Source organism: Monodelphis domestica, chromosome 1 (genome assembly GCF_027887165.1).
Source record: "Monodelphis domestica isolate mMonDom1 chromosome 1, mMonDom1.pri, whole genome shotgun sequence".
Taxonomy (NCBI): domain Eukaryota; kingdom Metazoa; phylum Chordata; class Mammalia; order Didelphimorphia; family Didelphidae; genus Monodelphis; species Monodelphis domestica.
The window spans coordinates 456,169,609-456,230,556 of record NC_077227.1 but is presented as its reverse complement, the minus strand read 5'-3'; the positions used below and the strand labels follow the sequence as shown (position 1 = coordinate 456,230,556).

Genomic DNA, 60,948 nt, shown 5'->3' with positions numbered 1-60,948 from the left:
ATATATGCTCTACAGGCCTGCTTGTGTAGTGCCATTGTGAATGAACTTGTTTAGGGCATGGAGGGGCCATGGGAATACCAGTGGTCAGGGGGCTGCTGGGACTGGGAGGGACCTATTCCCAAGAGCTGAGAGTCAGGCCTGATTGGCCAGTTCTAAGTTTTTGACCCTGTTTGAGGATATTTTGGGAGGCCTCTTAGAAGCTAGGAACCTTCTGTGTTGGGAGTATAACCCAGGAACCATCCCAGACATGGAGGTGGGGGCAGTGACCCTGGGTGAGCTCCTAGGCTGCTAGAGGTAGGGCCTCAGCATCAGGAGGTCAGGCTTCATGGGAGGGTTCCCAGATTCAGGCTGTCAGTATTTGGGCCAACAATGAAAATAACTCTGGGAATTCTTTTTCTCAACAACCTGAAATCATTGCTACTGTACCTGCTGCCACCATGATGTCTAAAAACCAACGTCCCAGGTGAGTCCTGAGGTTTAGGCTAGGGAGGCCTTGTGGGGACCAACTTAATTTCCAAATGCTTCTTCCTCAACACTAGTTGCTATTCCAGTGAAATAACAAAATAATTTATAAGAACACAGAATGTTAAGTTACCACAGTACTGTGGAGAAACACTGGATTTGGAGTCAGGAGGCTTAGATTCAAATCTTGCATAGGTCACTTATTATCTGTGTGACCATCAGCTGCTCATTTAATCTCTCTGGGTCTCGGTTTTCTGCTCTGAAAAAGGAAGGGGTTAGGGGCATCTAGGTGGCTCAGGGGATAAAGTGTTAGGCCTAAGAGATCCTGGGTTCAAATCTTGCTCTAGACACTTCCTGACTGATGTGTCAAGGAAGTTCATTCCCTCCCCCTCCTGAGTAGCCTGACCTGTCTGTCAACAGTCCTCATATAACACTGTTATGCCAGGTTTTGAGGCCATGAACATGTTGAACATCAATAAAAGTGAGGGGGAAGGTCTTTTTGGGGCTTTTTGGCTTTTGAATGAAAGTGGGAACAGAGCAGTCAGGTAGGGGAGAAGAGGCTAGGCAACTTGTGGACAGGTTACTTAGAGGAATGATGCAATTTAAAACTATGATTGTTTACCCTTTCTAATAAACTTTATAAAATATATATCTGGTTAGAAACATTAATTTAATTCTTATACTGGGGGATCCTGGGCAAGTCACTTAATCCTAATTGTCTGGCCTTTACTACTCTTCTGCCTTGGAACTGACACTTAGTATTGATAGTAAGAAAGTAAGAGTTTAAAAAATTATGGTGTTGGACTACTCATTTTGGGGTTCCCTTGACTGAATACAACTCCCTTGAAAATTGGGACTGTTTATTATTTTATGTTTTAATCTAAGTCACTATAACACTGTTTGGCATATAGTAAATTCTTAGTAAATATGTGTTGCTTAGTCAACTGATTGTCTGAATAATTTCTAAAGTTCCTTCTATGATCTTTGATCATACTACATTTAAGCCTGAAGGGACCATAGAATAGAGAGCACAGATAGAGTGTTTGGCACCATCTAGTCAAAGCAATGGAAACTGTCATAATAAGAGCTTGTATTATAATAAAAATAAAATAATCATTTCTACAATGCTTTAAGGTTTTTAAAACACACATCATATACATCAGCTCTTGGAAAGCAAGGATTGTCTCTTATATGTTTATATTTCTAGTGCCTAGGACAATGCCTGGCACTCAAAAAACACTCATTGATTGGTTATCTCAATGGAGCCACATGATTCTGTTGTAAAGTACCATAGACATTCTTTTCCCCATTTGATGGAGGAGAAGCCTGAGACCAAGGAAGGTTAAGTGGCTCATCCAGCTAGTCTCTGAGGAGTGATTCAAGTTCAGGCCTTCCTAACTCCAAGCCCAACACACTGTCCACTAGAAGGAAAATTAGCTGTCCCTTTGTCCATTTTGCAGATGGAGAAACTGAAGCCCAGGGAGGGGGAATTCAGGTTAGAAAGAATATCTAAGACAGCCTTGATGAGTACCTGAGCCTGGATAGGAGAGAGACAGCTCTATCTGCTTGCTGCTACCAATCACTGCTTGCAGTTTGCTTACTTTATGCTTCATCACCCCAGACTGCTAGGATTGAGGGATTGCTCTACCTACAGCTGTCTGAGTGAGGCCACATTGTTTCTCAGGGGACTGGCATCATGGGGGTTTGGTGTGCCCTGCAAGGGGAGCCTAGTGCAGCAGAAAGAACACAGATTTGAAGTCAGAAGACCAGGGTCCAAGTGCTGCTTCTGCCATCTCTCTGGATCTGTTTCCCCATATATAAAATCGGGATCATAATCTTTGCATGGGCTGTGTCAGGGTGAGTGGGAGGAAGGCACTTTGTAAAGCTTAGAGCCCCAGAGGAATGAAGGTTATGATGGTGAAGAGGTTGGGCCAGAGGTCATTGGAGCCCAGGAGGAAAAGGTCTCCTGCTGGAGCCCAAGGACCTCTCTCCCACATCATGCTTCCTGACGCTGTGTGGTTTTTTTATGCAGTGGAGTGTATCCGGCCCCTGAAAACTGGTCCCTGCAACTACCAACTAGTTCGATACTACTACAACCTCACCTCAAAGTCCTGTGACTCCTTCCTATATGGGGGCTGTGAAGGCAACGAGAATAACTTCAAATCGATTGTCACGTGTGAACACATATGTATCGTTCCAAAGTAAGGCCTGGGGTTCCTGACCTACTCTCCCCAAACCCTAGAGTCGGATAGGCTGGGATCCAGTGGGGAAGTGGGGACAGTAGCGACTCCGGGGCCTCAGCCCAGTAAGCTAGGAGGCAGGAGTCCAAATCTGGGAGAAAAGCAGACAAGTGGAACCCCTCACCGAGTTTCTCATACCCAATCTAATGGAATAGAAAAAGTTCTAGCTGGAGACTGGGTTCTAGTATTGGCTTTGTATTAAGTTGTTGTGTGACTATAGGCAAATCACTTCTCTCTAGTCTTCATTTTTCTTTTCTTCAAAATGAAAGAATTGAATAAAATGGCTTCCAAGGCCTCTGAAATGTTATTTTTTATACAGTGAAAATGGAGTTCACATGGGGTTCAGTAAAGGAGGGTGGTGGAGAAGGAGATGAAAGCTTCTGTTTTTCAGATGAGTAAAAAATTATATCTGCCCTAACCCAGGTTCTGTGTCTTTCTGATCCTGTATCTTTATTAATTCCTTAAGTTCCTCTTTTTCTCCTTTATTTTTAAAGAAAATCATTTCCTGTTGTCTTAATGTCAATTTGTTATTTTTAAAATTATATTTTCCAAGACAGAAGACAGGCAAGAGCCTCGCAATCAGGATTAAGTGATTCATTCAGGGTCACACAGCTAGGAAAAGTCCGAGACCAGATTTGAACCCAGGGCCTCCTGTCTCCAGGGAGGCCTGCTACTCTATCCCCTGAGTCATCTAGCTGCCCCCAATTTCTTTTTTCACAAAATGAGAATGTTGGACTAAATGGGCTCAGACAGCTCCCACAGCTCATAACCATTCTGGGCCACATTAAGGGAAGCACAGAATCTGTACTGAGGGAAGTATGTGTCTTGCTGTTTTCTGCCCTGCTCGAGCCACATCTGGAGTATGGCTTTCAGTTCTGAGCAACACCATTTCTGAAGGATATGGACAAAATGGCGCCCAGAGAAGATTGAACAAAATGGTGAAAGGACTCAAGACCATCCCCTACCCAACTGACTGAAGGAACTTAGCCAAGACAAGACTTGGAGATGGGGCATCATGGCTACACTTGAGTATTTGGAGGGTTGCTATGGAGAAGGAGTAGACTTGCTCTGTTGGGCCCCAAAGGCAGAGCTAGGGACACTGGATACAAGTTTCAGGGAAGTGGCTTTAAATTTAAATTGATGAAATTCCAAAAGTTTCCTGTGGGGCAACTCGGTGACTCAGGGCTTAGAGTGCCAAGATAGTATGTCCTGCTGCTCCCATTAGAATGGCCTTTGCTAGTATTTATGGGAAATAGGATAGTCTGAAACGAAGTTCCAGAGAGTTTAAGGGAGTTTGGGAATCTTATTCTCGATAAGTACACAATCAACTGGACGATTTTGACAGAACTGCACATTAAGTCAGGAATGAGACCAAGGTGGGTAGAGAATGATGACTTTGCTTCCTAGGTTAGCCTGGGTCCTGGATTCAATAAATTTGTAGCTAAACCAGAGAGGTTTTGGTGCTTGAGGTGAGGTGGAGATAGGGTTACATCAGAGGGGCCAACTGTAAGTGTGGTAGCTCTGGGGAACAGAAAGCTTTGCTCTCTGGACTAGTCATTAGGCTCGAAAAAGAGGCCTAATTATCTTAGGAGTATTTTATGTGACTTTTGTTAAGTGGTTATGACTCCAGAGCTCTTACTCTGCCCTGATTAAGGGGAAGATTCTAGCCATCACACCTTAGCGGCTTAGCAGGAAGTGGGCCTACCACTCTCTCTTCCATTCCATCAGGGATACTGGGCCATGGCGGAGACGTCGGCGTTATGCCCACTATGATGGGAAGTAGTCCTAGAAGAGAACCTACACTGCCTGTTGAGGAGCTACACTGTGAAGCTGATAAGATTCAGGCAATAAAGGAAATGGAGCATTCTTTGCAGGAAAGAAAGGAAAGGAAGCATTCTTTCTGGAGAAGAAAGCATCTTCAGAGAGGAGCAGGCTTATTGAAAATGGAATGACAATCACATCATCAAGAGGCAGCATCTTGCAGCATTAGAATCAGGTGCCTCCCCTTCCCTTGAGGGTCCCTCACACTTTCCCTTGTTAATTCTTCTTGCTGCTGGTGCATAGTTTTGTGGTAAAGTGTATTCCCTGTGCTTATGTGAAAGTTAGGGGAGATGATTTATTGAAAATCCTCTTACTATGCTATTTAATTAAATGATTTTGCTTTTAATTCATTCTGTCCTCTCTTTGATTTGAGATGAAAGTAGACCTGCTGAGCAGCTGTCACAGATAACCTTAAATCTGGGGTAGGAGCTATTTTGGAGACTCCTGAGTGCTAGGGGAGAGCCATAGGGCTGACAAGTCTAGAATGTTGTCAAAGAGAATGCCCCCCTCTATTGGGACAGATTCAGGTCTTCTCATGTTTGCAAATCTGGCCCACAAGTTTATCCCACTGCCATGCCTAAGGAACTGTACTACAGTGATTTACAAGTAATACCTGGGGTCGGCAAATTTAATTCTGCTGGTCTAGACATGACACAGAGGCTTACCTGCATGCTTGGTGAGTTTTTCCTTTAGTCTGGACTTCACTTTGCCTCCCCCCTGGTGGTCTGCATGACCAGCCTCCAATGGTATACTACAGTGATGGCAAACCTTTTAGAGACCAAGTGGACAAACTGCAACCCTCATGTCACATATGATCCCCCTCCTGGGCAGAGGGATGGGTGATGTGAGAAATGTCCTCAGGCAGAAGTGGAGAGGGGGAAGGAAGCAACCCCTTGAAGCACACTCTGGCACACAGGCCCACATGTTCACCAACCCAGTTATAGTGTTTCTGCCCACAGGGACTTTTCTAGGATCTCCGTCTCCCTCACCCTGAGAAAGCATCCCTAGGTCTGTCCTCCCATAAATCTTTGTGACACAGAGTTCTGGTGTCCCTCCCCAGGTATATTCCCTCCTCCCGTTGAATTTTCCCTGAATTTCAGAATGACTCATGATGCTTCTGATTCAGGTGTCCCTTAGCAGAATGGTGGAGGGGAGGAAATCTGCCCGGCTTTGGTTAGTGAGGGATAGGAGTGGAGATGGTCAGCCCTGTGAAGCTTGCTCCCATATTAATGACAAAGTGATAGAATGACTAAGGTGAGAGTCATTCTTGCAGTCAGAAATATCTCACTAAACCTCACTGTCATATTTATAACTGGAGGTTGATGATTATTGGCTCATTGGGAATATCCAATGAGAATCTATTGTAAGTGCTCTGTAACTGTGAAGTGCCATGCAAACGTTAGCTAGTATCATTGACCTTTTCATAGGATGTTCTGGACTAGGCCTGGCCTAGAATTTTGGAGGTTAGGAGGCATGACCAAATGGGTATGCTCCTACAGTTGAAGTGGGAACAGGGCAATGCATGGCAAGGAGTGATCTGAGGTCACTTTAGAGAAACCTTGTACTCTGGGGCTACCTTGTTTCTTGGACCAATTCTAGTTATATACTAAAAGGCAGCCCCTGTTATCCTGGTGGGATTTGAAAGGAGACGGTCCAAGGGCATTGATTAAGGAAAACCAGAGGAGGATCTGCTCCCCACCATCTTCACCCTCATCAGAAATATAAACCATTGTTTATTGAATTTGCATTTGGAGGTGATGATGATCTGTAGGTCCACTAGCTCAATCCCTGACAACAGAATGAGGGCGGGGTGCTGTTATGGGTAGCAACAACTGTTGGGGTGGTGAGGCACACAGTCCTAGGGAGATAGGGGACACAACATGGGGACACAAAGAGAAAGAAAATAGGGTCCAGTAAAGTTGGACATCCCTAGCTTTGGTCCAGGATGGTAATGCTCAGTCTTTAGCAGAAGGGAGAGTCACTCAGGCCTTGGCTTGGGAGGCAGCACTTAATTCTGGCCCAGTGGGGAGTGTCATGGGGCTCAGTGGCAGCAGGTAGTGGCATGGACTGCAGCAGCAGCAAAGAGGGCAGCGGTGTGGGGCCCAGTGGCAGCAGAGTGGGTTGAGACATAGGCTCCAGAAGGGCAGACTTTAGCTTGGAAAGTAGCACAGGTAAGCCAATTAGAGCCCTTTGCTATTCATATAGTACTCTGGGTTCCACATTCTTTTAAGGAAAGATTGGGAAAACCAATGAGTAGGAAAACCAGTGTCAGGAGCTATCTTGCTTTCTGAGAACATGAGAGGCAAAGCTGTCTATCTAGTTCCCCTAATTCTCCCCCCACCCCAAAAAGGAGCAGAATCTTTACAGAGGCTTGGAAAAGGGAAGAGATGCAGAGTCTTCCTCTCTCCTCCTCCTCACTCCCCAGCCATCATGATGCTCCCAGGGTCACAGAGGTCCTGGCTGGTGGGTCAGGAAACATTAGGAGATGATGGTATGGGATGGTCCTCAATCTTTACCCTGATTCTGGGGAAGGCTGCTTGCAATAATCTCATAGCTTACTCCTGACAGGTGATGCTGTGTAAAGATTAAAATTTAGGGGAGATGGGGAGACTGAGGCAGGTAGAAATTAGTTTCTCTCTGCAAGGAGTACTATATTTTTTAGAGGTTTATTAAAGGTTAAAGATTAAGAATATACAAGTAAGAAACATGTGCCTAGGCCAGAGGCCTAGACACAATAACCTCACATCATGGAAGAGACGCCTCTGCTCCAAACGGAAGTCCAAAAGCCCGAGCCCTTCAAAAGCCTTTGCTTAAATATCTTCTCGATCTCGGCCCAGGTGAGATTACAAGGCATTCTGGGGAAGTGGAGCAAAGGCTCATGGGGATTGTAGTCCTATATTCAAGTCTATTTTTTACATCCCCCCGTGTGATCATTTGTGGAAAAATTAATTTTTCCCCAAAAGGATCATAAAAACATAATAAACTTAAAAGATTACAATAGTGTGAGGATAAGAGAAAAAAGAATAAAACCAATAATTTCTGAACACATTGACAAAAAGCCGTTAGGGGGCAGTCCCCTTTGGCATAAAAGTATACATACAAATAAATGTTCAATCAACCACACCCAAAGTTCAATTTTGTGCAACTTGTGGTCTGGAGGCTTCTTCATGGTGGCTTCTCCAACAGTTCAGTTCTGGATTCAGAGAGGTAGCATCTTCTTCACCTAAAATTCTTCTCAAAAGGAATTTAAACTTTGCAATTTAAATAATGATATTTTTTTACATTCCCCCGTGTTGTGGGTGATTGAAAGATTCAGAATCAGTTAGGGATGCATGGCTGAGGTATGAGGTATATGAATCAATTGGCAAGAGATATTAAAAAGACACCAGAAAATCCAAAAGAAAAGAAAAATTTCTGGATGAAAATATAGACTATCAAAGTCTTATGTGTAAAAATTCCAAGTAGAAGAAAAATAAATCTATAACAGGTCCTTCAATCAGGGCCCAATCAAAATGATCTAAGTAATGATGCATTTACTCAGTCAGTGCCAGGACTACAGAAAGGTACCACACTATGAGAGGCAGAAAAGAAAGGGACCAGATTATAGGAGCCAAGGTTTCAGGGATACTCGTCTGTGAGTATCTTCAGGGTGAGTGTGGATACAAGGAAATCCTATGTCTTAACACATGTTAAACATAGTAACCTCGAGTCTTCACACTAGGTTCAAGACCTTTGTATTGGCCTAGAAGTGCATCAATCCATCCTAGATTGGCCTTTCTTTGGCCCTATGAAATGGCTCTTGTGTGTAGCTCTTGTCCTGGAATCAGACAGAATCATCAAGCAAAGTCCCATAATTTATTTAAATAATTAGTGGCATCATTTTTATAGTCACAAGGTTTTTTGGGCATGCATTAGCAAATGTATCTTAAACTTGTAGCACTGAAAATCAAAAGGTTAAAGAAAATCTTAATACTGGTGACATGTGCTTCAAATATAAAAAGGAGAGAAAAAATAATAAAAAAACTGAAAAAGTATATTGCACATGCAAGAAAAATATAACAATAAAAGAGCTTTAAAAATTCAAAAATATAGCTTATAACCATTGACACTCTGTGTCAGTTAAGAAAATATAAAATACAAGGCTTTCTCACCAAAAATGAGATCCATTTCCTCATTGTATCTGGCCATGATCACTGTGAGTAGAAGGCAAATGAATTGAACAAGGTTAACAATTTTTTCATCTTTAAAAATACAGTAGTACAAATATGTAGATATCAAAATCCCCAAAATTCTCAATAGCCCAATTAATTACAATAGCAAACAAACACACTTTCATATTTCACATAAGTTGCTGTATGACATTTTTAAAGCCTACGAATTGATGGACATTTGTCACAATTTTTACAAACGTAGCAATCCTTCAACCTTGGTATTTAAACATATTTTTTAAACAAAGTAAAACTCATCTTGGGTTAAGAACATAATCAAGAAATCTATATATCATCCTGGTAGAAGTAAAATAGTGAGCTGAAGAGCATAAATAAAGGGGTGCTCCTTGTTCTTGGAGGCTTTTCCCAAGGGTACAAATGCCCTGAAATTAACTGCCCAACTTCCATTCACATGTGGGAAGGTTGGGGGTTATAAAATACATTTCACTTCAGCTACTGTAATGGGCCTTACCTCGTGGTAGGGGCAGGCAAAAATAACCAGATTGTTAAAAAAAAATTCCAAAAATCATATTTAAAAAACCCTTAAAATCAAATCATTTGAGGTATTTAGCACATTAAAATTCCAAAGGTTGTTAATACAATTATAACCAGTTCTGAAGTCCATCTATCCTCAGCAAAATAGAAAAAAGCTGTTTTTTCATATATGGGCTTATTCACAATAATATTTGTTCAACACAGTTATAGGGGGAAAACAACAGAATTTTAAAACTCAGTACATTCAAAATAAATTCAACCTTCAGTACAAGCAGAATAATATTCAATCCAATAATATATGAACTTAAAATCACAAAGTTAAACCTTAAACAAAAAATGCAATAGAATACAGAGATTTTTTTATAAACCATTGGAGTTTGAAATGTCTTAGAATGTAGCCTTTAGTCTCTTCAAAGTTCCTTGGGGTTTTTTTTTTGTTTGTTTGTTTGTTTTTAATTATCCATTTAAATGTCTATTGTCCGAAGGTAGAGTAGTAAAGGCTAGGCTATGGGGTTCGAGGGATCCGTCCAGGGCCCCATACCAGATTTTAACTAGAGACCTCCCGTCTCTGGGCCTGGCTTCCAGTTCGCTGGGCCACCCATTTTCAAATTCAAAGTTAAAGTTGAATCTTTGGGCTGAGTCTGCTCCCAGACAGGCAGGTAAAATCAATGAAACTGCCAGAAGAGTCAAAAATCCTTTTAAACAGCCCATTGCTATTAAGTTTCTGTTTGAAAAGATCTGTTTCTTCTCTCTAGTCTTTTCTCTCTTTCCCCTCTCTGATCCCACAGTGGCCAATACCCCCAGCCACGTGGAGGCTTAGCCTAAGGGAAAATTGCCCGGTCTCCTTTCCCTCTGGTCTCTCCCCTCCGCCCACGTGGCCAATACTGTTACCAGCTGGTCGCAATGAGTCCTGAGCGATCTGCTCCAAGGATCTGGGTGATGAGCCGGCTGGGGTCACGCTCGAGGGTCTTAGGCGCAGAAATAGGCAGGCAGCGGGCCGGTGAGAGGCCAGAAGCAGGAGCGGCTGCGGGGGTGGGCAAGGCCGGGACCAGGTACCAGGTGAGGATGATCAGGGCTGCAGGCTGCAGGCAGGAAGCGGCGGGGCCGCTTTCTAGGTACTAGCTATTAAAACTGAATTTAAGATCAGAAAAGAAATCAGAAGACTGAAAGTTCTTTTTCCCATAGTGGTTAGCCAAACTGTAAAGATTAAAATTTAGGGGAGATGGGGAGACTGAGGCAGGTAGAAATTAGTTTCTCTCTGCAAGGAGTACTATATTTTTTAGAGGTTTATTAAAGGTTAAAGATTAAGAATATACAAGTAAGAAACATGTGCCTAGGCCAGAGGCCTAGACACAATAACCTCACATCATGGAAGAGACGCCTCTGCTCCAAACGGAAGTCCAAAAGCCCGAGCCCTTCAAAAGCCTTTGCTTAAATATCTTCTCGATCTCGGCCCAGGTGAGATTACAAGGCATTCTGGGGAAGTGGAGCAAAGGCTCATGGGGATTGTAGTCCTGTATTCGAGTCTATTTTTTACAGCTGCTCTAAGATGAAGACTCACAATTTTGCCAGAAGTGATATTACCTGCACTATGCCTCTGATGTTCCTGGTATTCTTGAGCTTCATTATTATTTTATATCAAGTGACCAACTGTTAATTGAAAAGGTGTGACAATTCTCATCACATGGGCAAGATCATTAAGATCCAACACTTGGTCCTTCTGAGGGGAGGAGATAAGCAAAACCTGAGATTTCTCATATTTGTTCTCCATAATAGTTTTTTAAAAATTTATCTTCTATTTTATTGGATTGTATATTGGTTCCAAGGCCAAAGAATGGTAAGGCTAGGCAATGAGAGTCAAGTGATTTGCTCAGGGTCACGCAGCTAGGAAGTGCCTGCTTCCAGATTTGAAGCCAGATCTCCTGTCTCTAGGCCTTGTTCTCAATCTACTGAGTCACTTAGCTGCCCCCATAATGTCAGTTTGATCAATCCTTTGCTTTGTTTGTCATGTATTGGGTTATCCTTTTATTTCCATTTTTCTTTTCCTCCAGAAGTGCTATCTAATGTCAAGTTTTTTGAACCCCCAAGGGAGAGTTATCTAGCAATAGACCTTAGGCCTTTTAAATAGTGAAACATCCTCCAGATCACATTTAAGTTTTAGCCACCAAGAGGTGGTATGTCATAGGAACAACATCTACCCAATGCAGACTAAGCTGATTTTTCTTTAAAAGGTTTTGAAATCACACTGAAGACTTAATTTCCTAAGGAACTATTCTTGGCCAGCCTTGACTCAAGCAAGGTATCTGGTAATTTAGGTTAGATATTAGAACTAAATCATGTATTTGTAGGTAATTCAATAGTTAACAAAAAGAGAAGGCTATTTAATGAGATCAGGGATTGAGGGCACTTCAAGTTGATTTTTCTGAGTGAATCTCCCTTGATCAAGTTGCTCATCATGACCTATCAGTCAATCATTAACACCTTATGAAAGGGGGCAGCTGGGTGGCTCAGTGAATTGAGAGCCCGGCCAAAGACAAGAGGTCTTGGGCTGAAATCTGGCCTCAGACACTTGCCAGCTGTATAACCCTGGGAAAGTCACTTAACTTCCATTGCCTTGCCCTTACTGATCTTCTACCTTGGAATCAATATTTAGTATTGATTCTAAGATGGAGGATATGGGTTTAAAAAAAAGCCTTATGGCACTCCTCATGACTGCTTTATACTTAAGCAACTGGGAAGTGATATCAAAAGGCTGAACCTTTAGACTCTTGGGCCATCAAAGACTTGAGTATGGTCTCAATTCCATTTAGAGAAAAATTACCCTAACTTACATGGAGAAAGAGTTAAAACATTACCTCTACCATAGGTACTGGAGGAAGGGATTTCTAGCAGGGCATAGCAAGGCAGGTTGTCAACCTGAGATGTTGCAAAAAAACCCCAAAAAAAACAGAATTCAACAGAGCTGGCTAGGTCAGCATTCTAAGACAGTTGTGGACCTGGCAACTGGCTCTCTTAATCTGGGATGCAGACAGAGAAGGTGTGTTGAAGTGTTTTCCTGAATAAAACCAACTTTGGAGCTGCCAGGGACTTGGATTACCTTTTTTTAAAATTTTATTTAATTAGTCAATTTAGGACATTATTCCTTGGTTACAAGAATCATATTCTTTCTCTCCCCTCCCCCCACCCCTTCCCATAGCCAATGGGGAATTCCACTGGGTTGTACATATGCCCTTGATCAGAACCTATTTCCATGTTGTTGATGTTTGCACTAGGATGTTCATTTAGGGCCTATATCTCTGAGCATATCCCCCTCAACCCATGAAATTAAGCAGTTGTTTTTCTTCTGTGTTTCTACTCCCACAGTTTTTCCTCTGAATGTGGATAGTGTTCTTTCTCGGAAATCCCTCTGAGTTGTTCAGGATCACTGCATTGCCACTAATGGAGATGTCCATTACATTTGATTATACCACAGTGTATCAGTTTGGATTATCTTTAAGAAGAGGTTAAATGGGTGATTCTCTTCACACTGGTAGACAGTGTGGGAGTATGGTCCTCATTCCCCTTTTGAATTCCTGGGAGGACCTTTTCATCTTAAGGCTGCTGTGTGATCCAACCAAGAACTCTGGTGTTGTGAGATCTGGACCCTGTGGACTTTACTAATCCCCCCTATCTTTTATTACCCTTTTATTTAGTTAGGTTAAGGTTATTTAGAAAGGCTAAGATTTTAATATCTAGGTGGGTTAGAAATAAGTCACTCCCTGATTCCCTCCCAATCATCTTGTCCCTTTAGCTAATAAACCTTTTATTTTATTTATTTATGTAGTGTGATTCCTTGTGTTTAACTTCCCTATAATCCCTCCCTATTACAGCACCAAAGTTCAAAATATTGAGGTAGCTTACTGGGTGTCCTTTAAGTTTAAAAACCAACAAATGAGTAGTTAGGAGCTTCTTTACCAGGCTTAGATGATGTTTCTGAATCATATGCCAGCATGACCAACATGGAAGCCTGGAAACTACATCCAAATAGAACATTGCTGTATCATTTCTTTATTTTTATTAGTATTATTTTTTATTAAAACCCTTACCTTTCGTCTTGGAATCAATACTGTGTATCGGTTCCAAGGCAAAAGAATGGTAAGGGCTAGGCAATGGGAGTTAAGTGACTTGCCCAGAGACACACAGATGGGAAGTGTCTGAGGCCAGATTTGAACCTAGGACCTTCCATCTCTAAGTCTGGTTCTCAATTCACTGAGCTACCCAGCTGCCCCCTCACTTATACATTATGACTAATTAAACTTACTTTTGTTTCATATTACATGGTCTCATTTTGTTAGTTATGAACCTTTATCAATAGATTCAGCCTGAAAGAAAAAAATCAGTTATCTATAGTTATATTGAAAAATGCCCTAAATCACTATCGATTAGATAAATGTAAACTAAAAGAATACCGAGATACCACCTCATACTTACTATATATTTGTGAAATGAAGCCTTTAAAAGAGAGGCTTGTTATAAAGATTTTCCTGCAATTTGTTTTTTGCCTCTTAATCTTGGTTGCATTGATTTTGTTCGTGTAGAAATTTTAAAATTTAGTCAAATTTCAAAATTTAGTCAAATCTCAGAATGTTCTTTATGTCTTGTTTTGATCTAAATTCTTCCTTTATCCATATGGTCTGACAGATAAACTGCCTTGTATTCCCCTAATTTGTTTAAGGTATCACCATTTATTTCTGAATTGTGCATCCATTTTGAGTTGGCATTCACCTGTGCCTAATTTCTGCCCTACTATTTCCATTTTTCCCAACAGATTTTTCCAAATAGTAAGTTGTTCTTCCAAAAGCTCAGATCTTTGGATTTGTCAAACACTAGGCTACTACTGCAAGATACTTTACATATGTTATCTCGCTTCATCCTCAGAAAACCCCCCTGAGGTAGGAGCTATTTTTATCAACCCCATTTTACAGAGGAAGAAACTGAAGCTGATAGAAGTGATTAGTTGTCCTTATCATACAGATACTATGTATCTTAGGTGTTACTGAGGTGAAGACCATATATTAATCTGCAATTAAATTTAATTAATATATAATTATATATGATGTAATATATAATTAAAATATATAATTTATAATTATTTATTAAATAATGATAATTGGTGGGAGAGAGAAAAGACACAATCACATGGCCAATTGTCTAGCTCATCTGACCTCAGTGCTCATCACACATCCTCATTTACTCCCATTGCTTGGCTAGAGACCTCCAGTTTCCTAGATTCATCACTTATACCCCTATGACATCACTTTTTCTGAGTCTCCCCAGTTTGACAGACTTGACCTCAGTTTAGGTCAGCAGCCAGTCTTCCAGATGCCAGGAGGCATGTGAGACAAAGGTAAGCATTTTCTGATTGGTGTCCTCCTTATACAGATAAGTCTCATGTCTTGTTCTTAATCCAGTCAAAGAGTTGAGGCTTAATGGAAACCCAATTCGCTAGAGAAACATCCCAAGACTGCTCTTAGAAAAGGAGTGCAAATTGGTATTCAATTCTCACATGGTGAAAATTTGAAGTTAAGTCTTCCTAACAAAGCCAAGCGTTCTTTTTACTTAGCCACTTAGCTGCCTCATTAGGGGCCCACAATGCATTAATAACTCACATCTCTCAATGGGCAAGCCATTTATCTGCTTCAGCCAGGCTCACTCCCTTCATGGGTCACAAAGTCAGTCTCTAATGGATGTATAATCCTGTTCCAAAAAGAATCAGGATGGGACACTCTCTATTGGTAGAGACAAAGACTCTGGTTTGTATGAAGGGCAGAGTGAAGCTGGTGACAAGTGGCCACTTCATTTCTCAGTCTGTCCTTCTTTGGGACTCTCCGCTTCAAGCCAACTTCAAAAGAGAAGACTGAAGAGTCCCGTTCCACTTTAGGGAAGACATGAGAGGAGTGGGCAGTCTCTGTCAGGTGCCTATTCTCATATTTCTATTCTAGAGACTTCAGGGATGAATTCTAGAATTCTAAGTTGGACTGAATTATCTTGCTCCCAAAGGGACTTCTCCTTTAATCTCTATTGTCTGACATATTCTCTGAATTCTCCTATGTATACCTTCTCGGATTTCTGTTTTGTTGTGATTTGAATAAATGTGGCTTTTTTGTTTTTTCTATTTTCTATGTATGTTCATTGTGAAAATGGTATTTGGTAGAAAAAGAGTCAAGTCTTGGATATAGAGCTTGGGGTCTTCCTTTCTCACCCCCCAAAATGACAAAGTCATCAAGTTCTGTGGAACCCAGTTGTATCTCCTTGGCTAACAGTAATTAAGAGGAGCAGATAACCCTCTTTTTTGAGGACAAGAGTGTTGGTCTCCAATGCCAAACTCCTGCCCCCCCCCACCTTCCCGGCAGGAATTAAAGTCTCCCTTAGAAGAAGGTGGGAGGAAAGAGGGCTAAGGATATCTATTCTTCCTTTCACTCCAGGCCAGGCCTCTTCTCCTTATATGTGGGCTCCTCACTATATTTGTGGGGCTCACATCCTCTTCATATCATTATACATGTTTGTCCCTTGACTGACAAGGTGCCTTTGTCAGATATTACTCCATGCTGGTCTGAGTTGATCATTGCTTAGTATTGCTGGTCTAAATTTCTAACAGAACCACACTGTGTGATAAAAGAGCTGAAAAGGGCATTTCGCCTGTATGAACCTGACTTTGAGGATGTTGAAATCCTTTTATCAGAACTTTTTATGCCCCAGGAACATAAAATTTTTATTGAACAGGCTAGAAAAGACTCCTCATTTACCAGTTGGCCAGAAGTTTTTGAGGATTTTAATTTTTCCAATCCCATGTCCATGACTTATCTTAAAAAGTGCTGTGAGGATTTGTTACAGGGAATGAAACAGTTATCTGAAAGAATGAATGCATGGGGGAAATTTGGCCATTTGTCCCAGGGAAAAAAAAGAGCATCCTTTTGCCTTTATTGATCACCTGCTCGAAAATATCATGGGGCTGATGGATAACCCTGATTCACAGAAATCAGTGGCACACATGAGGAGACAATTTCTCAAAGGCTGTGACAAGCATTTGAGGGATTTCTTCAGAAACTACTTCCCTAAATATGATTCCATCTTGCTCAATGAACTCAGGGACACTGAAACCTATTTACATGACAATAAAGTAGAACAGGAAAGGGAAAAAGAAGATCTTAAGAAAAAGCTGCAGGACATTACTGAAACACTAAGGCAGAAAGAGAGAAAGTTAATAACCTGACTACAATTAAGTAGTTTAATAGACCCCACAATACCAGCAGACCCCTCAAAATCAACAGAGGGTTCAGGGAGACACCAGGAAATGCTTTTTTATGTTCCAGGCAAGGTCACATAGTGAGAAATTGCCCACAGAAACATCATTATGAACAAGGCAAAAATAAGAAAGAAGGGAGATTTCAAAATTCATATTCTCAGGGAAGAGTGTACACTAACAAGAATTTTGGGAGACAGGACTCCAATACTAAGCAAAGTTGCTCTCCCTACAGACTTAGAGAACAGGACACCCCATATCTGAAATCCATGGAAGTAGTAATAGCCTTTGGAGCAGAAATGGTAGTAAGGAATAATCACTATTCAACATGAAGCCAGGCTCCAAATATATTTAATACTAAAAAAAAAAAGACAAATCTGGGAGGCACCCCAGGGAAGAAACATGAGGGCATAAGCATAAAGTTAAAAAAGGGAGATGGTAGAAAGGAGACAGGAAACTTTAAAATTTTAGTGGTGGAGAAACAGACAGTTTGGCAAGATGCCAAGGGGAGCAACTTAAGTGCAAAGCATAGATCTATGATTGAAATGGAGAGAGAACTTACACTACTGATAGCAGACTTGAAACATGACATTTTTGGTTCACATAACACGGGCACACAAAACTGCATGGAGAAAAACAAGAAAGAGATTAAAACCTTTTTGGGGATTTGGGTATGGGAATTGGAAAATCAAACAGGGATAGAAAATCTTTGAAACAGCAACTTGATTCTCCAGACCATTCTGACAAGGCAGCCAAAAGAGACATTGTTTCACAGAACCTTAAAGCTGATACATTTAAACATCAAGGAGAGGAAGGAAAGAGAAATGAGGGAAGAACTAACTTAAACCCAAAAGTCAAAGACTTTTACCCACAAGATCATATTAAAAATCTTATAACACTCAAAGATACCAATTCTGGGGAAGGGTTTATCATAGTTCAATACCAAACTTCCAGTGACTATTCCCTGAACCAGAGACTGAAAAACAATCTAAGGGAGTGGGAACAGAAGATTTAGAAGAGTCTTTGACAGAGAAACATCTTGCAGGCTGTTCTCCAATAGAAATCATTTCATTCACAGACCCTCTCTCTGATCTGGCTGTCAGTTCTGAACTGGGAGTTGTTCGAGGTCCTGAACACCATTCATATAGCGTTGACTTAAAAAGAGAGGGGAATAATGACAGGGGAAGGAATTGTTACACTTAAACACATCAGAAACCTCAAACATCAACTAATTACACAAACTCACAACAAACCATGGGGCAAGAAGGTGCAAAAGACATTTAAACAACACCATAGGTAGTTTGCAATATGAGGCAGAGATACAGGAACCATATGTATGAATCAAAGTGGGAGATCAAAGTTATAAGACTCTCATTGATACAGGGGCAGCTAGATCCGTACTAAAGTCATTCCCAGGGGACACCACTATAGAGGGTGTGGTTTCAGTGGCAAGTGCTATGGGACAGATATGGGACAGATAGAATGAGTCCCACAGCTGAAATCTAAAATTGCAACAGTAAGTCCACTGTCCATTGACCATACATTCCTTCTGATACCAGGGTGTATGGACAACTTTCTTGGATGAGACTTTCTTTGAAAAATTGGGGCAACTTTAAAATGTGAGCAATCAGGGAACATATACCGCCATTTACCAAAACAGTCCCTGAAACATTATCCTCTCTTATTTCTGGGATAGCTTAATGAGACCACTGATCAGCAAAAAGCTATAACATCACTTTATGACATTCCTACAGACATTACACAGGGTGTATGGGTGGCACATAATAATGTTGTGGGGATAATTAAATCTGTATAACCAGTAAAGACAGAGGTCAAAGATTGTATACCTCCCAGAATCACTCAGTATAAGCTCAGTAAAGAAGCTATAGAAGGCATTATCTTATAATCAACAGCTTGCTAGAGCAGGACATATTGAGACCCACAGTGTCAGAATATAATAGCCCAATACTAGTTTTTAAAAAAGCAAGATATATTCTGATGGTACAATAAATTTGATTTGTGGAGAATATCAGAGCAATTAATAACATAATGAAGAAAAACCATACCATCACACCATCTCCCAATGACATCATTTCTGAGATTCCTAGCAACTGTGAGTTTTAGATTTACTCCACCTTGCTTAGTCTTTAGAACTTTAGCAACCAGGGATGTATACACCCCCACTTAAGGATGAAGCATGGGGGAGGAAGGTCTATGACACACTTGTGCTGGCAAGTGACAAATCAGAAACAACTGACTGACCCCCTGGGCTGTCCAAAGCCAAGTTTAAGCCACCATTGGTACATGTAAGATACAGGAAGTGATATAAAGAACTGCCTTGATATTTTGCATCACTTCTTATGAGAGGGACTTGGAGGTGGAACTTGATTGTGGAGGAGCTTGAGCATGAGACCTCAGGCTGCTTCCCTTAGACTATCATGTGGTGAGTGCAAGGTTCACTCCCCTTTCCTTGGATTTTCTGGAGGCATGAGCTTCTGGCAAGGCCCATCTCTTGAGACTCCCTTTCCCTTAGCTTTCTGGAGGCACCAGCCTCTGAGGAGGCCCCTCATCTTGGAGGAGGCCTCGTGGCTAGAAACCATGCTAAATTTAATCCTCTGAACACCCCCCCCCCCTCCTTTGGCTAGGGCCTCTGAACTCCTGCCTGGTATCTCTCTCTTTTTCCTCTGTCTTTCTTCCTTAATATCTTCACTCTGTTGTAAATAAACCACCATAAATTTCCATTCTGACTTGAGTATTTCATTGGGATTTAGAATTTAAATCCCTGGTGATCAACTAAAATATATATTCAGTCCAACGATAAGTTTTACCCTTAACACAACACATGCTAGTTTACCATAATAGACTTAAGCAACACACATTTTACAATTCCATTACATCCTGACAGTCAAAATAAATTTTGCATTCTCCTGGAAAAACATCAAGCTCTTCTGGATTCATTTAGTTCAGGGCTATTGCAAGAGTGCATCAATTTCTGCCAGCTGCTGAAAAGAGACCTAGAAAATATAAAATTCAAACACAGCAAGCTAGTGCATTATGTAGATGAGTTTCTTCTTGTATCCCCTGATGCAAAAACATGCCTAGAAGACTCAAAGAGGCTGCTGGTTGAATTGTATAAAAGAGGGCATGAGGTCTCAAAAAGAAAATTGCAATGGGTTCTGTGGAAGAGGCATGAAGGAAGAGAGAATTTCAAGCATGCAAAACAAAGTAAAGGACTTCAGCTGTCAATCAAAAAAGAACATTCCAAATAGAATGTTCCCAGGAAAGATAGTTGGAGAGTCAAACCAGGCTGAAGGGGGAAGAAGCTCTGAACTGGACCCCTGCTTGCTTCTGCCCTAGGCTGAAGGACCCTTGGCGGGGCTTCTGGAGATAGGCTGAGAAGAAATTAACTTTTGTTGGTGGCTTAGAGTGTGAAGAACTGATTGTATATTTGAGATTTGAGTTTGAAGGAAGAAGAAAGAAGATTAAACAGTTATCCTCCCATCTCCTTGACAGGACTGACATTTCCTAAAATCCTCCTAACCCTCCTTATAGATTAGGGACGACCCTATCCCTCTCACTTCAATTTCCATCCTTGTCCTATTTTTCCCAATAAACCTCCTTACCTGAGAAAGAGGGAAAAAGTATCTTCTCTAAACCTCACATTTCACCTTTGAATTACATGGAAAGGTGGCTGACTAACAGGGGGGAGGGGAACAGTGGCAGGAGGGCATGGGTGGAAAACTGGGAGGTGAAGGGTGGAGGGTAGGAAATATTTTGATCTATTAGCCATCAGTAGTGATCAATAGGCAACCCCAAAGTATCCCCTCTAGTAGTATCTCTCTATCTCTCAGAAGTATCTTTGTCTCCATTATAACTAGGCACCCTGAGGTTTCCCCTAGTATCTCTCTAGTCAGTCAGAGTATCTTATTTATTACAACCAGAAATATCTCCTAGATTATCTTTCTAATATATTTCTCCCAAAAGTTGAGTATGTAGGCTTTATTCTGGAAAAGGACATCAGGAAAATATCCAGTACAAGAATAGTGGATATACAGAAGCTAAGTATTCCACGTACAAATAAACAATTTAGGGAATTTCTGGGCACAACTGGGTTCTCAACGTCATTACATCTCAGGATATTCACATATTTCCAAGTGCCTCACAGATCTAACAAAAAATGAGGTTGAAGAGCCATTGAAACTCACAAAAGAACATCTAAACGCTCTGTCCACCTTGAATCAAGCTATCCTAACAGCTCCAGCCCTTGGCATACCTAATTACAACAAAGATTTTCATTTGTATGTCCATGAGACACAAGGAATAGCTTCTGGAGTGTTAGTCCAATATCTAGTATTGAATTTAAGACCTATTGCATATTACAGTGCAATTTTGTACCAGGTCGCAAAAGGCATGGTGCATTGTCTGCACAGCATTGCTGCTGCTGCCCTCATGGTTAAAAAAGCTAACGAATTAGTGCTGGGATGAAAGCTCCATGCTTACTCTGCACACCAGCTAGAAAAACTGCTAAAATCACAGAGTAGGCATGCATTTACATCTGCAGGGCTATCCCAGTATGAAATCACTTTGCTCGTATATGACAATCTAACTTTACATAGATGTGCACGCACCATTGAATCCAGATACACTAATCCCTGACCTACCATTGTGAGAAGAGACCTTACATGATTGCACCCAAATGGTGGAAACAGTGCATAGGACCAGAGAAGATTTGAGGGACACACCACTCATTGATCCCAACTTAAAAATATATTCTGATGGGTCTTCATATGTTTAAAAAGGGAAAAGGATCATGGGGACTGCAGTTGTGACAGGGGACAAGACCCTCTGGCATGCATCATTACCAGGTCATGTCAGTGCTTAAGGGGCAGAGCTCAGAGCCCTCATAGAAGCACTTGTACAGTCCAAAGGCAAAAAGATTTATATATATATATATATATATATATATATATATATATATATATACAGATTAAGCTTATGAATTTGGAATTTTATTTGCCACAGAACAAACATGGAAAAATAGGATATTTGTCACAACAGCTGGAAAGAGGATAGCATATGAAAACCTTATAAACCAACTCTTAGAAGTGGTGAACTTGCCAAAGGAAGTGGTGGTGATCCATTGCAAGGCTCACTCCTCTGGCAAGGATGAGATATCCCTAGGAAATCACAAGGCAGGTGTGACTGCAAGATTAGGTCCTATCTGTGTTCTGAATTTCTCTCTGGTGGATAAGCACAATATCAAACAAGTATACTGCCAAGATGAGTTTCAGCCATGGCAAGAACATCCAGGGGCCAGAATAGTCAAAGGAATCTTGTTGGTGCAGGGAGGAAATCTCATCTTTCCCAAAAGGTTGTACCAACATATATGCAGTGTGATTCACTCAATAGAGTTCAATCCATGCTGGATGAGAACTACTGTTTTTGGGAAGCTCCAGGGATACTAATGCTATAAGAGTGTATCGGGCATGTGACCTCTGTAGAAAGTTCATCCAACGTCATTTCAAGTGCAAGGCATTGGGAGGGCGACCCCTAGCTTATATGCCTTTTCAGTGTCTGCAGATTGATTTTATCAACATGTCTGAGGATATAAATATATTTTAGTTATAGTGGACAGACTCACTAGATGGACAGAAGCATATCCATCAAAGAAAAACAGCAACACTGGTGTGGTAGTGAGAACATTGCTTAAAGAAATAGTTCCTAGATATGGCATTCCAGACTCTATAGACTCAGACAGGGGCAGTCACTTTACATCTAGCATTTTACAAGTCTATAAGTCTCTGGGAATAAAGGGTAATTTCCATAATGCATACAGACCAGAAAGTTCAGGTCAGGTGGAAAGAATAAATAAGGAGTTAAAAACCATGATAGCTAAACTCTATGCCCAAACTGAACTTAAGTGGACAGAGGTTCTTCCACTTCCACTGTTATGAGGATGAAACCCAGAGGAGACATATGTTTCCCCATATGAGATACTGTACGGACAACCAGTATGGATAGGAAGGACCGCCTAACCATCTTATATTTCCATGCTGGGAAGAGAATGCCAGTTACACACCAATCTGACAGAGATACAGGATAGACTGGAAGAACTGAGAAGACTAGGATTACTAGCGCAAAGGGTCCCCCTGAATTTCTCACTACATAACATCAGGCCAGGTGGCAAAATATATGTGAAAAATTTTACCAAAGACAAACCTACAGAGCCCAGGTGGATCGGCCATTACAATGTACTTCTCACTACTCCTACATTGATCAAAGTAATAAAAAAAGACTTTGTTTCATGCATCTCACTTTAAACATCACTATGCCCATGATGACATGCCAAAAGAAAACTTAATTGAAGTCCCAGAATCCATGCAGACACAGACGCCCCAAGAACAGCCCTTGATAAACAAACAGACAGCCCATGAGCCTAACCAAAATGCACATGAAGAAATAGAGATACTGAACAGAGACAGCCCAAATGACAGTAAAAATGAAACAGAATAATGCACAACACAGACAGTAAACATATATACAACTTTCCATCTTAAGCTTGGACTAAAATATCATTAACCTCTATGATAACCACATAGGAAAATAATATTTGCCTTACAATTGCATATTAAGAAAGATACATTCTTTACAAAAAATCTCACTTTCACACATCCAATGAAAATTTACTCTTACATGCATGCACATGTTGATCTTACACATGCATGATCCTGTAGTTCTGGATACCTGAGAGTGTTTTTTAAGGTGAGACAACAGTCAAGTATGTATCCAGTAAAGGTGAAGACATCCAAACCTGTGACAACTTCAAGCAACACCAAAGGATGGAAGACACACTAACAATTGGAAAGAACTGCAAATCAAAGACATTATGGGGAACAAACTTCAGGAAAATGGATCATGTAAGATTAATCACCAATCACATTAACATCACATTTAGGGTATGTGACATGGAAATCACTTTAAAAGACTGATATATATTAATTTAAGGTCGCCAAGGAATTCAGCTATGTAATTCCTAAATGAAATCTCAAGTCAGCAGTCAACCTTTTATGGAGTTTAATTACAAACAGGAGGAAGAAATGTATTAGAGAGAGAGGGGGGGGAGAAGGGAATAGGGTTTAAATACCCCCTCTGTTTAGGCTGGGCCAAAAGGCCCAAGCCCTTAGATAGCTGAGGCAAAGAAAAGAGATCAGTCCCTATCACTCATGTGACCAAAATGGAGAAACAGTCTCAGGGGCCTCCACCTCCAGCTTCCTTCAGAGCAAACTCTCAAAGCACCACCTCTCAGAGCAAAAACCTCTCCAATCAACCACCCTTCAGTCCTCAGACCCCTCTCTCTTTAAGGAAACCATCCAAGTTCCCTCCCCTCAGTTCTCACATCTACCAATCACTGTCCATGTCTTCCCTGTGCCAATGGTGGCTCTAGCTTAACCCAGGACTGCCCACAGGTCTGTGGCTTTGCACATGTCTGTTGAAGGTCATATTCTCAAATAATTAAATCTTGATCCTTTGCTGCAGCACTTCCTAAATCCTGTTACCCTGAGTAGGGTGGAGATTGGAAGTTCCAAGACCTGGTTCTGTCATTCCAAGTATCTCTATTGTATCAATTCTAAAATCAATCATGACTCAAAGAACTTCCTGTTCTATGCTTAAGCATAGATCAAAGCCCTTTCCATTGTTCAGCAAAAGGTTTCTGTCCTAAAGTAATCTTAAGTAGGGAGGAGAAGGACCCTCCCATGCCAAGGTGGGGGGGAGGTTCACATTCCAATAGACTATCAGTAGGAAATTTTTCAAGTATGAAATTTCCCAATGGTGAAATTTCCAACATTTTTAAGTCTAAGAAATTTTAAGGTTTACAATCCCCCCTGATGATCATTGGGAGACTAGTCTCCCCATTGATCATTTAACATAATCATTTTGTAGTTCTAAATGCACTTCTAACTATAGATATACACAATATTCAATTTTCTAAGAGAAATTAGAATAGTGAGCGAGGAGATAGAAAAGAAAAGAAAGGAAAACCAATGTTTTGCTAGGCGCATTGACAGAAAGCCAAATTAGGGGCAGTCCCTTTTGGCATAAATGTGTACAATTACAATAAATGTTCAATCAAAAGTTCAGTCCAATCAATCATATCCAAAGTTCATTCTTGATCTTCTTGATGAAGTATAGGTTTTCGGCATCTTTCTGCAACAGTTCATTCTCTGGATATAAAAGTTTCAAGTTTCTTTCTTGAAGATATTTTCTTGAACAGAATCAAAATCTTTGATTTTTTTTTATAAAAGTAAAATCTTAAACAAAATTCAAAATTCTTGGATTTTTATAAAAATACAATCTCAAACAAAAAAATTCAAAAATAAAAAAAATTCTTAGATTTTAAATTAAAATACAACCCCCCCCCCCGAAGTAAGTATTAAAAAAATATCAAGTTTAGCTCAGAATGCAATGTTCAGTTATGGGGGGGTGTGTATCAATTATCAAAAGAATAGAAAAATAATCAAAAACATAAGAAAAATTCAAAATAGGCCTTGTATAGGTCCAGTTTAAAGTAATTTCTATCCCACAAGTATGTAGGACAGAATGCAGTAATATTTCACTTAGCCATTTGTAGCCAAGACTACAGGAAGTTGCCATAATATAAGAAGAAGAATTAGAATTCTATTTTGATGGGGAAATGTCATTCCCTCATCTGATTTTTTTTTTCATTCAGGGATATAGGGAGCCAGCATGATAGTCAAGCTTTGTACTTGTTTGAGTACTTCATAAAGAGTGTAGATACAAGGAAGTCCTATGACTTAAACATAAGTTAAGCGTCACAACCTTGAGTCTCACTTTAATATTTCTTGTGTGCTCTATTGGCACTATTCAGGTTTAGTCTGTGCTCCTTGTTTTTATCCCTTTTCCTGGAATCAGACACAAACATTAATCACAGTCCTATAATATTTTATCAATAAATGGCAGGTTCCCATAGTTTGAAGCTTTTAGGCATATATTGATATAATAGCAAGAGTATATATATTAACTTGTATTACTGCAGGAAAAAATAATATTAATATTAATTATGTGTACCTTCGGTACAAAAAATGGGAAAAATTCAAATATTCTGATCAAAAAATAAAAGAAAAGAAATAAGAAAAATAAGAAAAAATCAGTAATTCAATATATTCTTGAAAAAACAGCATCCATTTGTCTATGGATTATGATCTCCAATTCATATGATAAGATATAGTCACAATTCATATGATAGGATACAGTCAATCAGTCTCAGCAGAAGATGCTTTCTTCACATGTGAGCAGTGAATCCAAGAGTCTCTTTCTCCAATCTTTATAGATGTTGGAGTAGTTAATAATATTTGGAATGGTACTTCCCATGAAGGTTGAGTTGCTCCAGTTCGCTTGGAATTCTTGATATAAACTTTATCTCCTGGGTTCAGGTCATGCAGAGAAAGGTCTAATGGTCCAGCTTGTACTGCAGCTCCGGATTCATGAACTTCACGTAGTTTGTGCTGTAACTCCTGTATATAGGAAGCAATAGTAATATCTCCCCCAAATAGTGATGTATAAGCCGGGGAGAAAGGCTTAGCCTGTATAGGCGGATGTCCAAAAAGCATCTCAAATGGTGAAATATGTAAGTCTCCTCTAGGCCTGCTTCTAAGATAAAATAGCGCCAGAGGGAGAATTTCAGGCCATTTTAAATAGGTCTCAGTGCATAATTTGCCAATCATAGTCTTAAGTTCTTTATTCATCCTCTCCACTTGGCCTGAGCTCTGGGGGTGATATGGAACATGGAATTTTGGAGTTATCCCCAAGCAAGAGTATATTTGGTTTAAGACAGAATCGGTAAAATGACTCCCTCTATCGGAGTCAATACGTGCTGGCAGGCCAAAATGAGGAATAATTTCCTTTAAAAGTATCTTTGCAACAAAATCTGCTGTGTCTTGGGTTGTAGGAAATGCTTCCGGCCATCTGGTTAGTTGATCTACAATTACTAGACAAAATTTATAATGTCCAGCCGTTGGCATCGTTATGAAATCTATCTGTAGATGTTCAAAAGGTGTGTAAGCCAGAGGACATCCCCCAAAGGCTTTTCCACGATATGCATGTTGGTTATATGCCTGGCAGATAGGGCAGGCTGAACATACTTTAGAGGCTACAGTAGTTATACCAGGGGCTATCCATACTCTCTTGACAGAGTCCACGATGCCCTGGGTGCCAAAATGACCATTTTTGTGAATAGATTGGCAAATTTGGTTATAGAAACTTCTAGGGAGCAGGGGTTTTCCTTCAGATGACACCCACACTCCATTAATCTGCTTTGCTTTAAATTTTTGTTTCCATTTTTCCACTTCCTTTTCATTATAGGAAAGTGATCAATTTAAATTATCAGTGGTTGTTAATGTTAAAATTAATCCAGGTCCTTCTATGGCTGCTAGTTTTGCAGCAGCATTTGCTCGGTCATTTCCTCTAGAGACAGGGTCAGAGCCACCTGAATGGGCAGAGCAATGAACTACAGCTAGGGCTTTAGGCAGTTTGAGAGCAGAAAGAACTTCATTAATAATTTCTGCATTAGCTATGGATTTTCCAGCTGAGGTTAAAAATCCTCTTTGGAGCCATAGCATCCCGACTGAGTGACAAATGCCAAAAGCATATCTAGAATCCATATAAATTGTTGCCTTTTTATCCTTGGCAATTATACAAGCTTGTTTTAGAGTTATGAGTTCTGCTCCTTGAGCGCTAATGTTAGAAGGTAGTGAAGGTGACCATTCAGTGGCAAATTCTGAGACTATGGCAACTCCAGTGTAACGTATGCCATCCCTCATAAAAGAGGAACCATCGGTAAATAAAATGAGATCTGCATTGTCTAAGGGAGTGTCCAAGAGATTATCTCGAGGCTTTTCTGCCATGGACACTAATGTTTCACAGTTATGTAATGGTTCTCCTGAAGTAGGTAAATCTGGAAGCAAGGTGGCAGGGTTAAGAGTTGAACAGCATTTCAAGGTAATATTTTCACTATTTAATAAGGTTATTTCATACCTTGTAATTCTCTGATCCGAGAATGCCTGTGTTTTATGTTTTATCAATAATGCTTCTATCTCATGTGGGCACATTATTGTTAATGGACATCCCAATACTAAATCAGTGCTTTTTGTTACTAGTAATGCTGTAGCAGCTACTCCTCTAAGGCATGGTGGTGCTCCTGCTGCTACTGGGTCTAGTTGGGCAGAATAATAAGCAATTGGGAGCTGAGAAGGCCCCAAAGTCTGAGTTAACACACCAGAGTCTACTCCTCTTCGCTTACGCACATATAAAGTAAATGGCTTGTTGTAATCTGGGATGCCTAGAGCAGGGACAGACATGATAGCCTTTTTTAGATCTGATAGAGCTGACAAGTGTTCAGGCTCTAATTTGAGGGGTTCAGGAACTGAATCCTTTGTTAATGCTATAAGGGGTTTAGTAATTTCCCCATAGCAAGGAATCCATTGTCGGCAAAACCCTGTTGCTCCTAAAATTGCTCTCAACTGTTTCTTAATAATAGGAGTGCTTAAATTTTGAATATTCTCAATTCATTTTGGAGAAATATAACGAGCACCCGCAGTCAAGATGAATCCCAAGTATTCTACTTTTTGGAGACACCACTGAACTTTATCCTTAGAGATTTTATGTCCTCTTTTGTGCAATTCCAAAAGAAGGTGTTTGCTATCTTCTTGACATGTTTTTGCATCTGTTGAAGCCAAGAGTAGATCATCTACATATTTGATTAATTTGCTATTTTTAAATGTTATATTGTCTGTGTCTTGGCTCAAAATTTGCTCAAATAAGCTCGGACTTTTGACATAACCCTGTGGCAGCCGACACCAGGTATATTGTGAGCCCTTCCAGGTGAAAGCAAAAATATGCCTGGAGTTCTCATATATAGGTATGGAGAAGAAAGTGGAATACAAGTCTACTACTGTAAAGTATGTAGCTGTGCTAGGAATGGATGAAATAATAGTATGTATGTTAGAAACTACGGAGTTTCTCTTTATAACATGATTATTCACTGCCCTTAGATCCTGTACGAATCTATAGAGGTGCTTGCCATCGGGCCCTCTTTTTGGTTTTTTAATTGGCAGGATGGGCGTGTTATATTCAGATTTGCAAGGGATTATTATTCCCTGTTCTATTAATGAGTTAATAACTGGTGTAATACCCTCAATTGCCTCCTTTGAGAGGGGATACTGAGGGATAGAAGGAGGTGGTCTAGATTTAGTTTTTATCTGTACAGGAACAACTGTCTTAAGTAAACCTACATCGGAAGAAGATGTGGCCCAAAGAGACTCCAGTATATCTTTAGGTATTGCAAAGATGGGATGCTCTTTTTTCTCCTGACTCTCTGAAAGAATTACAGAGAGTAAATTTAAAGATTCCTCTGGTACTTCTAATGATAATGAACCATCTGGGGAGCAGGTTATTGTGGCTCTGAGTTTGCATAGAAGGTTCCTTCCCAGCAAATTTAAAGGGGAGTCAGGCATCAAAAGGAAGGAGTGTTGTACCTCTAGGGGTCCTATAGACACCATTCTAGGAGGGAGTCTTTTAACGCTTTGGGTTATTCCTGATACTCCCATTACATTCTCTGAGCCAACAGAATAACATTGTAAATCAGGTGTTCTCTTTAATACAGACCAGGAAGCTCCGGTGTCTACTAGACAATCATAATAGGTGTTACCCACCGTTAAGGTAACATTGGGTTCATCAGTATGGGGGGGGCAGTGGATAGGGACAACGGGTAGTAGGACATCAGAGTCTGGGAAATCAAAGGTTGTATCCTCTGATTCCTGTGCCCCAGCCCCCCCTGGACACTATCATTGTGTTTGGGATATTCCTTGGGCATCTCCCTGAAGGGCACCTCTCTGAGGGTCATTAGTACCTCGAGTATTTTTTGGACGAGTGCCATTTCTCATATATTGTTGTTGTTCATTATCATTATGATTTTCTTCATTTGGAGCATTGTCATTATTTTCCCAATTCCTATTTCTATAATTCTGGTTTCTAAAGTTCTTATTTCTATATTCATTATAGTTATTTCCATAGTCATTATTATAATTTCTAGAATTCTGGTTTCTATAACCATTATCATCATTTCTATAGTTATTATTTCTAAAGCTATTATTAAACTGTGTATTCCTTCCAATCATCTTAAGAAAGGTTCTACATTCCATCATTTTGTGGCCCTTCTCACAGAAGTGGCAAGTAATGGATTGATAATTGGATTTCTGGAGAGGGGCAATTGTCATTGGTTCCTTATCATGCCCACTTTCTAATTTAGTTATCCTATCTATTAAATATCTAATTTTTTCTTCATTTCCTCCATGTCATCATTATTTTCTTCCTCCTTTTCTTCGTTTCCCTTTAAAACATATATAGCTGTTTTTCGCAATTCTTCAAGGTCCATATCTGACCATCTTGGGCATTGTGTTCTAAAATAATTCTTAATTGCTTTGCAAGAGTTATTTACAAAGATCCTTCTAACTTGTCTTAAGCTACTCTCTTTAGTTAGATCCCAATCTAAGTATCTGTCCCCAAACTCGATAATTCTATCCATAAATCTGGAGGGTGTTTCTTCTTCCTTTTGCTTAATTTTTTCAAGTTCCATCCACTTATCTGTACTGTCTGCACATTCCTTCATTGCCGTGAGGATGGCCTCTCTACAACGATATAGTTGTAGATAATCCTCAGGATTGTTATAGTCCCATTCGGGATCCTGAGATGGCCAATGTGCTGCATTATGCCCCCGGGTTTTGTTGACATGAGCAATTATTTTATTTTTTTCACATTCACTTAAAAAAGCCTGGAGTAAGTTCTCAACATCCTTGTAAGACGGATTATACTGAAAAAATATGTCTCCCATCTTTTTTGTTACTAGAAAAGTATCTTGTTCATATGTGGGGATATTTCATGTAAATTCATTTATTTCTTGGGGAGTAAAAGGTATCCTATGTCTTAAAGTCACCACATCCCCATTCTGTCCTATTTCAGGTACTTCTCTTAGAGGAAACAGGCCTCTAGTTGAATTTTGTACCTGTGGGTAAGTTTGACAAGGACAGGTTTCTCTAGGAGGACAAGATCTCCTTTGCATTGGAATTTGGTTTTCTGTAGGAGAGGGAACATGAGAAACTGGGATTGCAGGGGAAGGGTTTTGGGGATTAAATTCAGTCAAGATTTGCCCTGCATGAGAGAAGCAGTCTGTTAACTGGGCTATAGGGAAGGTGTTTTCCATCTCTATTTCAGGGAAGGAAATTTCCTCATTCAAAGGTTCAGAAACAGGTCTGTTTCTGGTAGAGTGGGTGTTTGCCAATTGATCCTGTAAGAAACTTTTTAGATCTTCTAATTGGGCTTGCATTTTATCCTTAATTTTTCCTATTTTATCCTCAATATTTTTTATTTTAGCATCTCTAAATATAGTATTGAGGAATACAAAAATGACAGTACCTATTAATATAAAAATTTGGAGGTATCCTTCATTCCTCAATGCCCCTAATTCTTCAGCTGCCATATAAATGTCAAAGAATGTAGTACTCATTTATATATATATATATATATATATATATATATACATATATATATATATATATTTTGTAATTATTTCTCTAACAGTCTTCACAAAACATGTGGGGAGCAGGGCAAAGCAACAAACTTTCCACAGGGCTTTTTTTTTCCTAATCTAGGAAGTTATTCCTTAAGGGAATGTAGATTTAGAAAGAGCTCTTCCAGCCAGGACTTTAGGGTCCTGTTGCTGAGATTTAAAACAGCTTTTTTCTCTCTAACTATCAGAGTCACACAGCTGGGAAGTATCTGAGGTCCAATTTGAACCCAGGACCTTCTGTCTCTAGGCCTGGCTCTCAATCCACTGAGCTACCCAGCTGTCCCTTAAGATTAAAGGGAAGAAAAAGAAAAACTGCTGATTCCAATTTAACTTAAGGAGAAAAGAGAAGAGAGAAAAAGTTTTTTATACTCACGTGTTCTAGCAGCTGTGTCTTTAAGCCAAGTTTGCTGTTAAAAGGGACTAAGTGGTAAGACGGTAGAATAAAAAGGCAAGGAATTTCAGAAGTTTATTGAGAGAATTCTTTAGACTCCCGTGTGGTCAGACACAATGTGACATGGAAATCACTTTGAAAGACTGATATATATTAATTTAAGGTCGCCAAGGTATTCAGCTATGTAATTCCTAAATGAAAACTCAAGTCAGCAGTCAATCTTTTGTGGAGTTTAATTACAAACAGGAGGAAGAAACGTATTAGAGAGAGAGGGGGGGGGAGAAGGGAATAGGGCTTAAATACCCCCTCTGTTTAGGCTGGGCCAAAAGGCCCAAGCCCTTAGATAGCTGAGGCAAAGAAAAGAGATCAGTCCCTATCACTCACGTGACCAAAATGGAGAAACAGTCTCAGGGGCCTCCACCTCCAGCTTCCTTCAGAGCAAGCTTCTCAGAGCACAACCTCTCAGAGCAAAACCTCTCCAACCACCCCTCAGTCCTCAGACCCCTCTCTCTTTATGGAAACCATCCAAGTTCCCTCCCCTCAGTTCTCACATCTACCAATCACTGTCCATGTCTTCCTTGTGCCAATGGTGGCTCTATCTTAACCCAGGACTGCCCAGAGGTCTGTGGCTTTGCACATGTCTGTTGAAGGTCATATTCTCAAATAATTAAATCTTGATCCTTTGCTGCAGCCCTTCCTAAATCCTGTTACCCTGAGTAGGGTGGAGATTGGAAGTTCCAAGACCTGGTTCTGTCATTCCAAGTATCTCTATTGTATAAATTCTAAAATCAATCATGACTCAAAGAACTTCCTGTTTTATGCTTAAGCATAGGTCAAAGCCCTTTCCATTGTTCAGCAAAAGGTTTTTGTCCTAAAGTAATCTTAAGTAGGGAGGAGAAGGACCCTCCCATGCCAAGGGGGGGGGGGTTCACATTCCAATAGACTATCAGTAGGAAATTTTTCAAGCATGAAATTTCCCAATGGTGAAATTTCCAACATTTTTAAGTCTAAGAAATTTTAAAGTTTACAGGTATTGCATCCACATGCCCACAAAACTGCGTACAATAATGCAGAAGATGATTGAGCATCAGGCAAATATAAGGAAGAGTAGGTCCAGAGGATTTTCGTGAGTATAAGTATGCATCACTACATATTTTAGGACACAAATCAAATTTCACACTGACATTAGGAGATGTGTCATAAATAAGGACAGCTCATAAATTGGTTATTTGTAAATAAATCTCTAGTAGAACTCATACAGATGGGAAGGAAATGATCTTCCTGTCTGGATGATTTCAAACCAGAGGATGTGTATATATGTATAAGTAACATGTATCATATGTAAATGTATAGAAAACCCAGACTTATGTAATATACTATCTAATCAACTAATAAAGATAGAAAGAAAAGAGTTAACATAATAACCATTATGTAAAATGGAGATTTGAACCCTAGATTTCAATCCCCAGAAGTCCTTGGTACTTCCCAGAATTCCCTATAATTTCATCTGAGTCTCCACTTGGGCAAGATCACAAGGAGTATTTAACTGGCAGCAATGCCTACTTTGCCTCTTCCATTGCAGTGATATAATGGGTAAGCTAAGCATGGGGGTTTTGAATGGGCTAATCAGCCCTAGGCTTGTGGTTTTCTTATTTTGAATTTTCTTTATTCTTTGATTTCTAATGATCCTTAATAAACCTCATAAAATATAATATTTCTATTACTAGAGACCAAATTTAATTTTTACAGTTTTGGCAACCACAAAGGGATGAGAACTTCTCAAAATTTTTAAAGATAGCCTAGATATTGTTTTTTAAGCCACATTTCTCCAAGACTTTCCAGGAAAGCCTCTTGATTCAACTCACTCCTGCTGCCTGCTTCTGCGCTCCAGTCATCTGCTCTGGACCTGCTTGACCCAGATTGCTCTCCTGGTCCCATCTCCAACCTCCAAGCCAGATTGCCCTAGCCCAGCCCCAGGACCCAGGCTGCTGGTAGCTTCCCCAGTTTCTTGAGGACTCACAAACAAGTTGGTAAAAATGGGGGTGTTCTTCCTTAGGCTACAATTAGTCTACGTGTGTCAAGGGACCATGGGGGGGACAACGAGGAGAAGGAAGAGACTTTTCCAAATGGAAGTTACAAGCATGGCTTATTTCAAAGGGTATCTTTTGAGTGCACTGGTTCTTTTATTTATCTCACTTGAGATTCAGGACAGAATTTCATCTCCCTGCAACTCTTTGGCCCAATTTGAGATTCCTAAAACCTGCACTCACTATGGGGGAGTAGCTCAGTGGCTCAGTGGATTGAGAGCCAGGCCTAGAGATGGGAGGTCCTGTTCTAATCTGGCCTCAGACACTTCCTGACTGTGTGACCCTGGGCAAGTCACTTGAACCCCATTGACTACCCTTTACCAATCTTCTGCCTTCTGACAATAGACATCTAAATGTATAAAAAAGTGAACTTTAAAGAGACTGGAGGTTATATTTTTAAGACTTTTCAGACTCCATTGTTTTATAAAAACCTCTGTATTTTGCTGATTGTTTTGTTTAAGATTTAATTTTGTTGGTTTTAAGTTCATATATTAGTGCATTCAATACTGTTCTGTTACACTGAATCATTTTAATGTACTGGGTTTTAACTACTGTTATATTTTGTTGCTTTCCCCCTATAACTATATTGAACAAATATTATTGAATAAGCCCATATATCAAAACAGCCTTTTCTATTTTTGACTTTGTAAATTGTCACATAGAGGATGGATGTGTGAATCTTAATAACTACTTAGACTGTACTTTAGAAGATTTGATTTAGCTATTTCCTTATTGTAACAATGGAGATACTTGGTCTAACAAGGATCAGGAATATCTTGGGAACTTTTCATTACTCCACCCATACTTAGACATACTTTAGGGGAAGATAAAGTTGTAAGCTCCTGATTGAACAATGAAGGTACCTTATCCTTAGGCTCAGTGAGGCCACTTTGGCCAACGCCTTTAACTATTGCCTCACTAAGCCTGAGCCAGAGCAGTTTAAATTAACTCTCTCTCTCTCTCTCTCTCTCTCTCTCTCTCTCTCTCTCTCTCTCTCTTCCTTAATTCCTTCTCTCTATATTAATTAAAATATCCACAATTCCCAGTTGACTTGAGTATTTTATTATTTGGGAATCATCCCTGGCGACCAATTATTTAGATTTAAGTCAAAACACTAAAATTATCTTACAGTTTTGGCTGACCACATTGGTTGTGATGAAAACCCTCAAATTTCTGTGAAATCTCTTTCCTTTCTCTATTACTTGCTCAAGTCAGTCAGTCTTTATAACAGTGCTAACTTGGCTTCAAAACCCAGTTGCTAGGGCAGGTGAGGAAAAAAAACATTTTAATTCATCCTTAAATTAAATAGAACACAGCTATTTTAAATCTTAGCAACAGGACCCTAAGGTCCTGGCTAGGAGAGCTGTTTCTAAATCTCCTTTCCTTTACAGAACAACTGCCTAGATTAGGAGTAAGGGAAATCTGGAGAAAGCTTTGGCCGTACCCTGCTCCTCATGTGTTTACTTTAGAAATATGTGGTTACAGCCTGTTCACAACTTACTTAACAAATGGCTTATCAGCTCCATGACCAAACTTGTAAAAATATTATTCCTTGTCTTTCTGAAATGGCTCAACTTATGGCAAAGGCTAATCAACACACTACTCCCCCTTGGGATTTTAATTGTTGTAGCTGTAATATTGTATCTCCTTAAAAAACCCATTTCTCAGTCAAACCAACTGATTGCTCCTTCTACTATTCAGCCATATCCAGAACTAAATACTTGGCTTGAGATTTTAGAGAAAAGTATGGGGGAGCTCATAGCTTTTATAAAAAACACTAACCTTCCTAACCAATCAGACCCCCCCCCCCCGCCCATTCCCCCTGCACAATTTTGGCTCCTCGTTCTCAAACCTCCCCCTCCCATACCCAACCCTCTACTCCCCTTGCCACCTCAGTCCAGAAGCCCCCACTCCTAACCAACCCACCCCTCCCCCTGCCCATGCCCCCTGCCCAACCTGCTCAGCCCCAGTTCCCCCCCACCCATGTCTCCTACCCCACCCCCTCCACTCTAAGTTCACAACCTGCCCATGTCTCCAACATCCCCCCCTCCACTTTAAGTTCACACCCTGCCCATGCTTCCTACCCCACCCTCTCCACCCCAAGTTCACACTTAAGTTCACACCCTACTCATGCCTCAAACCCTAACCCTTCTTCATCCTTTCCCCCAGCTAATGACCCTTCTTCCTTTGCCCCTCCTTCCCTCCCTGATCAATTCAATTGCCATACCTTTCCTACCTCTGATCCTTCTGGTACTATGGGGCAACAACAAACCCTCTCCCACAGCATGCCCAACCCTTCTCTTTCTCATACCTACCCCATTGAGAATGGATCAAGAAGCCTAGAAACAGAAACAGGAGTACCAAATAATTTAGATAATTTATTTCCTTTAAGGGAAGTACACACTTTTAATAAAAATGGAAACTTGGTATTTGATAGACACCATACACCTTTTTAAAAAAAATATTTTATTTGATCATTTCCAAGCATTATTCATTAAAGACATAGATCATTTTCTTTTCCTCTCCCCCCACCCCCCATAGCCGACGCATAAATCCACTGGGCATTACATGTTTTCTTGATTTGAACCCATTGCTATGTTGATAATATTTGCATTAGAGTGTTCATTTAGAGTCTCTCCTCTGTCATGTCCCCTCAACCGCTGTATTCAGGCAATTGCTTTTCCTCGGTGTTTCTACTCCCACAGTTTATCCTCTGCTTATGAATAGTGTTTTTTTTCTCCTAGATCCCTGCAAATTGTTCAGGGACATTACACCGCCACTAATGGAGAAGTCCATTATGTTCTATTATACCATAGTGTATTGGTCTCTGTGTACAATGTTCTCCTGGTTCTGCTCCTCTCGCTCTGCATCACTTTCTGGAGGCTGTTCCAGTCTCCTTGGAACTCCTCCACTTTATTATTCCTTTTTGTACAATAGTATTCCATCACCAACATATACCACAATTTGTTCAGCCATTCCCCAATTGAAGGGCATCCCCTCATTTTCCAATTTTTGGCCACCACAAAGAGCACAGCTATGAATATTTTTGTTCAAGTCTTTTTGTCCATTATCTCTTTGGGGTACAAACCCAGCAGTGCTATGTCTGGATCAAAGGGTAGACATTCTTTTGTCGTCCTTTGGGCATAGTTCCAAATTGCCCTCCAGAATGGTTGGATCAGTTCACAACTCCACCAGCAATGAATTAATGTCCCTACTTTGCCACATCCCCTCCAGCATTCATTACTTTCCTTTGCTATCATGTTAGCCAATCTGCTAGGTGTGAGGTGATACCTCAGAGTTGTTTTGTTTTGCATCTCTCTGATTATAAGAGATTTAGAACACTTCTTCATGTGCTTGTTAATAGTTTTGATTTCTTTATCTGAGAACTGCCTATCCATTTCCCTTGCCCATTTGTCAATTGGAGAATGGCTTGATTTTTTTGTACAGTTGATTTAGCTCTTTATAAATTTGAGTAATTAAACCTTTGTCAGAGGTTTCTATGAAGATTTTTTCCCAGTTTGTTGTTTCCCTTCTGATTTTAGTTACATTGGTTTTGTTTGTGTAAAAGGTTTTTAATTTGATGTAGTCAAAATTATTTATTTTACATTTTGTGATTCTTTCTATGTCTTGCTTGATTTTAAAGTCTTTCCCCTCCCAAAGGTCTGACATGTATACTATTCTGTCTTTACCCAATTTACTTATGGTTTCCTTCTTTATGTTTAAGTCACTCACCCATTTTGAATTTATCTTGGTGTAGGGTGTGAGGTGTTGATCTATTCCTAGTCTCTCCCACACTGTCTTTTAATTTTTCCTGCAGTTTTTATCGAATAGTGGATTTTTGTCCCAAAAGCTGGGATCTTTGGGTTTATCATATACTGTTTTGCTGAGGTCGCGTTCCCCCAGTCTATTCCACTGATCTTCCTTTCTGTTTCTTAGCCAGTACCAAATTGTTTTGATGACTGCTGCCTTGTAATATAGTTTAAGGTCTGGGACTGCAAGGCCCCCATCATATGTGCTTTTTTTCATTATTTCCCTCGATATCCTTGATCTTTTGTTGTTCCAAATGAATTTTGTTATGGTTTTTTCTAAATCAGTGAAGAAGCATTTTGGTAGTTCAATGGGTATGGCACTAAATAGATGAATAAGTTTGGGTAGGATGGTCATTTTTATTATATTGGCTCATCCTATCCATGAGCAGTTAATGTTTTTCCAATTGCTCAAGTCTAGTTTTAGTTGTGTGGAGAGTGTTTTGTAGTTGTGTTCATATAGTTCCTGTGTTTGTCTCGGCAGATAGATTCCTAAGTATTTTATTTTGTCTAAGGTGATTTTGAATGGGATTTCTCTTTCTAGTTTTTGCTGCTGAGCTGTGTTGGAGATATATAGAAAAGCTGATGATTTATGTGCGTTTATTTTGTATCCTGCAACTTTGCTAAAGTTGTTGATTATTTCAATTAGCTTTTTGGTTGAATCTCTAGGATTCTTTAAGTAGACCATCATGTCATCTGCAAAGAGTGATAACTTGGTCTCCTCCTTGCCTATTTTGATGCCTTCAATTTCTTTTTCTTCTCTAATTGCTACTGCTAGTGTTTCTAGTACAATGTCAAATAGTAGAGGTGATAATGGGCATCCTTGTTTCACTCCTGATCTTATTGGGAATGCGTCTAGTTTATCCCCATTGCAGATGATATTAGCTGATGGTTTTAGATATATACTGTTTATTATTTTTAGGAATGACCCTTCTATTCCTATGCTTTCTAGTGTTTTTAATAGGAATGGGTGTTGTATTTTATCAAATGCTTTTTCTGCATCTATTGAGATAATCATGTGGTTCTTGTTGGTTTGCTTGTTGATGTGGTCAATTATGTGGATGGTTTTCCTAATCACCATACACCTTTTAACCCTGAAGATTTAAATAAATTTAAGGAAGATCTTCTGTCATTTGAGAAAGAACCAATATTAATTATAAAAAGATTGGCAAACATATTCAGAACTTTTGACCGTGCACTTGGATAGATGTTGAAAATTTATTAGAAAAATTTCTGGCAAAGAGAGAGAAAAATAATTTCATCTCTCTGGCTAACTGGAAGTGAAGTAAAAGAGGACATTATTGACCAACTGAAGATCCACATTGGGACCCCAGTGTTGAACCAGATTATACAAAAGTAAACCAGGCCAGAGAAGCATTATTGACAGCCATGAGAGCATGTTCTGTGTTACATTTAAAATTGTTGAGGTTGTAAACTGTAGTGAGTTAAAATAGTGGAAGATATAAATTATGATAGATATAAGAGAGGGTGAGTAAATTTGACCACTGAAAATATGTTTCACTACAGTGTCTTGGTTTTTAAATCAAATATAAGGTGGTCGCCAGGGAATATATTCCCAAATTACGAATATGCCCAAGTCAACTGGGTTTTATAGAGAATTTAATTAATAATACAATGAGGAATTAAAGAAAGAGAGAGAGAGAAAAAAAGGTATAAGTATGAAGGACCTTAAGCCAACATGGCCTAGACCTGAGTCTTAAGAGAGAGAGAATCAGTCAGTTTTTTATCACTCACCACAAGATTTGTCTTAAGCAAGGGTGTCTGTGGAACAGAGTCTCCCCAGAGGGAGTTCCAGCCAGAGTCAGCCTCCCAAGGGACTTCTTCTCAAGAGATCTTCAAAGGGCCTCCTCCAAAAGGATCTATCTCCAAAGATGCATCCAAGGATCTAAGAATCTCCAAGCCTCAAGAGATTTCTTTTCTTATATAGGGTTTTTTTTCCTATGTCACCTCCCCTAAGTTCTTCCATCTACCAATCACTGTAGATGTTTTCTAAAAGACATCCCATCTGAATTCCAGCTAAGTTGACTAATCCCCTCAGTAAATCTGAACCAGAGAAAACACTACTGTGTCGACTAATCCCCTCAGTAAGTCTGAACCAGAGAAAACACAGCTGAGTCAACTAATCCCATCAAGAGAAAACCTGCCCGACCTTTATAGGTACCTAGCATCTCATTGTATCAATTCTAAAAACAGGCATGGCTCAAAGAACTCCTTGCCTCATCATAAGCATGGGTCCAAGTACTTTCATTGTTTAGCAAGGAGTTTTCTCCTCTAAAGCAGTCTTAAGTACGGGTGGAGTAGAGGTCCTCCCATAGCAAGGAGTTTTCTCCCCTAAAGAAGTTGTAAGTATGGGTGGAGTAGAGGTCCTCCCATTTCTGATCCTGGTGAGTTCTCACATCAAAATGGGGAATGTTTCCAGTAGGGAATTTGTTCCAATGGAGGATTCCTCAATGTGGAAATTTTTAACATTCACAAGTCTGAGAAATTTCAAGATTTACATCTGATAGACCTGGAAAATGGTCAAAATTTGAAAGAATCTGACAAGAAATTGATGAGACCCCCTCCCAGTTTATGGACAGACTTATTGACATAGGAAATACATATATGGACCTTGATTTATCCAGAGAAAGGGACATTAGGCAAATATGTAGGCAACTCGTTGAGAATTGTTGTTCAGGGGTAAAAGACTACTTTAAAACTAGCTGTTCCAATTGGGACTCTATGGACCTCAAAGAATTGAGGAGAGTAGCAATCTATGTTTATAAGGGTCGTGTAAAAGACCTGAGGAACACAATACATTAATGGAAGACTTAAAAAAAGAAATTGAAATGTTAAAAGGACAATTGAAAAATAAGAGAGAGACCATAGCTCCTTTGCAGGAATCCACAGATAAATCAGTTACCTGCCACTTCTGTGAGAAGGGCCACAAAATGATAGATTGTAGAACTTTTCTCAAGATTATCAGAAGGAATACACAGTTTAATAACAACTACAGAAGTGATAATTATAGAAATAACTATGACTATCGAAATCAAAATTTTAGAAATTGAAAGTATAGAAATAGAAATTGGGAAAATAATGACAGTGTTCCAAATGAAGAAAATGATAATACCCAACACAATGCCCAACAACAGTATATAAAAAATGGTGCTTATCCAAAAAATACTCGAGGTGCTCATGCCCCTTAGGGGGGTGCCCTTCAGAGGGGTGCCCAAGGAACTTCCCAAACACAATGAAGGTGTCTGGGGTGGGGGGGCTGGGACACAGGAATGAGAGGATACAACCTTAGATTTTCCAGACCCTGATGTCCTACTCCCCATTGTCCCTATCCACTGCCCTCCCCATACTAATGAACCCTATGTTGCCTTAAAGGTGGGTAACACCTATTATGATTGTCTTTTAGGAACTGGAGCTACCAGGTCTGTATTAAAGAGTATACCTGATTTAAATTGTTATTCTGTTGATTCACAAATTATAGTGGGAATATCAGGAATACCCCAAAGAGTTAAAAAAAACTTCCCCCTAGAATGGTGTCTGTAGGACCCCTAGAGATACAACATTCCTTCCTTTTGATGCCTGACTCCCCTTTAAATTTTCTGGGGAGAGACCTTCTATGCAAACTCAGAGCCACAATAACTTGCTCCTCAGATGGTTCCTTATCATTGGAAGTACCAGGGGAATCTTTAAATTTACTCCCTGTACTTCTCTCAGAGAGCCAGGAGGCAAAAGAGCCTCCCACTTTTGTAAAACCTGCAGATATACCGGAGTCTCTTTGGGCCACATCTTCTTCCAATGTAGACTTACTTAAGTCAGCTGTTCCTGTGCAGGAACTAAATCTAGCCCACCTCCTTCCATTCCTCAGTATCTCCTCTCAAAGGAAGCATCTGAGGGTATTACCCCAGTAATAAACTCATTAATTGATCAGGGAATAATAATACCTTGTAAATCTTAATACAACATGCCCATCCTGCCCATTAAAAAAACCAAAAAGTGGGCCTGATGGAAAGCACCTTTATCTGAGGTTGTGACGCTTGACATACATTGACATAGGCCTTCCTTGTATCCACGCTCTTCTTGAAAATACTTACAGACAAGTATCTCAAATTTGGCTCCTAGTTGGCTCCTATAATCTAGTCCCTTTTCTGTCTTTCATAATGTGGCAACTTTCTGTAGTGCTGGCTACTGACTGGGTAAATGCTTAATTGCAAAAATCAGTTTAATTGATCCCTGATTCAAGGACCTGTTACAGATTTATTTTTCTTTTACTTGGAATTTTTACACATAAGACTTTGATAGTCTATATTTCATTCAGAAATTATATTTTTTATTTGGATTTTTTGATGTTTTTTGATTTCTCTTACCAATTGATTCATATACCTCATAACTCAGCCATGCATCCCTAAGTGATCCCTGTGTTTTTCAATCACCCTTTTCAGGGGAGAATATAACATTATTATTATTATTTTAAATTGCAAAGTTTAAATTCCTTTAGAGAGTAATTTTAGGTTAAGAAACATGCTACCTCTCCAAATCCAGAAACTGAACTGTTTGGAGAAGATACCATGAAGATGCCTCCACAGACACAGGCTGCAGGAGAAGATCAGGGATGAACTTTGGGTGTGGTTGATTGAATATTTATTTGTATGTATACTCTACTCCCTCACTGGCTTTTTGTCAATGTGCCTAGCAATCATTGGTTTTGTTCTCTTTTCCTCTTATCCTCAAATTATTGTAATTTCAAAGTTGGTATGTTTACAAGCCCCAGCAGAGAAACTAGTCTTCCTCAGGCCTCAGGGGGAAGTGTAAAATGGAGATTTGAACCCTAGACTTCAATCCCCAGAAGTCCTTGGTACTTCCCAGAATTCCCTATAATCTCACTTGAGTCTGCACCTGGGTGAGATCACAAGGAGTATTTAACTGGCAGCAATGCCTACTTCACCTTTTCCATTGCAGTGATGTAGTGGGTAAGCTAAGCGTGGGGGTTTTGAATGGGCTAATCAGCCCTAGGCTTGTGGTTTTCTTATTTTGAATTTTCTTTATTCTTTGATTTCTAATGGTCCTTAATAAACCTCATGAAATATAATATTTCTATTATTAGAGACCAAATTTAATTTTTACAATTAACAGACAGGGACAGATTAATTAAGGGTAGAAACAGGAATGGTATAACTAGAGAGATAACATAGGGACAGAATAAACCACATTTCAATAGATACAAGTTAGTATATTTACGTATAAATGTTATGAATTGTTACATTGGAATTAGTATTACATAAGGCATAAGATAGTTTAATTTTACTTATGAGTTAAATTTTATATTGATTGCAATAGGAACAACATTTGTATTTAGAAATTGTTATATTGTAAAAACTTTGTTGACACATGATCCTAACCCTCCTTCCCTTGGGAAGGGACTCAGTCTTTAGCATAAGATAGGACCTTAGGTTAGCAAATAGATTAGGATAAAATTTATTATTTTGGGAGGGGGAGGTTAGGTGGGAACAATAAGTAACATAGATTAGAATAGACCTAGAGAAGGTAAGCAAGTTGCATAGGCTCATGATGGCACCACGCTAACAACAAAAACATGGAGGATTGTGACAGGTTTTGCACTCAAGGAAGAATGGCAAGCTGAAGGGGTGCTGAATCTTTTCACATTGATGGATGAGGGGCCCCGGGGAGGTTGGAATTTTGAGAAGCAAGAAGATTCTGATTGGGATTCAGTTAGGTCTCTCTCTATCTTGAGAAGCCTAGGGGGGGAGGTCTGGCCAAGACTTTCTCCTGAGGAGATACTCACCTTTATCCTCTCCTGGCGACAGGGCATCTCCCCCCCACCCCCCCCAACAATTCCCAACTGAAGTGATAGCTGAAGAAGACATTGAGCCTCTGTCAAACTTATCTCACAGCTCCTGGTGCCCTGGGTCTGAACTGTGCCAGTTGGGCCAAGACCAGGGCAAGTCAAGCCTGATTCTCTCAGGGGGCCCATGGCTGCTAAGGCCTAGGTCCCAACTTGAGGAGAGAGGAAAAAGGGTAGCTAGAGTAGGGACACCTCCCCTGCTTTCCTCACAAACCTTTTCCTGCCAGCCATTTCTTAGGGTTATCCCCAGCTGACTTAGTTTATAATAAAGTTGTCTTTCCCCCTAAATGACTGAAGTGTGAGTGGGCCAGCTTGATAGGGAAAGTAATCTCCCTGAAGAGGAAGCTTTAGACATTAGTATTGGAGGAAGTCAAAAGCCAGTTTGTGAGAGCAGCTATAACTGAGGAGGGAAGGTTGAAGGGAGAAACTGTGAATCTTAAAAATTCTCAGACCTTACTTCAGAAGATTCGGTTAAGACCATTCCCCATTTTAAACAATGAAGGTACTTGATCAGGAATGTGAGAAATCTACTCCACCCATACTTAAGCATACTTTAGGGGAAGATAAAGTTGTAAACTCTTTACTGAACAATGAAAAGTACTTAACCCATACTTAAAGTAAAGCTAAAAAACTTTAAGCTAAGTCTATTTTTTAGATCTAATACAAAAAGGTGCTAAGTACCTATGAAGGTCAGGCAACTTGCAAACTTGCAAGGGACAAGCTTAACAAAAGAGGTGTGAGGTTTTAGTCTACTCAGGTGTGAATTACTCAAAAGTTTAATCTACTCAGGTGTGAATTAAGAATGGTCTGTCCTTTGGAAAACGTCTACTGTGATTGGTAGATGTGAGAACTTAGGGGAGGTGACATAGGAGAAAATTCTCTTTAAAAGGAGGTCAGAAAGGCCTCTGAGGGGAGCTTTCCAAAGCTGAATTGAAGGGTTTGGTGGCTGAACTTAGTTGAGCTGAGGAGTTGAACTCTGAAAGTCTCTCTGAACACTAGAATCTTGCTTGGGACAAATCTTGTGGTGAGTGGATTAAAAACTAACTGATCTCTCTCTTAAGGCTTAAGCCTAGGATGGCCGTATTTCCTCTTATTCTCTCCCTTTCATTAATTCTTTAATTTGTATTAATTAAAATCTCCATAAAACCCAGCTGACTTGGGTATATTTAATATTTGGGAATTTTCCCATGGCAACCACTATATTTTTGATTTGAAACCATATTTCCGTGGTCACAGTTTGAGGCAACTACTCTTTTATCTGTAACAAAACTACTCAACTCACTTCTTCTCTCTGGGCCAACTTTAAACACCAGCTGCCTCTCCTGGATCTTGCTTTCAGAAGGAGATCTCCATTCCTCCTCTACCCCTTTTACCACCAACTAATTCCTCCATTACATAGTCCTCCCTGCATACCCCATACTTTTCTGTTAGCCACCACACTAATCATATTTACCTTGGTCCTCTCCATCCTTTCCAACTAATTTTCTAGAAAATTCTTTGATCTCGCTAAACAGTTGTGTCAGGCATATCCACCACAAAGCAGCATTTGTAATCTTTTTTTTTTATGCTGATTTTACTGAAAGAACACAACAAATCTGTAGTTTTATGTTTTAATTCAATTCTGTTACTTTTTTTTAACATTTAAAAATTAAAATAAGTTTGCTCTGGGTTTCACTTCAGAGAAGCAAATTGTTCAGGACGTTGCTTCTGGCAAACCTCAGTATGGACTACAAAGCTCTTGGACACTGATGGCCTACCTTCTTGACCTTTTGAAGCTTATGAGGTCATAGCCATCTCCAATACCTAAAAACAGGAAAGATTAGACACAATAAGCAAAAGAAGAGAGAGAGACCCATATTCATGAGCTAATATGCCTTGGGGGCCTCAAGCCTCTTTTATCACATTATTATCTGTATCACTTCCTGTAGGTTAAGGAATTTGTCCTGGATTATAGCTAGTAAGTATCCAAGCCATCATTTGAACCTAGGTCTTCTGCCTAACTCCAAATTTGGTTCCCTTATCCACTCCATGATATTGCCTCCTCTTCAATTCCTTTTTCTATCCATCCATTCCTATTCTGTCCCACTGTCACAAGTCTAATGTCGTCCCTTAATAGCTTGCTCCTAGACTATTGAAATAGCCTTCTGATGAATCTTACTTCTCTTCCTGCTCTATCCATCCTTTATATTATTACCAGAATAATTGGTCTTATCCTAGACATGCCAATTCTGTGCTCTAAATATTTTCTGTAATTCCCTGTTGCTTATAAGGTTTAAATTTCTCAGTCTGGAACCCCAGACTCTAAAATATGGACTCATTCAATCAAAGCTATTCTTGATCTTTATGCTCTTTGAGCATCTACTAAACTGGACAACTCTGCTCCCAAAACATCCTCTGCATTTTCATTTCTGATTTTCTTCAGACTTCCCTCTATGTCTGGCATGTGTTCCTTCCCTGTCTCTGCCTGCTGAGTACCTATGTAGCTTTTCAAGCTCAGTGCAAATACCAAGGATGCCACAGAGTCTCTCAATCAGCCTTGCTGCTAATACCCTTTCCCCTCAGAGCTCAGAGAGTACTTTATTTACTCCCTGATGTACTTAGCATGTACCATGGTTACCTTTCCTTTTCATATGCATCCCCAGCCCTTAGCATAGCCTCTGGCATACAGTAGGTGTTTAGTAAATGTTTACTGACTCACCATTAGTGTCTTATTTCCCTTATTAGATTGTGAGCTCCACTGAGGTCAGGACCCATGTCTAAACCAAACTTTGAATCTTACCTAGTGCCCAGGTCAGGGCTCTGTGCCAACAGGCTTAATAAATGTATATTATTTTGTACTGTATCACAAGATAGAAAATCTTCCCTATTTTCTTAGATTTGTCCCAAGACACTTCTCCTCGAGTCATAAAATAAGGTGTCAACAATCACGGTGTTTTTTCATTTATCCACCACCCCTTAAACCTTAGCCTTGGCACATTATTGGCATAATTGGCACATTAATTTTTTCCTATTAACATGGAACATTTTCTATGCCAGCTTCTTGCTGTGCAGATGGTACAAGTTTCTATTGAATTGTCTGTAGTATCGAGATGTATCAGAGAGATGGGCAGTATTCCTTCTTACATAACTGGAACACCTCTAGTCCTCCTAATATCTTCATAAGAGCACTATGAGGAGAATAGAGAGGAAAGGACATAAGCATTTATTTAGAGCCTGCTATGTGTCAGACATTGTGCTAAGCACTTTACAAACATCATTCCATTTCATCTTCACGATACCCCTGAGAAATAGCTGCTATTATTATTTTTTAAACAATATTTTATTTGGTCATTTCAGAACATTATTCATTGGAGACAAAGATCATTTTCTTCCCCCCCCACCCCACACCTTTCCCATAGCTGACGCGCGATTCCACTGGGTTTCACATGTGTACTTGATTTGAACCCATTTCCATGTTGTTGGTATTTGCATTAGAGTGTTCATTTAGAGTCTCTCCTTAGACATGTCCCCTTAACCCCTGTAGTTAAGCAGTTGCTTTTCCTCAGTGTTTTTATTCCCACAGTTTGTCCTCTGCTTGTGGATAGTGTTTTTTCTCCTAGATCTCTGCAGATTGTTCAGGGACATTGCATTGACACTAATGGAGAATTCCATTATGTTCGATTGTACCACAGTGTATCAGTCTCTGTGTACAATGTTTTCCTGGTTCTGCTCCTTTCACTCTGTATCACTTCCTGGAGGTTGTTCCAGTCTCCATGGAATTCCTCCACTTTATTATTCCTTTTAGCACAATAGTATTCCATCACCAACATATAACACAATTTGTTCAGCCATTCTCCAATTGAAGGGCATCCCCTCATTTTCCAATTTTTGGCCACTACAAAGAGTGCAGAATAGCTGCTATTATTATCCCCTCTTAATGGTTGAAGAAATTGCAGCACACCTGACTCCTACCTGCCCAGTACCACCTACCTGCCTTATTTGAGAGTCATTGTGCTTTAGTGAAAAGGTGAAAGAGAAGGCACCAGAAGATGCCAGGGGTGTTAACATACTAGACAACTAGAAGACAAAAATATCAATATGGCAGTTGACCATGAATCCTCCAGTGGCCCATCCATGGAGTGGCCAACACCTGGCAGCTAAGAGGACATTGAAGAATCTATGCATGGTCCAACTCTTTAACGGGAGAGAAAAGTGGCAAATTGGGACAGATACAGAATAACCCTTTATCCTTCAGAGACCCCAATAAGATGGATCATTCTTTCCCAATACAATTGTTGGCTGTGCCTGGGTTACACTAACTAGAGAAGAATGAGTACAGGAAGCAAAGATTTTAGTTTTCCCTGGCAGTGCAGTTGACTGCCATTCCAGACTTTCAAAGCCAGCGTTGCTAATTTTGCTTCCTCTGTAGTCAAGTGGATTCACCATGAGATCTCTATCTGTGTAATACTTTTTGGTCACAGAATAGCAGTGGGGAAGAGATGAGGATATATATAGGCTGGGATATAAACAAACAGAAGCCAGCTTAGTTATGAATTAATATGAGAATACTCACATCCTAGGAAGAAACCACGGAAAGCCACTGGGGTGTGGGTGGGAGGGTTGTCGACCAAACCTCCTCTTGTAGAAGAGAGCAAATTGCTTAAATAGGAAGTGAACCACCTCATACTGGTGACTGGGCAGTGACCTGGGGGAGCTTGAGTTGAATAGTGCCACCTGGTGGCTGTGAAGATACTGCCCTCTGAGTAACCATTTTAAATACTTGTGATCGAGACATGAAGAGAGAGAGGTTTTTGCAGGACTTGTGGACCAAGATGCAAAAACCAGGATTCCAATGGAAGGTTCCCAGGAGTGGCAGTTGGGGGTTTGCTGACCACACCTTGGGAGAAGAAAAACTTGGTTTTTGGACGTGGTCTCTGACTGGAAGTCACACTCTTTTCCCCTGGAAATCTGAAGCTGGCTGAAAGACTTTTGTGAGGCTAATTTTGTTTTTTTGGAATTTCTCTGACTCTGAGTAGCTGAAGTTGACACTGAGAAGAGAAACTTGGTTTTTGGAACTTGGTCTCTGTCTCTCTGACTCTGAACAGTAGAAGCTGACCAGGAGAGAAGCTTTTGAGTTGGTGGTCTATTTGAGAGTTGAGCTGGCCAGGAGAAAAGGGGAGATTTTGAACTTTGGTTCTTTCTGGGGTTAAGCTGAGAGACCTGGCTGATTTGTGAAGAAGAAGAAGAAAGAAGATTTTGAACTGCTATTGTCCTCCATCTCCCTAACTGTCTCAGAGTCACAGTTTGTGACTGGAATACTTCCTCAAACCTTTCTAAAATTATCCCCATAGTCTAGGGAGATCCTCATCCCTCTTTCCTCAGTTTCCCATCCTGTTATCTCAATAAAACCCCTAACTGAGAAAGCAACTGAAGTTCACTCAGGAGGGAGGGAAGAAGCAAAGGCTTCAAGAAGATTTGGGAGGTGAGGGAGGCAAAAGGGAGAGGTTGGTTAAGGGAGGGAGTGAGGGAGAAGGGGGTTAGGAAATAGATTGATCCATCAGCAATCAGTAGGGATCAATAGGCAAACCCCAGAGTAAACCCCAGAGCAGTTCTCAGTGTACCAGCATCCCTGTGTGGTGGCATCCCTCAGCATTTCTCTGTTCTACCTCCATTAACAATAAGCAGCCTCAGGTTCCCATTAGCAGTCTTCTCTAGTCACAGTCAGAGAACAGCAGTCATTTGTAAGAGACACAGTTTCCCCTCAGTTTACCTTCTCCATTTCAAGCAGTAACAGTTTCCAGTCAGTTTACATATTTTATTACAATTGGCACCCTTAGTCTGACGGTACTCAACAATCCCACAGGCAGGAAAGATAGTAAATATGTTCAAACAAGTAGTTTTTGGTGTGGTGGTTTTGGCAACCATCGCTTGCTTTTGGTTTTACCATATTCTTTACAGCAAACTGACTCAAATGGTAGTGGAAAGTATAGATTATGTAGGAAACTTGACAATGACTATGTTACAAATACCTTTCCAACATGAATTAGTTCTCTGGCAAGTCCTGGCACAAGTATATGTACTCTTCATGGCTGTATTGCAAACTTTAACCCAAGTGAGGAAAGTTTTCAGATTCATGATTCCCCTTAAGGCAGAGAAGGTTATGGCCATTGACAACAACTTAGACAAAATTATTAAGGCAGTATTTGAACAATTCATTAAGGAAAAAGGTCTAGATCTAGTTATGGGCAAGGACAATGGGCAAACTGAGAATGCACCTCAGGAAACTGAAGGTGGCAGTGGAAATGAGAACTAGGCTGCTAGTGCCCCTGAGAAAATATGTCCATTGAAGGAAGTCACCAAGCTAACAACTAATGCTGGTGTTATTCACTCAAAGGCCCATAGACAGTTTGCTTCTCAGGAACTTGAGTCCATTAAACATCGTTTCCCAAAATTTGTGGACAATCCTTTTAAAGCCCATAAGGAGATTAAACAGGCATTTCGAATCTTTGATCCAGACTTTGAAGATATTGATTTTTTTTTGTCTGAATTATTCAGTTCCCATGAAAAAGGAAATTCGTGGAGAAAATAAGTTCTTAGACCAATTTGACCAGCTGGTCCACTCCAGATCAAAGATTGGATATGGATTTTCCCGATCCAGTCTGCATGTCATATCTTAAATGGTGCAGAGAAGATTTGCTTCAAGCCATTAAGCAATGCTTTTCTAAACCTGGTGCATGGTCCAAATTTGATAAGACCAGGCAGGAAAAAGGGGAACATCCTGCCACATACATAGACCATCTGTCAGAAATGGCAAAGGCAATCTTAGGTTTAGAAACAGACAATGAAGAGACAGCTGGCCATGTACGTAGACAATTTCTGAGGGGATGAACACCAAATTTTCTTTAAGAACTATTTCCCAAAATATGACTCAGTTTCCCTAATAGAATTGAGAGAGGTTGCAGGTTACCAATTTGAAAATAGTTCAGATCAAAACAAGGAAGTTAAAGATCTTAAGGAAAAGTTAGAGAGGACTGAAAAGGATTTGAAACAGAAGGAAATTAAGGAGATTAAAAATCTAAACACAGTAAAGACTTACACAAAACCTGTTTCCCAGAAGAAACCTAGTTACCAGCCAAGATCAGGGCAAAAAGAAACTAGGGAGTGTTTCTTTTGCCACCATAAAGGGTGCTTGATTAGAGATTGTTTCTTGAAGAAGAAATGAGAATACTAACAGGGTCAAGCATATGGCAGAAACTAGGTATAAGAAATGAACTTTACCTTCTCCATTTCAAGCAATAACAGTTTCCAGTCAGTTTACATATTTTATTACACATTGAAACTTTGGTTAAGATTGAATTGCTTGTCAACTCTGAAATGGGGGAGGGAAGAAGGAAGGGAGACAGCATACATCATATAAATTTGGAAAACTTGTGCTTGTTTTGATATTATTTGTTATTAAGTTCATTGTTAAAATAAGTTTGTTCTGTTATTTAGTTATATGTTATAAATTTATTATTAAAATAAAGATAAAACAAACAAAAGAAACATTGGTTACCGTGTATGGATATGTCTGTTTCTTAAGGCATGCATAATTATTCAACTATAGTAACAAGAACAAAAGAAATACAGTCAAAATGACAAAAGCTAAGCAATGTAAAAATTCATAAAAATATTTTACAGATAACTATTTTTGTTGTTCAGTCATTTCTTCATTCCATTTGTCATTTTCTTGGCAAAGATACAGGGGTGGTTTGCCATCTTCTTTAGGTCATTTATAGATGAGGAACCTGAGGGGTTCAGGGTTAAGTGACTTGTACAAGTTAGTGTCTGAGGCCAGATTTGAACTCATGATGATGTTTTCCTGACTCTAAGCCCTTTGCTCAATCCACTGCACCACCTAGCTGCCCCCAGTAACCACACATTTCTTTTATTTGCTCATTGCTAAAAGGAAAAGAAGTAAGTAGTGTGTATAACTTATACAAGGTGGTACCAATTTGACTTCTGTTGCTGTTTATTAGTATCTATACTTACAGAATTATCATCAATGTGCTTTTTGTTCTTTTCTATTTTCCTCATTCTGTATCACTTTGTTTGAATTTCCCCCCATAAGTCAGTCAATAAACTTTTATTAAGCACCTGCTATATGCAAGGTACTGTGTTTCATGTTTAGGATACCAGAAAAAAGTCCTTTCCATTGAGAAATTTATATTTCACTGGAGGATGACCATGTAAATAACTCGATACAAGATATATGTAGTAGAAATGGAAAGGTAATAATTAAGGGACTGTATTAAAGGTGAAGGCAATAAAAATCAAGGAGGAGACTAGGAAAATCCTAGAGAAGATAGAATTTGAACTGAACCTCAAAGGGAGTCAAGGAAGCTAGGAAGCAGAGATAAGGAAGGAGAACATTCTAGGTGGAGAACAGCCATTGTTAGGACATGGAAATGAGAGAGAGGGTGTCTTTTTCAGGGTCAGTGGATTATAGAGTATATGAAGGGGAATAAAATATAAGAAGACTAGAAAGGTAGGAAGGGAAAAAGTTGTAAAGGGCATCAAAAAATCATCTAGAAGATTTTATATTTGATCCTCGAGGCAATAGCCAACCATTGGAATTTACTGAGTGGGGTGGCATGGTTAGAGTACATTGTTTGTACTCCCTGGCCCACTCTCCCCCTTAGTTTTTCCCTTCTAACTTTCCCAGTAGAGTAAGATTAGTATAACAGTGACTATAGTCTTTGAGAGTTACAAATAACATTTTCCCATAAACAATTTGATCTTATTGAAGCCTTTAAAGAAGAAAATTTAAATAAAGACATTTCCCCCCTTTCTTCTCTCTTTCTTATTTACCTTTTCATGTTTCTCTTGATATTTGTGTTGGATATCAAACTTTCCACTTAGTTCTGGTCTTTTCTTTACAAATACTTGGAAATATTCTATTTTGTTGAGTGCCCAAACTTTCCCCTGGAAGTATATAGTCAGTTTTGATGGGTAGGTGATCCTTGGTTGAAGACTCAATTCTCTTGCCTTTCTGAATATCATATTCCAAGCCTTGTGGTCCTTTAGTGTAGAAGCTGCCAGATCTTGTGTGATCCTGATTGGTGCTCCTTGATATCTGAATTGTCGCTTTTTGGCTTCTTATAAATTTTTTTCCTTAGCTTGGAAGCTCTTAAATTTGGCAATTACATTCCTAGGGATTATCTTTTGAGGATTTAGTGTAGAGGGTGTTCTATGAACTCTTTCAATGTCTGTTTTGCCCTCCTGATCAAGAATATCAGGGCAGTTTTCTTGGATAATTTCTTGTAGTATGATGTCAAGATTTCTGTTTATTTCTGGGTTTTCAGGTAGATCAATGATTCTCAAATTGTCTCTTTTTGATCTGTTTTCTTGGTCAGTCTTTTCTCAGTGAGATACTTCATGTTTCTTTCTATTTTGTCAATCTTTTGATTTTGCTTTATTTATTCTTGCTGTTTTGCAAGATCATTGGCTTCTAATTGACCAATTCTGATCTTTCATGACTGGTTTTCCACCATAATCTTTTGATTTTCTGCTATAATATTTTGATTTTCCTTTTTGGTTTGGTCTATCTTGCTTTTCATGGCTTCCAGCTGTTTAATTTTGGTCTCTAATTTATTTATCATTTCATTTTATTTCTGGGCTGCTTTCTCCAATTGGGAGTTCCTGTCTTTTAAACTGTTATTTTCTTTTTGAACTATTTCCCATTTTTCTTGCCAATATTCTTCCATCTTTTTGAGAAGCTCTGATTTAAATTCCTCAAGAGATTGTGGCCAATTTCTATTGTTTTTAGAAGGTTTTGATATATTTATTTGAAGGCCCTCTTCTGCTATTTCCTCTGTAGTCTGGATTTTTCCTCCATAAAAATTGTCCAGGGTCAAATTCTTCTTGTTCTTCTTGGTGTTAGGAAGTTGATTTTTTTTTTTGCCATCACTATGCTAGTTTTTCCTTCCCTTTCCAGTCAGAAGTCTGAGTGAGGAGGGCAGGCTCTCTGTGTTTATGGAGCTAAGGAGCATGGTTTTTGCCTTTGGCCACCTCTCGAGACTCCAAGGTTTCTACTGTTTGCAGCTCTTCCCTGCTCTATTTCTGTACCTGAGGTTGGCACTCTTCTGCCTGTTGGAGTCTCAAGTCTAGCTGTTCTCAAGTCAGCTGTTCTCCACCTTTGGTGGTCTTAGTCAGCTGCCAAAGACCTAGAGGTGCCCCTAGCTCTCTCACTGATTTTAGCATGCTGGTTCTGAATCTAGTGCACTGCCTCTGTAAGTGGGGTGAGGGAGGGTATATCAGCTCACATTTTGGTGGAAGCTATTTCACCCCCTGATAGTGTGGAAATGCCCAAATCCCACGTATCTTCAATGCTGTGCCCTAATGTGGAGTCCCTTCATTCATATGAATTTGGTTTGGTTTTTTTTTTGTGTCCTATTGAGGTAGTCTATTTTGGTAGGCATTGAGGAGAGATAGATTCCTGGGTCTAAGCTATAGTCATGTTTACCTGGAAGTCTAGAGTACATTTTTTGGAATTAACCTTGGCAGTTCAGTTGAGAATGGATTTTAGAGGGGAGATACTTGAGGAGGTGTATAAATGGATATTTTGAACCTTAGACTTCATTCTCCAGAAGTCCTTAGTATTTCCCATAATTCCCTATAATTTCGCCTGCATCTACACATTGGCGAGATCAGGTTATTGGTATTTAATTGGCAGTAATGCCTCCCATGCTCTTTCTTATTGCATGATGCAGCAAGTATGGTGGTAAGCTAATTGCAGGAATTTTAAATGGGTTAATCAGTCATGGGCACATTGTTTTTATTTTATATCCTATTTATTCCTTGATTTCTAATGATCCTTAATAAACCTTATAAAATACAATATTTTTATTATTAGAGATTATAATTTAATTTTTACAGTTTTGACAATCACTAGTCGGAAGATAACATCTCAATTTTTTTTAAAGATAGCCTAGATAAATTTTTTAATACATGTTTCTCCTGCCAAGGCTTTTTGCCCACCCCACCCACCATCAAAAAGTGGCTTCTACTGATTCAGCTTGCTCCTGCTGCTAAATACCAGCAGCTTGCTTTTATTCTTGCTCCTGCTCCTGCTCCTGCTGCCCGCTCCTGCCTCTAGCCATCTACTCCTGACCTTCTTGACCCAGATTGCTCACCTAGCCTTGGCCTGGCCCCAGCCTCAGCCTCAGGTCCTAGAAAGTCTACTCCTGATCTCCTGCCTCCGACCCAGATTGCTCATCCAACCCCAGAATGCTGGTAGCTGTCACTGTGTCTTCAGAATTGCAAACCAACTGGTAGAAACTGGGGTGTTCTTTCCTTAGGCAACAATTAGCCTCCACATGGCAGGGGACTTCAGGGCAGGGAATAAGGAGAAGGAAGAGACTTTTCCAAACAGGAAGTTGATTACAAGCATGACATTTGTAAACCTTAAAATTTCTTAGACTTATAAATGTTGGAAATTTCACCATTGGGAAATTTCATACTTGAAAAATTTCCTATTGATAGTGGGAACTCTATTGGAATGTGAACCCCATTGGCATGGGAGGTTCCTCCTCCTCCCTTCTTAAGATTACTTTAGGACAGAAACCTTTTGCTGAACAATGGAAAGGGCTTTGACCTATGCTTAAGCATAGAACAGGAAGTTCTTTGAGTCATGATTGATTTTAGTATTGATACAATAGAGATACTTGGAATGACAGAACCAGGTCTTAAAAAATACAATTTCCACCCCACTCAGTCCTAACAGGATTTAGGAAGGGCTGCAGCAAAGGATCAAGATTTAATTATTTGAGAATATGACCTTCAACAGACATGTGCAAAGCCACAGACCTGTGGGCAGTCCTGGGTTAAGCTAGAGCCACCATTGGCACAGGGAAGACATGGACAGTGATTGGTAGATGTGAGAACTGAGGGGAGGGAACTTGGATGGTTTCCTTAAAGATAGAGGGGTCTGAGGACTGAGGGGTGGTTGGTTGGAGAGGTTTTTGCTCTGAGAGGTGGTGCTTTGAGAGTTTGCTCTGAAGGAAGCTGGAGGTGGAGGCCCCTGAGACTGTTTCTCCATTTTGGTCACATGAGTGATAGGGACTGATCTCTTTTCTTTGCCTCAGCTATCTAAGGGCTTGGGTCTTTTGGCCCAGCCAAAACAGAGGGGGTATTTAAACCCTATTCCCTTCTCTCCCCTTTCTTTCTTTCTCTCTCTCTCTCTCCCTCTCTCTATCTCTAATACCTTTCTTTCTCCTGTTTGTAATTAAACTCCATAAAAGGTTGACTGCTGACTTGAGTTTTCATTTAGGAATTACATAGCTGAATTCCTTGGCGACCTTAAATTAATATATATCAGTCTTTTAAAGTGATTTCCTTATCACACATTCTATGAGAGAGCAGTGCCTTGCCTATTCAAACAGCTTCCAGCTTTAGGATGTTTTTCATTAGTGCACTGATCCTTTTATTTATCTTACCTGAGATTCAGGGGAGAAATCCATCTCCCTACAACAACCCTTTGCCATTTGGACCTGCCCAGTGTAAACCTTAAAATTTCTTAGACTTATAAATGTTGGAAATTTCACCATTGGGAAATTTCATACTTGAAAAATTTCCTACTGATAGTCTATTGGAATGTGAACCCCCTTGGCATGGGAGGGTCCTTCTCCTCCCTACTTAAGATTACTTTAGGACAGAAACCTTTTGCTGAACAATGGAAAGGGCTTTGACCTATGCTTAAGCATAGAACAGGAAGTTCTTTGAGTCATGATTGATTTTAGAATTTATACAATAGAGATACTTGGAATGACAGAACCAGGTCTTGGAACTTCCAATCTCCACCCTACTCAGTCCTAACAGGATTTAGGAAGGGCTGCAGCATAGATCAAAATTTAATTATTTGAGAATATGACCTTCAACAGACATGTGCAAAGGGGCAGACCTCTGGGTGGTCCTGGGTTAAGCTAGAGCCACCATTGGCACAGGGAAGACATGGACAGTGATTGGTAGATGTGAGAACTGAGGGGAGGGAACTGAGATGGTTTCCTTAAAGATAGTGGGGTCTGAGGACTGAGGGGGGATTCGAGAGGTTTTGCTCTGAGAGGTTGTGCTCTGAGAAGTTTTGCTCTGAAGGAGGCTGGAGGTGGAGGCCGCTGAGACTGTTTATCCATTTTGGTCACGTGAGTGATAGGGACTGATCTCTTTTCTTTGCCTCAGCTATCTAAGGGATTGGGCCTTTTGGCCCAGCCAAAACAGAGGGGGTATTTAAGCCCTATTCCTTTCTCTCCCCTTTCTCTCTCTCTCTCTCTCTCTCTCTCTCTCTCTCTCTCTCTCTCTCTCTCTCATACCTTTCTTCCTCCTGTTTGTAATTAAAAACTCCATAAAAGGTTGACTGCTGACTTGAGTTTTCATTTAGGAATTACATAGCTGAATTCCTTGGCGACCTTAAATTAATATGTATCAGTCTTTTAAAGTGATTTCCTTGTCACACCAGTTTGGGATTCTTAAAACTCATGTTCTCCTTCACTATGGGAGATTCCACAGTACTGACAAAAGGAATCTCAATGGATTAAAAAACTGAACTTTAAAGAGACTGGAGGTGAAATTTTTAAGACTTTTCAGACTCCAATGTTTTATAAAAGTCTCTGTATTTTATTGTATTTTGCTGATTGTTTTAAGATTTAATTTTTGTGATTTTAAGTTCATATATTAATTTTTTTAATAATCTTCTGTTACACTGAATCAGTTTAATGTACTGAGTTTTAACGATTGTTATATTCTGTTACCTTTCCCCTATAACTATACTGAGAAAATATTATTGAATAAGCCCATCTTTAAAAAAAAACAGCCTTTTTTCCATTTTGGCTTTGTAAATTGTCACATAAAGGATGGATGGACTTTATCAAAACTGGTTAAAATGATATAACAACCTTTGGAAAATTTAATGAGCTAAATATCTCAAATTGATTTTAAAGGGTCTTTAGACATGACTTTTAAATATTTTTAAACTCTGATCATTTTTCCTGCTTCTAACAGGAGGTAAGGTCCATTTTAGTAGCTGAAGTGAAGTTCAATTATAATCCATACCTCCCAATGGGACATTACAATCTCATACCAAAGGAGCTGGGAAGTTGATCCCAGGGCATGGTACCCCTGGACAGCTCCAAAAGAGGGGTATCTCTCATTTGTAATTCCTCAGCTTACTATACCCTTCCACCAGAATGATCTCTAGATCCTTGGTGACATTTTTGTACCCAACATCAAAAGTACAGAGGTTTGGTTTTTTCTAGACTCCTCTGCCACATTTTTGTAATGATGGCAGTAATAGATTTTTAAAAATATCTTAGCCAAGGTTGAAACATTACTATGCCTGAAAACTTGTGATGAGTATCCATTAGCTTCTAAGGCTTTTTTCTTTAAGTATCATGCAGCAGATCCATGTAAAATATGATAGTGGGTTTGTTTGCTCTTGTCATTAAGTGGGCTACTATAACCTTGGGGATTTTGATACTTTTTGAATGTACATTACATGTTGTACTATTGTTCTTTATAAAAAATTGTTACTTTGTGAAAATCATTTGCTTGTACTCACAGTGGATCATGGCCAGGTTTGAAAAAGGAAATGGATCTCATTTTTCATGAGAAACCTTTGTATTCTACATTTCCTTAACTGACACAGCATGTCAATGATTATAAGCTATAGTTTTGATTTTTTTAAACTCTTTTATTATTGTTTTTGCTTGCAGGTGCAATATACTATTTCAGTTTTTTATTTTTTCTCTCCTTTTTGTATTTGAAGCATGTCACCAGTATTGAGAAGATTTTCTTTAGCTTTTTTTGATTTTGCAGTAATATAAGTATAAAATATATTTGCTAAAATGCCAATGCATACTCAAAAAGCTTTAGACTATAAAAAATGATGCCATTTGATTGTTTAAAAAATTATGGGACTAAGCCTGAAGGAGCCTGATTGAGAGAGGGGAACTTGAGGAGACCATTTTACTTCTGTACTTGTCTGGGATAGAAGAACTCAGGCAGGGGATGTTGAAAATTACTACTATGGTCAGGGTCACCCAATGAAACCCCATCGAATCTGAATGACTCACAACTTGCTACTAAACTATGGACTCTACCGAAAGATGGAAATATATAGGCCCCACAAAGCCCATGCTGATGAGATGACCAAGTACCATGATGATGACTACATTAAGTTTTTGTGCTCGATCCATCCTGATAATATGTTGGAGTACAGCAAACAATTGCAGAGATTTAATGTTGGTGAAGACTGCCCGGTGTTTGATGGCTTGTTTGAGTTCTGTCAATTATCCACCAACGGATCTGTGGCAAGTGCAGTGAAGCTTAGTAAACAGCAGATGGATATTGCTGTGAACTGGGCTGGGGGCCTGCACCATGCTAAGAAGTCTGAAGCATCTGGCTTCTGCTACATCAATGATATTGTGTTGGCCATCCTGGAACTGTTAAAGTACCACCAGAGGGTGCTGATATTGACATTGGCATTCACCATGGCGATGGCGTGGAAGAAGCTTTCTACACCACAGATCGGGTCATGACAGTGTCCTTTCATAAGTATGGAGAGTACTTCCCGGGAATGGGGGACCTATGGGACATTGGAGCTGGCAAAAGCAAATACTATACTGTTAACTACCCGCTTCAAGATGGGATTGATGATGAATCTTATGAGGCCATCTTCAAACCAGTTATGTCCAAGGTAATGGAGAATTTTCAGCCTAGTGCAGTGGTCTTGCAGTGTGATTCTGATTCTCTGTCTGGAGACCGCTTGCTTAGGTTGTTTCAACCTGACCATCAAAAGCCATGCCAAATGTGTAGAGTTTGTCAAGAGCTTCAATTTCCCCATGCTGATGCTGGGAGGGGGCTGTTACACTATCCGTAATGTAGCCAGATGCTGGACATATGAGACTGCTGTGGCCTTGGACACAGAAATCCCCAATGAACTTCCCTACAATGATTACTTTGAATACTTTGGACCAGATTTCAAACTTCATATCAGCCCATCTAACATGACAAACCAGAATATCAGTGAGTACTTGGAGAAGATCAAACAGAGGTTATTTGAGAACCTTCGGATGTTGCCACATGCCCCTGGTGTCCAGATGCAGCCCATTCCTGAGGATGGCATGCAGGAGGACAGTGGAGATGAGGATGAGGAAGACCCTGATAAACGAATTTCAATATGTTCCTCAGATAAGAGAATTGCATGTGAAGAGGAGTTTTCAGACTCAAATGAGGAAGGTGAGGGTGGTTGGAAGAATTCAGCCAACTTTAAGAAGGCCAAGAGGGTCAAAATGGAAGAGGAGAAAGATCGAGAGCCAGAGGAGAAAGGAAACAAAGGGGGAGGAGAAGACAAAAGAAGAGAAACCTGAAGCCAAAGGGGTGAAGGAGGAGACCAAGTCTACCTGAGTTTTCCAGCCTTTCTTGGGGCCTGTGACCCACATCTCCTTCCCATTTCCTTACCCTTACACCCTCAGAGTTTATATTTTCTATATGTCTTTCTATTTATATATAAATATAAGAAATAGAACTGCCCCCAGAACACAGGAACCAGGGGGTTTGCTGTTGGCTGCCTGATCCAGTGCCTTTGTTGCCCTGTATACGTGAGCCCCAGGCAGGTAAATCCATTTCTTCTTTCCCTGTATTATTTTAAAGGCAAGCCCCCTTGCCTGCCTTGCTGGGGTGGGGTGGGGTTTTTTTGTTTTGTTTTTTAAGGACCTGGGAGTATTTTTTCTGGATGGGTTATTTTAAGATGACATAGGACACATTGCCATGGGAGGCTGAGTAGGGTAGCTTCTCTCACAGTACCCTTTTCTCTCTGTGGGCCTTTTTTATTCTTCCAAATTGAAATTTGAAATTCAGTGCAGTTTTTTGTAAGGATGGCAGGTGATATGTCTGTCCAACTAACTGGTTCCTGTGTCCAACTAAACTGGTGATATGTCTGTCCAACTAACTAGGTTCAGGTACTTAGCTAGCAGATTGGAATGTGGGCCCTATTACCCTGTCCTGAGGTGAAATGTTAGCAGCTGCTTTTGGGTGATCTGCCTGGTTCTCATAGTCCATGGGCATGTGACAAGGATATGCCTTCTTGCTGGTTCACCTATCTTGTTTGCCAGGGGGCATCTTGTGCTCCTGTACCTCAGCATTCTCTTAAGTCAAGGGCATCTGGCTGCTCTTTCATGCATACCATCAAACATTCCCCATTTCTCCCTGGTCAGGGGCCCACCAATGTTGACTGGGGTTCGTGTGTGTGAGTGGTCTTGGTGGGATCTATGGTGTGGTTTCCATTTTGAAATTATTTTTGTTTTTTTAAAATCTTTGTAATAAAACGGATATTTTTATTTCTTTGTGAAAATAAAATTATGGGACTTTGCTTAATGATTATGTCTGATTCCAGGACAAGAGAATACAAAAAGAGTCATTGCACAGTGCCAAAGAAGCACAACACTAAACTGCATAGTGCCAATCAAGCACAAGGTCAAAAAGATCAACCAATCCCAATGGGATTGAATAAAAATTTTGAGCCATGACAAGAGGACTTGAACTTGTTTGGGGTTCAAGATTGCGACTGTTTAACATGTTAACGGCAGGTCTTCCTTGCTCCACATTCTACCAAGTATCTCAAATTTG

General features: G+C 39.9%; 1 pseudogene; it reads left to right on the top strand.

Annotated features, from left to right (window-relative positions):
* Positions 1-2,376: 2,376 nt before the first annotated feature.
* Positions 2,377-59,727, top strand: LOC100021677 (histone deacetylase 1-like; annotated as a pseudogene).
* Positions 59,728-60,948: the final 1,221 nt, after the last annotated feature.